The sequence below is a fragment of the Peromyscus maniculatus genome, chromosome 23, assembly GCF_049852395.1.
Source record: "Peromyscus maniculatus bairdii isolate BWxNUB_F1_BW_parent chromosome 23, HU_Pman_BW_mat_3.1, whole genome shotgun sequence".
Classification (NCBI taxonomy): domain Eukaryota; kingdom Metazoa; phylum Chordata; class Mammalia; order Rodentia; family Cricetidae; genus Peromyscus; species Peromyscus maniculatus.
The window spans coordinates 60,199,790-60,270,586 of record NC_134874.1 but is presented as its reverse complement, the minus strand read 5'-3'; the positions used below and the strand labels follow the sequence as shown (position 1 = coordinate 60,270,586).

General features: G+C 37.2%; 1 protein-coding gene across 1 annotated transcript; it reads right to left on the bottom strand.

Moving 5' to 3' along the window:
• Positions 1-14,029: 14,029 nt before the first annotated feature.
• On the bottom strand, positions 14,030-61,313 carry LOC143270447 (vomeronasal type-2 receptor 116-like). Its single transcript, XM_076560378.1, has 6 exons — positions 61,096-61,313; positions 45,136-45,427; positions 43,052-43,864; positions 40,643-40,870; positions 31,211-31,334; positions 14,030-14,943 (listed from the first exon to the last, which is right to left on the bottom strand). Exons 1-6 carry the CDS (start codon positions 61,311-61,313, stop codon positions 14,030-14,032), a joined length of 2,589 nt encoding a protein of 862 aa, XP_076416493.1.
• Between the last annotated feature and the right edge of the window lie 9,484 nt (positions 61,314-70,797).

Genomic DNA, 70,797 nt, shown 5'->3' with positions numbered 1-70,797 from the left:
CTACAAAGCAAGTTCTAGGACAGCCAGGGCTGTTACACATGGAAACCTTGTATCAAAAAACAAAAACAAAGACAAAGACAATTTCCCTTCCTCTTATGACCAATTTTTTGTTACTTCAGATGCTTTAAAAAGAAAAATCCAACTTTTTCAGTTAATCACTGTAGAAACTTAAACCTGCTTTGGAAATGAAAGGAAAAATTTGTTTCTCCCATGAGGTCACACAGGATATACAAAGGACACTGAAGGGCAGGCCCTATGCCCAGCAGTAGATGGCAACACAAATGAACTCAGCGGGGATTGATGACTTTTTCTATTTGTTTGTTTGCTATTCTGAATTATTTTTATTGAGTTATTTATTTTGCATGTCTGTGTGTTTTTAGTGAGGGCAAGAGAAAAGCTGTGTTTTGAGGTGGGTAGGAAGGTGCAGGAGATCTACTAGGAGTGGGGGAAGGAAAACCGTGATAACAATATAGTGTATGGAAAAAAACTATTTTCAATAAATAACTAAATTAAAAAATGAAATCAATGATATCTTGGAAGTTTTGGGGGCTCATAATATTCTGTTTTTGCAAAATTTAGCTTATACAACATTTGCTTAGATATTATGGTTTTCAATTATATTTTTTATCTTTCCTTTTCATTTATGGAAAATATCTTTTTTTTTACCAATATATCCTAATTACAGTTTCCCCACTCTGTTCTTCTCCATGTTCCTCCCCATCACTCCTCCTGCTCAGACCTAACTCCATTCTATCTCTCATTAGAAAACATTAGGCTTCTAAGGAATATTTATAAAATATAATATAATAAAATATAGCAGTATATCAAACAAAAACTAGCACATCAGAATAGCACAAAACTCCCACACAAGAGGAAAATTGCCCAAGAGAGCAAACAAAAACAGATATAGACACAGAGACCCACTTGTTCACGCTCTCAGGAATCTCATAAAACCACTAAATGAGAAGCCATAATACATACACAAAATACATAATAAAATACAAAAGAGAAAAAAATGAGAAGCCTGACAGGGCATTATGACACAAGGATGCTCCAAAGAAACCATTGAGTTTCTTTTCTGATGGCAATCTAGTATTAGTTTTGTATCCTATACTTAGAAGGAGCTTTTGTTTCCTTAGTGAGACTCTCTTGGAAAAAATTAGACTTTCCATTTGCAATTGCTTAGAAATGGGAAACAGCTACTGGGTTAGGAATGGAGGAATGTGAACACATCCACTTGTGCCCCATCAGGCACAGACCAGTGCAGTCCCTGTGCATGTTGTCACATCTGTGTGAGATCACTTGTGTGCCTATCTTGTTGATGTAGAGGGCCTTGTTCTTCTAGTGTCCTCTAGTCCTTCTCCCTCCAACACTCTTTCTGCCTCATCTACCACAGTGATCCCTACATCCTGACAGGAGGGGTTAGAGGGAGACATAATATTCAAGGCTGAGAGTTCCAAGGTCTATCATTCTCAGCATAATGTCCGACTGTGGGTCTCTCTATTTGCTCTCATCTGCTGCAGGAGGAAGCTTCTCTGACAGTGGTTGAGGAAGGCACTGATCTATTGCAGAATGTCATTAGGAGTCATCTTATTGCTATGGTCTTTTAATAGAACAGTGGCATTTGGTTTTACCCTCCTCCCTTGTTCCGTTTACTTTCAGGTGTTGGGCACACACACAAAAGTGTCAGGTGTGATTTCCATGGAGTGGACCTAAAGTCAAATCAGATGTTGACTGGTTACTCCCTCAAAATCTATGCCACAGTTGCACTAGCTTATATTGCAGGCAAGACACCTGTGTGTGTGTGTGTGTGTGTGTGTGTGTGTGTGTGTGTGTGTGTGTGTGCCTGCCTTTCCATGTGTTCTACAAACTTTACCTAGTTTTGTTGTTGTTTGTTTTATTTTGTTCTGGTTGGGTGTTTTGCCTGTTTTTTTTTTCTAAAGAGAGAGAAAAAGGGCTCAGGGAGTTGGTTGGTTGGCTTTAAGGAGGATCTGGGAGGAGATGAGCGAAGGCAAACCATGATAACAACTTATGGTATGAGAAAATGTTTTTATAAAAGTCACCCTGATGAACCCATTCACAAAGATAGACTCTGGCTTGTTTTTAATTTACCTGTAGTGATTGTCATAAGTTATCCTTTACCTTATTCTTGAAAGTTTACAGCTTGTAAACTAAAAAAAAAAAAAAAACTAGACAAACGACAAGATACAAGGCACACAGCACATAATGTCTTACATATTTATGCAAATGTATACTGCACATGAAATAAGAAGAGTCAGAAATGTTGTTCCCAAAGAATTACATATCTTTTAAGTGATATTGATTAAATATGGAGAAATGAGTACTCATAAATATGCAGGAGTTACACAATAAAGAATATAGAGCAATTTATCAAAATTGAAAAATTGTGAATGAGTGAGTGAGTAGAAAAGCCATTTTGATATCTATAGTCAAAGATAGACATGAGCACAGATTCTACAGAACTGGTTACAGCAGGACATTTCACAATCTTTACAGATTTAACAGAAGCTTCATGTAATTGGGTAAATATCTTATTAACTGACATCTGACTTTGGGTTATAATTAAATGAATTGGTCTATTCTATTCTAGTATGCAGCTAATTATGCAGTATTTTTGGCAGAGTAATTCCTTCATGTCAAAATCATATTCATTTTTAAAAATGTGCCTTTCTTCATAGCAAAGCATACATGAAATGTAAGCACGATGAATCCAGGAAACATACCGAGGGCATCAAAAACACCTGGATACATATGAAAACATTTGATGCTGTAAAGGCAAAGTTATGCAATTTGGAAGAGGTAAAGAATACATACAAATCCCATTAATATTGTCTTTCTTATTGATTGAGAGAGACAAGGGATTTTTATGAAAATAGGCTTTCTAATTAAGAGAACTATGTAAAAACAATAGAAAATGAGAGAATGAAGATCAATTTCATCAGTAAACAGAACCAACAAATATAAAATCTCAAATTGCTATATGATCTCTGACAATTGGATTTGTGCTAAACAGGCTTGAAGACTTCTATGTAATTAAGAAAAACATGGAGTAATCTGTAAGATCCACAGAGGTATGCCAGGAAAGAATGGAAGGCAATAGTGGAGCCCTTGTTGCATATAATAAGTATGTGTCCATGCTCAGAGTAAGCATTTGACTCAATAAATGGAGGAGAGGTGCTCAGCCAAATTCCACAGAGCACAAGTTGGATAATGGTGCAGATGGGAATTATGTAGTTAGGTGCTCTTGATACCATTATTCACCTTATCAGTCTCCCTGCAACAGTTATCTTGAAATCCAGAACCACAGTAATAGTTTGGCCGAGACTGTGGAGAGAGCCACCATGAACAGAACTACAAATGTGCTCTGCTGCAGGATACAGGTGGCTGTGTTAGGATGGCCAATGAAGAGCAATGGACAGAGAAAACAGAAGGTCAGAGTGAGAGCAGGATGTGAGAACCTGATTGTTGGCCTTGACAATGGGAGTGTGGTGGTACTTCACAAAGACACCAGAACACCAGCTGTTAGTGCAGAGAAGCCCAGGGCCAAGTAGGTGAGTGTCTTTCCCAAAGGGTCTTCATGTTACTGCTTTCTGGAGGCAGTGGTTCTGCTCTGTGTTTGCACAATAACTTTCTGGACACGTCACACAATGATCCATATCTACTAGGAACAAAAGTTCTTATGGGTCTCTGCTCAGGTTCTCCTTTTACTTCAAGCCATTTCTCTGTACCAGCTCTCTGGCATTTACCCACATTTCCATTGACTTTTCAGACTCAAGTAAATCATTTCTCAATAGTGAAAATTCCCAAATGCTCTCAATTAACCATTCCAGATTGATATTGCTCATCTACTTTGTTGGACATAAAGTGAACAATCTATCTATTTCATTGTTATACTTTAGTATATTTTCAATTACGTAATAATTTGTAAATGTGCTGCCGAAGCGAGCACACAATTACGTGATAATTTGTATTTTCTTATATTGACAAAAATTATTGAAATAAACTACAAAAACCTAATATGATCATAGAATTTCCTCCTTCTGAATTATCTTGTCTGACTTTTTCATGTGAGTTCAGTATAAGGAGTATGTGCTTTGAATTTCTTCCTTGTAATGTTATTCTCAGTCATCAGAAACAATTCTACCTATTTCCAAAGGATTTATTAAATTCTCCCGTGTGATTATTCTGTGACTGTACTTGAGAGAATGAGAATTATTAGATTCTTGATAGTTGGGAAAAACTCCCTTTGTGAAACTGTTTAGTCATTTCCAGGGAGAAAAGATCTTTTTAACAGATAGATATAAAACTCTTGCTTTAGTCTTAGTTGGTCATGAAATAATTTTGTGATACTTGTCTACTTGTAATTTGTGACTGTCATCATGAATTCAAATGATATAACTATCAATATATTTGTTATTTATTTTCATTCTTTAAAAATATCCAGTATATTTGCAAAGTAGATTTTTCAATTTTGTTTTTTTCTGAAAAATCGCATTAATATCTATTGAATTCATTATTTCTCTAGTGCCTATTGTATCATTTCTTCCATTATCGGCATTTTATTTGTTAATTCTTCCAGATGTTGCTAACTGCTATTCTCTACAGAGGCACTCCATCTCTTCTATAACTCGTGTGTTTACGTGTGTTTGTTTCTCACAGAGCATAAATGCTTCATATGCACAACACCGTACCTTCATTAGTAAAGGCACAGGGTATATAAGAAATGGCAAATATTTTATAGAAATTTAAACATATTTTTAAAGATATATACACCTTTTCCATAGGATTGGAAGTATAGGATTCACTGTTTTGAAATATTTAGCATTTATGTTTTAGTTTCTTCTTTCAAACTAAAAATATTTTTTAAATTTCTTCTTAAAATGCAACCGTGCAGGGTTTGACATTGATGTTTTTGGTTTCCTCACATCAACGTGTTTAACATAAACTTAACCATGACTCCAATGTACAGAAAGTACTTATTTGGACATTAAGTCTTTGGTAGTCTGTATAATCAGTCTCAATATGCATATTTTGAATTTAGGTATATTAAAGTCACCAAAAAATTGGAAGTTTTTGTGTTAATGAAATAATGTTAAAATATCTGAGTATGGGCTGCAACTGTTCCCTGAAATAGAGCCTGCCAGCACCAGATTGGACTAAGAGGTAAGTCTTTATTCCTCATACCCGCACTCTGCAGCCCCTAGGCTTTGGGCCCAGGGGCACAACCCTGCACCCCCACACCATGCCCTGATTCCTAGGTTGAAGTGGCCAGAGGATTACCTAGTTGAGTGTCCCCAGGTATTGGATGGCTGATACAATGTTGTGGAAATGGGTCAGAGCGGAGTCGGACAAGGTCCCCAGGAAAGAGGACACCCGAGTCTGCCACGAGAATCCCTTTGTATAAAGTAAGGGCATGACCACTCCAAGGTATGGTTGAAGAGAAGGTTCTTAATGTTGAAAGGAAGAAGAGTACAGCCATGGGCATCTGGAAGAGTCTAGAGGAGGGAAAGAAATTAGTAGACTAAACATATTCAGTAGACTACTGAACTGGGCCATGAAAGGAGAGAGATGGGAATAGAGATAGAGAAACAGAGAGACAATGACAGAGACAGAGGAGACAGAGAGGAAGTACAAAGAGGAGAAAGGGTCAAGAGAGAGGGGACCAAGAGGACCACAAGACAGCCAAGAGGGCACAAGGCCAAAATTGCAGGGCTATATATGAATGAGAACCTGGAGGAAGAGAACACATGAATGAAAATTTTGTGGTAGGGAGCATTGTGAGAAAAGCTGTAGGAACCAGGATGCCAGCATGCACTCTGAAAGAGCTACTTCAGTTGCTGAGAGAACCTGGAAACCAGCATGTACTTTGTAATGCTGATATGCATCACAGTTAGCAATTGGTTCTAATTTTTTTGGACCTGACACCCTGGAGTCCCCAGGGATAGGAGTCAGGGAGGTAGTCTAGGCCCTGGTAATGAAATAAATCCATTTGAGTCCGCTTAAAAAGTATTGGGGAAAGTTATTAGTGTAAATTGAGGAAATACCCTCATGAATACAGAACAGAGTAGACAGCTGACGTCTTCCTCTGATCTGACCAGGGCAAATCCATCTGGCAGTTCAATCACACTATGAACCAGCCAGCAGGGAGAAAGGGCTCATCACACTTCCCCTTTTCCTTTTAAGAGGTCACATACAATGGCAAGAAGCACCACCTCCTACTGTTCCTATAGCCCAAGGTCATGGGCAGAGTAAATACCACTACATTCCCATGAAAGAGGATTTTATTTTCTTTTTGTTGTTCTTCTTGATTTTTAAAGGTTTATCTATTAATTTAAAATTGTTGTTTTCTTTATAAATCCACTTTTCCCCCTCCCTACTGTTTTCCCTCTCCCCCTACCTCTCCCCATTCCACTCCCATCCACTACTCATAGTGGGTAAGACCTCCCTTGAGTATTCAACACAGGCTGTCTCACCAAGTTGGGGCAGAATCAAGTCCCTGCCCCTGCATCAAGGCTGAGTAAGGCATGGCACCATAGTGAACGGGCTTTAAAAAAAGTCAGTTCATGCACTCAGGATGAGTCCTGGTCCCATTGCCAGGGAACCCACAAACACATCAAGCTGCACAACTTTCACCCTCATTCAGAGTGCCTAGTGTGGTCCCATGCAAACTCTCCAGCTGTCAGTTCAGTATCCATGGGTTCCCACTAGCTTGAGTCCACTGTCTCTGTGATCTTTCCCATCATAATCTTGACTCACCTTGCTCCTATAATTTCTCCTCCCTCTCTTCAGCTGAACTCCAGGAGCTTGGCCAAGTGCTTGGCTATGGGTCTCTGCATATGCTTCCATCTGTCACTGGATATAGGTTCCATGATGAAAATTAGGGTTGTCACTGATCTGAGTACAGAGGAAAGCTAGTTCAAGCACCCTCTCCATCATTGCTATGAGTCTTAGCTGGGGACATCCTTGTGGATTCCTGGAGATTTCCTTAACACCACATTTTTCCCTAAACCCATAATGGCTCACTCTGTCAAGATATCTCTGTCATTACCCTCCCTCACTGTCCTTCCCCGAAGTTGGCCATCTCGAACCCTCATATTCTTCTCATCTCCTCCCATCTACTCCCTAGCTCCTAGTTTACCCAAGACATCTTAATCATTTCCCCTTCCTGGGGTGATCCATGTGTGTTCTTTTTATGGTCCTCCTCTTTACCGGCTTCTCTGGAGCTGTGGTTTGTAACCTGTTTATCCTTTGCTTTGCCGCTAATATTCACTTATGAGTGAGTACATACCATGTTTGTCTCTCTGGGTCTGGGTCAGGTGATTCAAGATAATTTTTTTCTAGTTCCATCAACTGGCTACAAATTTCACGATGGCATTTTTTTTTGTTTTGTTTTTTTGTTTGATTGTTTTGTTTGTTTTTACGACTACGTAATACTCCATTGTGTAAATGTGCCAAAATTTCTCTATCCATTCTTCAGTTGAGGGGCAACTAGGATGTTTTCAAGTTCTGGCTATTATGAATAGTGCTGCCATGAACATAGTTGAGCAAATGTCCTTGTGGTATGGGTGAGCATCTTTTGAGTATATGTCCAAGAGTGGTATTGCTGGGTCTTGAGGTAGTTTGATTCCCAGTTTTCTGAAATACTGCCATACTGATTTCAAAAATGACTGTACAATATTGTACTCCCACCAGCAGTGGAGAAGTGTTCCTCTTGCTCTATATCCTCTCCAGCATAAGAGGTCATCAGTGTTTTTGATCTTACCCATTCTGAGAGGCATAAGATGATATCTCAGTGTCATTTTAATTGGCATTTCCCTGATGGCTAAGGACGTTGAACACTTTCTTGAATGTCTTTGGGCCATTTGAGATTTTTCTGTTGAGAATTCTCTGATTAGATCTGTACCCCATTTTTAATTGGATTATTTGGTATTTTGATGTCTAGTTTCTTGAGTTCTTTATATATTTTGGAGATCAGCCCTCTATCAAATGTGGGCTTGGTAAAAATCTTTTCCAATTCTGAAGGCTATTGTTTTGTCTTATTTACTGTGTCCTTTGTCTTAGAGAAGCTTCTCAGTTTCAGGAGGTCCCATTTATTAATTATTTCTCTCAGTGTCTGTGCTATGGGTGTTATATTTAGGAAGTGGTCTCCCATGTTAATGCATTCAAGACTACTTCCTACTTTCTCTTCTATCAGGTTCAGTGTAGCTGTATTTATGTTGAAGTCTTTCATCCATATGAACTTGAGTTTTGTGCATGGTGATAGATAGGGATCTATTTGAATTTTTCTACACATGTTGACAGCCAGTTATGCCAGCACCATTTGTTGAAGATACTTTCTTATTTCCATTGTATAGTTTTGGATTCTTTGTCAAAAATCAGGCATTCATAATTGTGTGGATTAATGTAAGGATCTTCATCTTCATTCCATTGGTCCACATGTCAGTTTTTATGTCAATAACAAGCTGTTTCGTTACTATAGCTCTATAGTAGAGCTTGAAGTCAGGGATTTTGAGGTCTCCAGAAGTTCCTTTATTATACAAGATTGCTTTGACTATACTGTTTTTTTTTCATATGAATTTGGGTATTGTTCTTTTGAGGTCTGTGAAGAATTGCTTTGGAATTTTGATGGGGTTTGCATTGAACCTTTAGCTTGCTTTTGATAAGATTGCCATGTTTACTATTTTGATCCTACCTATTCAAGAGCATAGGAGATCTTTCCATTTTCTGATATATTCTTCAATTCCTTTCCTCAAAGACTTAAAGTTCTTGTCATACAGGTCTTTCACTTATTAGGTTAGAGTTACCCCAAGATATTTTATGTAATTTTTGGCTATTGTAAAGGGTGATGTTTCTCTAATTCCTTCATAGCCTGCTTATCATTTGTGTATATGAGGGATACTGATTCGAGTTAATCTTGTATCCTGCCACATTACTAAAGCTGTTTATCAGTGGTAGGAAATTCCTGGAAGAGTTTTGGGGGTCATTTATATATACTATCATATCATCTGGAAATAGCGAAAGTTTGACTTCTTCCTTTCCAATTTGTATCCCCTTGATCTTCTTTTATTGTCTTATTGCTCTAGCTAGAACTTTGAGTACTAAATTGAATAGACCTGGAGAGAGTGGACAGCCTTGTCTTTTCTCTGATTTTAATGAAATTGCTTTGAGTTTATGTCCATTTAGTTTGATGTTGGCTTGCTGTGTGTTGTTTTATTATGTTTATGTATGTTCCTTTTATACCTGATCTCTGTAAGACCTTTATATGAAGGGCTGCTGGATTTTGTTGAGGCTATTTCAACATCTAATGAGATGATCATGTTTTTTTTTCTTTCCATTTGTTTATGTGGTAGATTACATTGACAGATTTTTGTATGTTGAACCATCTCTGCATCTCTGGGATGAAGCCTACTTGATCATAGTGGATGACTTTTTTGGTGTGTTTTTGGATTCAATTTCCAGTATTTTATTATTTTTACATAAATGTTCATGAGTGAATTTGGCTTGTAATTCTCTTTCTTCATTGTGTCTTTGTGTGGTTTGTATATTAGGGTAACTATAGTTTCATAAAGAGTTAGTCAATGTTCTTTCTGTTTCTATTGTTCAGAACAATTTCAGGAGTATTCATAGTAGCTCTTCTTTGAAATTCTGGTGGAACTCTGCTGAAACTTTCTGGCTCTGTATTTTTTTGGTTGGGAGACTTTTAATATGCTCTGGGCCACAGAAATATGAAGCAGGTATTCAGCTGACTATAACAAATGCTAATACCTGGAAGAAGCAGGGCTCTTTCAGAGGAAAAAGCCAAGGCTCAATCATACATAAATTATATATATATATATATATATATATATATATATATATATATATATATATATTAGCTAATAATATTGTATATACATATGCCAGTTCCTGCAATGATTTTCTTGTGTACTATTTTTTCCCAGTTGATTATTTTCCTAAGAACTTCTAACTTCTAAACAGTATGGATTGGTCATATACATATATAACTAAGGTATTGGATACACTCAGACAGGCAAGGCTTCTTGCTCCCAGGCTTTCTACTTATTCTTTATAGCATTAGAATTCAGATGTTTGCTTTCTGCAATTATTTCTTTTAGCAAGCACATGAAGCCAGAGCCAGCTCTGGACAAAAGAATCCAAGGACAAATGGCAGACAGAATAAGCTCTACAGAGCACCTACCAGGTAAATATCCATATGGAGACACCACCTAGACCAGGCAGATGTTAGAACATAGGTTTGACTCTTGTGCAAATTAAGCTCAGACCCCCCTTTCTCTCACAGCCCAAGTGGCACCCTCAAGCAACTTACTTAGAACAAAGGGGCTTTTACATAGCAGGTTCATCAAGCTGTGGGGCATATTTCCTAGCTCTGAGCAGACTTACCCCACCTGACCAGAAAGCAGGAGGGCCAGAGTATTGCTGATGGTAGGTGTATGGACGGGTCGCAGGGAGAGGAGAGGAAGGAACAAGGATGAAGAGAGGAGTGAAGAGAATGAGGAGAATGGAATAGAAATAACTTAGAACTATGAGAGGACAGGAGGAGAAGGGACAGAGGAGCTAAGGATGAGAACAGAATTGAAGCTGTGTAGATAGAATTTTGTCTCAGAAGAATAAAGTGAATGAACCTAACAGTTTCATGTAAGTAGTTTCATTTGATATCCTTGAGATTGGTAACCCCTGCCTGCATAGTGTCTTCCTCAGGACTCTGGAAGAAATCTCAGGGCAGGCACCTGAGGGGAATTTGATATTAACAACTGCTTCTATTTACTTAGGAGTTATAGATACTTAAATTGTTTATCTGGTGTTGATTTAATTTCGGTATGTGGTACCTACCAGAAAACTGTAAATTTTTTTTTAATTTCCCAATTTTATGGAATACAGGTTTTTGAAGTATGACTTGATGATTATCTGGATTTCCTCATTATCTGTTATGTCTCCCTTTTTATTTCTGATTTTGTTAATTTGGATGCTCTCTCTCTCATGGCCTTTTGGTTAATTTGGATAAGGGTTTATCTATCTTGTTGATTTTTTTCAAAGAACCAACTCTTTGTTTTATTTATTGTTTTATTTTTCTCTTTGTTTCTATTTCATTGATTTTAGCCCTCAATTGATCATTTCCTAGTATCTATGCTGGAAGAGTTTTGCTTCTTTTTGTTTTAGAATTTTCGGGTGAGCTGTTAAGTCATGAGTGTTAGATTTCTCCATCTTCTTTATCTGGGCATTTAGTGCTATGAATTTTCCTCTTAGCCCTGCTTTCATAGTGTTCCATAAGTTTTGTATGAAGTACTTTCATTTTCATTGAATTCTAGGAAATCTTAATTTCTTTCTTTATTTCTTCCTTGACTCATTGGTGATTCACTTGGGCACTGTCCAGTTTCCATGAGGCTTTCTGTAAATTTTGTTGTTGTTGAAATCAAACTTTAAGCCATGGTGGTCCAAAAGGATACAGGAGGCTATTTCAATTTTTTTTTATCCATTGAGATTTGCTTTGTTATCGAGCATGTGGTCGATTTTAGAGAAGGTTCCATGGGGTGCTGAGAAGAAGGTATATTCTTTTGTGTTTCAGTGAAATGTTCTGTATATATCTATTAAGACCATTTGAGCCATAACTTGTGTTAGGTCCCTTATTTCTCTGTTAAGTTTCAATCTGGCAGATTCACCCAGTGGTAAATCGGGGTGTTGAAATCTCCCACTATTAATGTGTGGGGCTTGATGTGCGATTTAACCTTTAGTAATGATTCTTTTGCATATGTGGGGGCTCTTGTGTTTGGGGCATAAATATTCAGAATTAAGACTTTATCTTGATGGATTTTCCCTGTGATAAGTATGAAATGTCCTTGCTGATCTCTTTCAATTGATTTTATTTTAATGTCTATTTTATTAAATATTAGGATAGCTACACCAGCTTGCTTCTTAAGTCTATTTTATTGGAAAGTCTTTTCCCAGCTTTTACTCTGAGGTAGTGTCTGTCTTTAAAGTTGAGGTATGTTTCTTGTATGCAACAGAAGGTTTGATCCTGTTTTTGTATCCATTTTGTCAGCCTATGTCTTTTTATAGGTGAATTGAAACCATTGATATTAATGAATATTAATAACAGTGATTGTTAATTCCTGTTATTTTTGTTGGTAATTGTTGTTTCTCTTCATTGGTGTTTGTTGGTGTGGAATTATCTCTTGCCTGTATTTTCATGGTTGTATCTAACTTCTTTAGGTTGGATTTTTCCTTCTAGTGCTTTCTATAGGGCTGGTTATATGGATAGGTATTGTTTAAATCTGTTTTTATCATGGAATATTTTGTTTGCTCCATTTACAGTGATTGAGAGTTTTGCTGGATATAATAGTTTTGGTTGGCATCTATGGTCTTTTAGTTTCTGTATTAGTTCTGTTCAAGACCTTCTGGCTTTCAGAGTCTCCATTGAGAAGTCAGGTATTTTTCTGATGGGTCTGCCTTTATATGTTATTTGGCCTTTTTCCTTTGCAGCTCTTAATATTATTTCTTTATTCTATATGTTTAGTGGTTTGATTATTATGTGGCAAAGGATCTTTTTTTAGATCCAGTCTATTTGGTGTTCTATTAGCTTCTTGTACCTTCATAGGCATTTCCTTCTTTAAGTTGGGAAAGTTTTCTTCTATGACGTTGTTGAATATATTTTCTATGCCTTTGAGTTGATATTCTTTTCCTTCTTCTATCCCTATTATTCTTAGGTCTTGTCTTTTCATGGTGTCCAAGATTTCCTGGATGTTTTATGTTAAGACTTTTTTGAATTTAGTGTTTTCTTTGACTGATGAATCTGTTTCCTCTATTGTATCTTCAATGCCAGAGATTCTCTCTTCCATCTCTTGCATCTGTTAGTTATGCTTGCATCTGTAGTTCCTGTTTGTTTACTCAGATATTCCATTTCCAGCCTTCCCTCAGTTTGCGTCTACTTTATTGCCTCTATTTCAGTTTCCAAATCGTGGACTTTTTCATTCACCTATTTAATTGCTTTTTCTTGGCTTTCTTTAAGGGATTTACTGATTTCTCCCAATTATTTGTTTGTCTTTTCTTTGAGTTCTTTAAGGGCAGTCTTCATTTCCTCTTTAAAGAGTTCTATCATCTTCTTAAAGTCATTTTAAACGTCTATTTCTTCTGTTTCTTCTGCTTTGGGATGTTCAGGTCTTACTGATGTAGCACCACTAGGTTCTGATGATGCCATATTAGTCTTTATGTTGTTGACTGTATTTTTGTACTGGTGTCTACCCATCCCTTCCTCCATTCCATGAAAGTGCTGTCTGGTTTTAAGGGAGACTCTAAGGGTTCGATTGATACTTTTGGTCTAATGGGAGCTCTTGGTCTAATCCAGACTCTTGGTCAAATCTGTGCTGATGGATTTTGTGTCTCAGGGAGCAGAACTTAGTCCAATGGGCACGAGTGGGCTCTGTCTCAGGGAAGAGCTATTCCCAATGTGTGCAGAGTGGGACCAGTTTTCAAATTCCCAATTGGTGCAGGGTGGGCTTATGTTTCTGGTTTTCACTGGTGTCACACTGGGCAGTTTTCTAGGGAAGGAGGTGGGGGAAGGGGCAGCTGGCTAGTCCCTGGGGCTCCAATGGCATAGAGGAGAGGCACAGGGTGTTCCCTCCAGGGCCTAGGATCTAGGGACCTGGTCTGCCCAGTCCAGAGATGGGACCTTACATGTTCCCAAATGGTTCAAGGTGGACTTGTGGCTCTGGGTTTCACTGGTGTTGCAGGGGGCTGTTCTCTTGGCTGTAATTGAATTTTGAATATGTCTGTTGCCCACAAATTTAGAAGTAACAAGAATACCTAAATGAAGTGAATTTTCAGCAGTAACTTCTATTTGGAAATAGATTGTCTGTATGTGAGACACAGTGAGGGGCTCTTCTACTTTATTTAAATATATATTTCAGAAAATCTTACTGAAAAGTTAAGTAAGTTCAATTTTTACTATAATAAACTAAAGGATTTTATGAAAAACACTCAATTCATTAACCAGTCAATTTTTTCTAGATTGTGTTTTGTTCTTAAAATATTTCAAAGAGTTTTCATCAGGTTTAACAAGAATAATGTAGCACTTTGGGAAAAAGATGCATCCTAACAGCCCTGCACTGGAGGCCAAGATGGAGAAGACCTCCACAGCCACCATGGCCTTGTCCTTGGTGCTGTGGTAGACAGGGAGGAAGGTGACCCAGACACTGCAGAATACCAGCATGCTGAATGTCAGGAACTTGGCTTCATTGAATGTGTCAGGCAGGTTCCTGGCCAGGAAAGCCAGAGTGAAACTCCCTAGGGCCAGGATCCCCAAGTATCCCAGCACACAGTAGAAAGCAGTAAGTGAGCCCTTGTTGCACAAAATGATGATGTGACTCTGTTGAGAGTGTGAATCTGCCTCAATATAGGGAGGTGAGGTTCCCAGCCAGACTCCAAGAAGAATAAGCTGGATCAGGACACAGATGGGGATGACAGAGTTATGGATGCCTGAGACAAGCAGCCTTCTCATTGTCCTTCCTGGCTTCAGGGCTCTAAAGGCCAGAATTACAGTTATAGTTTTAGCCAAAACAGTGGACAGAGCCAGAGTGAACACAAGTACAAATGCAATTTGCTGCAATATGCAGGAGGCTGTGCTTGGGTGGCCAATGAAGAGAAAGGAACATAGAAAACAGAGGAGGAGTGAGATGAGCAGGATGAAGCTGAGCGTCCGGTTATTGGCCTTAACAATGGGTGAGTCTTGGTGTTTGAGAAAGATCCCCAAAACTACAGCTGTGCTGACAGAGAAGCACAGAGCTGTGCAGGCCAGAGCCTTGCCCAGAGAATCTTCAAAGGACAGGAATGTCACTGACTTGGGAAGGCAGTTGTTTCTTTCAGAGTTTGGATACTCTTGAAGTGGGCAAGGGATACATTCTTGCTGATCTATGGGAGGAAATGAATCAACATTTAAGCTTCTATAATTATTTACATTTTGTACTTCAGCCATGAAGAACACTGAGGTTGTGTGTAGCCTTGTTCATTCTGCCTTACTATCATGTCAAGAAGGACACTAACTCTTTAGACATCCCCTTCCTAATGTCTGCCATGAATACCTCATGGTACACCATGTGCTGACAAGTTAATTCTTGTTTTTCTAGGGCAATGAAAATAAAAGTGTAATCTACTTGTTCAATTGAAGTAAAACTGCCAAGTAATCCTTTAAAGAATTCTAAACTTAAGTCACACCAGCTTGATCAGTCTTCAGGTGCTCATGTGTGTAGTCAGAAAGTTTTTTTGTGTCCCCACCTGCTGGCAGTAGGGACAAATCTCTCTCAATCACATCCCTCAAGTAAACACACAGAGGCTTAATAACTATATGGCCATTAACTCAGGCCTACCACTGACTAGCTCTTACACTTAAACTCAGCCCATTTTTGTTAATCGATATGTTACCATGTGTTCTGTGGCTTCACCTGTGTGCTGTTACATGCTGGTCTCTGGACTGCGGGCTGGCCTCTGCTGACTTAGCCTTCCTCTTCCCAGAATTCTTCTTGTTAATTTATCCTGCCTATACATCCTGCCTGGCTACTGGCCAATCAGAATTTTATTTATCAACCAATCAGAGCAACACATTCACAGCATACAGAAAGAGATTCCCCATCACAGATGCATGCCAAAACAGTCAGAAGAACCATGATCCCCTGCTACACCAAAGGCCAAGCTAACAGCAAGAAGGAAAATTTCCAACTTGAACAGGGATTCCCAACTAGGCTAGAAAACTAAAGAGGAAACAGAAACCTGAGAAAGAAAACACCAAACCAATGAGGAGTAACTCAGAATTCAGGGACTAGAACTAATCATTTTAAACCCAGATGCATAAATGCCAGTATATAAATACAATAAACAACAGCTAGAGCAATATGACCCCACAAGAGCCCATCCATCCTTTGACATCAAGACCTTAGTATTACAACATTGCCAAAGCAAAAGAAAATGACATGGAAACAACTTTATTGAATATGATAGAACTCCTTAAGGAGAAATGAAATACTCCTTTAAATAAATCGATGCAAAGCTAATCAAAGAATAAGATGAAATGAACAAATCTCTTAAATAACATCAAGATAGGCAAGAATAGTGTAAGCAGGTAGGGAAAAGTATTTATGGTATGAAAATTGAAATAGAAGCAATAACAAAAACACAAACTGATGGATTTCAAGAAAAGGACAATCTGGGTGAGCAAACATGAACTACAGATACAAGCAGCACCAACATAATGAAAGATATGCAAGGTGTTGAATGCAATAGAAATAGTTTCATTGGGCAATGAAAATACTCAATCTAAAAAACTCCTAACACAAAACATCAAGAAAATCTGGGACACCATGAAATGACCAAATTTAGCAATAACCATAAAAGAAAAAGGAGAAGAATCTCAGCATAAAAACCTAGAAAATACATTTAACAAAATCATAGATGAAATTTTCTATTACTTAAAGAAGGACATGCATACAAAAGAACAAGAAGCTTACCAAAACAACAACAACAAATAGATTAGATAAGAAAAGAAAGTCCCCATGTCACATAATACTCAAAACACTACATGTACAGAACAAAGAAAGACTACTAAAAGCTGAAAGGGAAAAAAAGCTAAGTAAAATATAAAGGCTGGCCTATAAAAATCACACACGACTTCTCAACAAAGATTCCAAACCACAGACTTCAAGAAACAACAGATGAAAGCCCAGACTAATACACCCAGTGAAACCTTCAATCACCATAGATAGAAAAAAAGTCAAATTTAAACAATACCTACCCACAAATCCAGTCCTATAGAAGGTACTCAAAGGAAAACTCTAACCCAAGTTAAATAACACCACAAATACACTAGCAATAGATAATCTTTCACCAGCAAAATCTAAAGAAGGAAACACACACACACACACACACACACAACTATCACCAGCACCAAAAACATAATAACAACAATTACAATCACTGGTCATTAATATCTCTCAACATCAAGGGGCTACATTTCCCCAATAAAAACACACTGGCTGTGTTTTGTATCCATCTACCAGAATGGATACAAAGTAGGATTCACCCTTATATTGTATACAAGAAACATACCTCAACATTAAAGTTAGATATTACCTCAGAGTAAATGATTGAATAAAGATTTTCAAATGGACCTAAGAAGCAAGCTGATGTAACTCTCTTAATATGTAACAGCATAGGTTCAAATCAAAGTTAATCAAAAGAGATGAAGAAGGGAGTTGGTAATTGGAAAAATCCACCAGGATGACATCTTGATTTTGAATATCTATGCCTCAAATGCACATTTGTGGCATTTGTGAAAGACGCATTTCTAAAGCGTACATCACACATCGAGCCCCACACGTTAATAGTTGGGAAACTTCAACACCACACTCTTACCATTGTACAGGCCATCCGGATAGAAACTAAACAAAGAAATAATGGAATTAACAAACATTATGACTCAAATGGACCTATCAGGTATCTACAAAACATTTCACCCAAACACAAAAGAAAATGTCTTCTTAGCACCTCATAGAACCTTCTCCAAAATTGACCATATACTTGGTCATAAAGCAAATCTCTGTAGCTATAAAAAATATTGAAATAACTCTCTGTTTCCTATCAGACCACCATGGATTAAATGAGATAAAGCCTACAAACTTAGGAAAACTTAACAATTCTCTAAAGAATTACCACTGGGTCACGGAAGAAATAAAGAAAGAAATTAAAGCCTTCCTATAATTCAATGAAAATGAACACACAACATATGCAAACTGATGGTACACAAGGAAAGTGGTGCTAAGAGAAAAATTCATAGCACCAATTGCCTTTATAAAGAAATTAGAGAATTTTCATACCAGAAACTTAACAACACACTTGAAAGCTATAGAACAAAGAGAAGAAGGCCTACGCAAGAGGAGTAGGTGGCAAGAAATAAAAGTTAATGCTGAAGTCAATAAATAGAAACAAAGAGAATACAGAGAAATCAATGAAACAAAGAGTTTGTTCTTTGAGAAAATCAGCATGATAGTCAAACCCTTATTAAAACTAACTAAAAAGCAATGAGAAAATATTGAAATTTACAAAATCAGAAACCAAAAGCACGACATAACAGACACTGAGGAAATCCAAAGAATCATTAGGTCATAAATCAGTACTTCACAAATCAGTACTCCACTAATTTGGAAAATCTATAGGAAATGGATAGTTTTCTAGATAGGTACCACATACCAAATTTATATCAAAACAGATAAGCCATATAAATATGCCTATAACTCCCAGGGAAATAGGAATCATCATTAAAAGTATCCCAACCTACAAAAGCCCAGGGCCAGACAGTTTTAGTGCCAAATTCTATCAGACCTTCAAAGAAGAGCTTATACCAATACTCCTCAAATTATTCTACAAAATAGAAACAGAAGGGACATTGTCAATTCATTTGATGAGGGCACAGTCACCCTGATACCTGCAACACACCAAGACTCAAAAAGAAAGAGATTTACAGACCAACTTCTCTCTTTAACTTTGATGCAAAAATACCCAATAAATTACTTGCAAACCAAATCCAAGAATGTATCACAAACATCAGGATCAGGATTAAGTAGGCTTCTTCTCAGAGATGCAGGGCTGATTCAACATACAAAAATCTGTCAGTTCATCCACCACATAAACAAACTGAAAAAAAAAACATACTATCATCTGAATAGATGCTGAAAAAGCCTTTCACAAAATCCAACACCCCTTTCTGATAAAAGTCTTTATGAGATCAGGAATACAAGGAACACACTTAAAGATAATCAAGGCAACATATAGCAAGTTGACAGCCAACATCAAATTAAACTGAAATTCAAAAGATTTCACAAAAATCAGGGACAAGACAAGGTTGTCCACTCTTTCTATATTTACTCAACATAGTACTTGAAGTTCTAGCTAGAGCACTAAGACAACTAAAGGAGACCAAGAGGACACAAATTGGAAAGAAGAAGTCAAACTTTCACTATTTGCTGATGATATGATAGTATACATAAGCGACCCCAAAAAAAATTCTACCATGGAACTCCTCCACCTGATAAACACATTCAGCAGAGTGGCTGGATTCAAAATTAACTAAAAAACCAGTACCCCTTCTTCATACAAAATGATAAAGGGGCTGAGGAAGAAATAAAGGAAACAATCCCCTTTACCATAGTGTGATGATAATGGAGTAACCTCTGAGAGTGTAAGCCAGTAAATTAAATGTTTCTAATTATTAAACTTGGTTTGGTAAAGGTGTCTCTTCATAGTAATTGAAACTCTAAATAAGACAACACAAATTTTATATTCCCTCCCTCTTTCTCTTATTTTCTCCCTCTGTCTTTAGGATAGAAAATGTCCTGAACACACACACACACACACACACACACACACACACACACACACACACACACACCATAAAAGCAGAAATGAAATTAAACAAGCAAAGGAAAAAATTCCCACTAAAGCAAAATGAGAAGAAAAAAAAGTGTACAAACATACAATTGAATTAATTTTTTATTGGCTTTCTAATGATTTGCATGGGGCCTGCCCTCAAATGTGGTTAATACATCCAATAGGACCCCTTTGTGGGAAATTGATTTTATTCTTTAACAACTGAATAATATCCCAATGTCTAAATGTACCAAATGTGCATTATCTATTATCCATTGCTTGATATTTAAGCTCTTTCCAGGCTCTGACTATTCAAAGTAGAGCAGCAATGAACATGGTTGAGTAAGGGTCTCTGTAGTAGGGTGCAGGTCCTTTTGATAGAACCAAAGTGTGGTTTATCTCTATCTAGAGGTAGAATTATTCCCAGCTTCCTGAGGAACCGTCACTGTTTTCATAGGGTCTGTACAAGTCTGCACAACCACTAGTGATGGATAAGTAAACATTCTCCCTTCTGCAGACCTTTGCCAGAGAATACTGTCATTTGTTTTTTGACTTTGCAATCCTGTAGTTTTGATCTGTATTTCCTAGTGACTAGAGATGTTGAACATTTTTGAGTGTTTCCCAGCCAATTCAGTTTTATCTTTTAGAAAACTCTGCTTCCTTCTGTACTCCATTTTAACTCTCTTGTATTTTGATGTTCAGTTCTCTTTTGAGTTCTTTACACATTTTATATATTAGTCATCTCTCAGAAATATAATTGGTAGAAATATTTTCCAACTTAGTAGAATGTAACTTTGCTCAATTCTGGTGTCCTTGTTATACAGAACCACTTCCACACCATGAGGTCCTATATATTAATTGATGTTCTTAGTGATTGTGCTAATGATATTCTCTCCAGAAGGTCATTCCTGTGAAAATTGGTTTAAGGACACTCCCCACTTTCTCCTCTATGAGGTTCAATGTATCTGGCCTTATGGTGAAGTTATTGATCCATCTGCAGTTTACTTTTGTGCAGAATAATTAGTATGTGTCTAATTGCATTCTTCTACATGCAGTCATCCAGTTAGATGAGCATCATTTTTTGAAGATGCTATTCTTTTTTCAGTGTGTATTTTCGGGTTCTTCATAAAATGTCAGGTGTCCATATGTGTGTGGATTTATGTCTGGGTCTTCAATTCAATTCCCTTGGCTTATATGTTTGTTTTTATGCCAATACCATTCTTTTTTTATTACTTTAACCCTATAGTAAAACTTAGAACTGGGATAATAATACCTCCATCACATTTTAATTATTCATGAATGTTTCAGCAACATCCAAATTCTTCATCCAAACTCTGCATCCAGTCGGATGTATCCTCGCACTTCAGGCATCAGTAAGGACCCACATGCTTTACAAAAGCCCAGGCCATTCTTTGCATTTTATTTCATTACATATAAGCCATTTTCAACTTCTAGACATAACAAACTTATATATAATCTATTTTGCCACAATTTGCATTGTGTATATGAATATTAGGAGTAATAAAACATCTACATGTCCAAATATTATCAAAAATGCCAATTATATCACAGATACAGACAGTATATTCTCTCCAAATACACCAGTCTGGTAGAAATGTTTGCCAATGAGTATTACCTAATAAAATTCAGGACACAGACTGTAAAAGAACATTCCTTATATTCATAGAGTAATTTAAGCAGTTGAAAGAAGACACAAACAGTTTAATAACACTAAAGAGAAATAACTCAAGGAGAATCAATGCCATAGTGATGCCCAAGAAAACACAAACATAAACCTGAAGTAAATGCTGAAGACAATGCAAGACTTGTACATGGAATTCAACAAAGAAATAGAAAGCGTGATGAAGACTAAAGCTGAAATAAGGACAGGAGTGAAAAAAACACATAGTCCAGCCAGAAACTCCAGGACAGCCTTCCATGTCTGAGGAAACAAGCAGAAAGGAGAAGTTAGGATCCAAGTTAGAATAGAGGATAAAAAATAATCAAGAAATATGAAAAATTGAAACAGGAAAGGAAGTGTTTGGTGCTTTGAGAAAACTGAATCTATACATTATTGGCATAGATGATGGTGAAGAATTCCAGGTCAATGACATAGACCAGTTTTTCAATAAGGTCAGTTTCATAGAAGAAGAGTTACTGAAACCATGGAAAGATATATCCAAATATATAGAGGAAGCACAGAGTATACCAATAGACAAGACCAGAAAAGAAAATCCCTACAGTTTATTATTACTAAAACACTAACAAAGAAAAATATTTTAGAATAAATTTTAATTATCACTTAAAAAACATAATAAGAAGGTATGCTGAAAGCTGCAAGAGGAAAACAAAAGACAAGGCAAATATAAATGAAAATCCAAGAGAAGAGAAGCTGATTTCTAAATGGAGTCCATGAGAGCCAGAAAAGCCTAGAGCAAAGCATGTCAAGTCCTGAAAGACTATATGGGCCAGCCTAGAGAAATGTACCCAGCAAAAATAACTGCCTAACTGAAGGAAAAATACAAACATTCCAAGATTTAAACGGCCTACAACATCATATCCACCAAACCAGAACTAAGGAAAATACACGAAGTTATATGTTAGACTGAAGAGAGCAATGAATACAGCAGAGATGGTGGAAAGAAATAAGAAGACATAATTATTACAACATGAAACACCACTGCGACCACAGAAAACAACAAATTTCAACAGCAGAGTGACCGCAATAACACAAGTTTCTACAATATCTTAAATATCAATGGCCTCAATTCTTCATTTAAAAATGTGGACTAGCTGAATGGATCATAAAACAAAATCTATCTGCATCTTCTCTTCAAGAAACATACCTTGATTTTGAAGATAAACACCACCTTAAAATAAAATGACAGACAAAATACTCTAGTTACATACGTTCAGGAAGGAAGCATGCATGTGACCATGACATCCGACAAAGTAGATTTTAATTTAAAATTAATTAGAAAAAGTAAAACAGGAAACTACATTCTAATCAAGGGAAGAGCAATCAAAAAAGACATTACAGCTCTACACATACATGCATCCAATTCTGGGGCAGCTAATTTTATAAAAATTGTACTGCTGTGTTTAGTGACACCATAACAACAATCTACTAATAGTGTGTGAATTCAAAAGCCCACTTTCTCCAACAAACAGGTTATCTGGGAAAAAATAAAGAGAAATATATCACAATTAAGTCACATCTAAAATTTCCTGGACTCAACAGATATCTACATAGTATCCCCCAGAAACTGCAAAGAAAATTTATTCTACTCTTTAACACATGGGAGCGCTTCAAAAATAGACCAAATCATGGAACACAAAACAGGTATTTACAAATTCAAAAATATTGAAATACCTGTCCTATCTTATCCCAATACAACAAAACTTAAGCTTGACAGCAAATATATCTGTAGTAAATACACAGACTGCTTGGAGATGAAACAACTCGGTACTTACTGACGAATGAGTCAAAGAAGAAATCAAGACAGAAATAAAAAAATTCCTGGAACTAAATGAAAATGAAAACACAAACCAACAAAACTCCTGGGATACATTGAAAAGTGTTTTACAAGGGAAATTTACAGCTCTAAGTGCCTATGTTAAAAGTATCAGATGGAACACAAGTAGATGGCTTAATGATGCAACTCAAAAATTGGAAAAACAAAAAATGCAAACACAAGCCAAAATAATGGCAAGAAATAATAAAATCTGTAGCATGAGTGTTAAAGAGTCTTATTAATAAAAACAAACCTGAGGCCAGTTATTGGGGTAAATGCTGGAAGATCAGAGAAGCAGAACAAGCCACAGCTTCCTCAACTCGACAGTTCCTCAGCTGATCCTGTTTCCTCAGACAGGAAGCTTCTGTGTCCTCATTCCAATGGCTCTCAGATGAAATGCTGCTAGAAGCCTAAAAGCTTAACCAGCCAAATGCTTCTAGTTTCTGGCCCTCATGCTTTATGTACCTTTCTGTTTTCTACCATCACTCCCTGGGATTAAAGACTTGCTTTCTGGGATTAAAGGCGTGAGTCACCATGCTTGGCTGTATCCTTGAATACATGAATTTCTGCCTCTGGAATGCTAGGATTAAAGGCATGTGCTACCACTGCCTATCCTCTATGTTTAATATTGTGGATATTCTGTCTATGACCCCAGATAAGTTTATTAGGGTGCACAATATTTCGCGGAACACAATACCACCACAAAAATCAGAGCAGAAATAAATGAAATAGAAACAAAGAAAACAATACAAAGAAGCAACCAACATAAGAACTGACTCTTTGAGGAGATAAATAAAAACAGACACTTGGTTCAAGTAGCCCAAAGAAAGAAATAGAGGAGTCAGATTAAGAAATCAGAAATAACCAAAAAAAAAAAAAAAAAAAGAAAGAAAGATCAGAAATGACAGGGAAATATTACAACAAACACCAAGAAGCATAGACTATTGTAAAGAAATATTATAAAAAAACAAGAGAAAATCTGTATTCCAGTATTCTTGAAAAACTATATGAAATGGATAAGTTTCTAGATTCGGCCAAACCATTAAAAAATCACAATACCAAGTCAACAAGCTAAACAAACACATAATACACAGCAGATTGAAACAACAATAAATTCCTTCCAGCTATAAAAATGTCCAGGTCCAGATGAACTGACAGCAGAATTCCACTAGACATTCAAAGAATATATACAGTCAGACCTTCTTAAAATATTTAAAAAATAGAAGAGAAGGATTATTTCCAAGCTCCCTTAGAAAGCCATTTTCATTCTAATACCAAAACCAGGGAATGTCCCAACAAAAACAAGAAAACCACATGCCATTATCCCTGAGAAACATAGACTCAATAAAATGGTTGCAAGTAGAATACAGACTCACATCAAAACTATTGTATACCATGACTAAGATAGTCTTATCATTGAAATGTAGGAATAGTTCAACATATTTAACTCAATAAATGTAAAATCCACATAAATGGATTATAGACAGAAGTCACATGAACATCTCAATAGATGAAAAACGGTGACAAAATTCAACTCCCTTTATCATAAATGTTCTAGACAACATACAGAAAGAGGGAACATAACTCAACACAATTAAAGCAATATATAAGAAACCCATAGGCAATATCATTCTCAATGGAGAAAAACTTAAAACAATTCCACTGAAGTAAGAAATCAGACAACTAAGTCCACCACTCCCACTCTTTTTCAATATTTCAAAGTATTAGCTGGAGCAATAAGGCAAGATAAGTAAGTTAAAGGAATACAAAGAGAGAAAGAAGTCAAACTATCCCTATTTGCAGATGATATGGTATTATACACTAGAGATCCCCCCAAAATATACCACAAAAATTCTTGAAATGATTAACAAATACAACTATGTGACAGGATACAGAATCATCTTGCACAAATCAATGTCCTTTTTTATACACTAACAACAAACATAGGAAGGAGAGCATGGACAGACTCCCATTCACAATTTTCCTAAAGAAAATAAATTACTTAGGAATAAATCTAAGCAAGGAAGCAAAGGACTTTGACAGGAGAACTTATAACCCCTGAAAAAAACATTAAAGACAGTAGAAAATTAAAAGACATTCCACCCTGTGATCACTGATTGGGAGAATTAAGTTTATGAAGATGAATTTTCTACTGAAAGCTATTCATAAATTCAATGCAAACCCAATCAAAATCTTGATCTCATTTGTTGCAGATAGAAAAAACTATACCAAAATTCAACACACCAAGGAGACCAAAATAATACTGAATAAGAAATAACTATGACAGAAGGATTGCCATTTTGAATTTTATGATATATTACAGAGGCATAGTAAAAAAAAAAAAATCACGAAAACTTGCCGGAAGCCATTCCCTGGTGGTGGATGGGTCCTGCGGAGGATGTAAGGAGTCCGCAGGAGAATGAAGTGAGCCAGGCCATTGTGGTCGGGAGAATCTTGCAGCCTGACTGACTAGTAGCCAGAGTGTTTCTTTATTTATTCAGAATTTAGTTAGCAGGGATAAATTCATGATGTTCCAAACATAGATCATATTATTTTTGTTTTTGACATATGTTTCACTTCCTTTTGCTCATCTTTTAGTCACCATTAATAAACTATGACAGAACAGAGTTATCATTTCCAGTCATTTCCCCTCAAGTTTTGACATCATTAATAGAGTTATCATTCTTACTCATAAATGCCATAACCTAATTTTTGAGAATCTAGAGGAATATGACCGCATGTGCTCAGGCTGGTTGTTTTGGTTACTTCAAGGACATTAGACCAAAACAAAATCTTCAACCACCCTGGGCATTTTGTCATGTCCCAAGCAGTGGTCAGAGTACCCAGGAAAAATCCTCAGGCTAAAGCTGCTGCAGTTATTATTCAAATTCTGGCATAATACAATCAATGTTCACATTTATATCCTTATAGAATTCGTCTAGAGTTCTAATCCTGGCATTCTGTTATTCCTTGGTCATGTGACATTTATAGTGGCTCTACATGAGCTAACTTCTAAGAAAGGGAGGTCCTAACACCTCATACTTTTTTATCATCTTTCCACTCCACACTTCGCTCATCCATATGTCTCTATGTAGGGCAGACTTGTGTGGTGGTATTGTGTTCTCCAAAATATTGTGTAACGAATAAACTTATCTGGGGTCAGAGAACAGAAAAGCCACTAGATACTTAGGATAGGCAGTGGTAGCACACACCTTTAATCCTAGCATTCCAGAGGCAGAAATCCATCTGTTTAAGACCACATTGGAAACAGCCAGACATGGTGACACATGCCTTTAATCCCAAGAAGTGAGCCTTTAACCCCAGGGTATGATGGATAAAACAGAATGATATATAAGGCTTGAAGACCAGAAACTAGAAGCATTTGGCTGGTTAAGCTTTCAAGCTTCTAGCAGCAGTTCAGCAGAGACCCATTCTGGATGAAGACTGAGAAGCTTCCAGTCTGAGGAAACAAGATCAGCTGAGGAACTGTCAAGGTGAGGAAGCTGTGGCTTGTTCTGTTTCTCTGATCTTCCAGTATTCACTCCAATAACTGGCCTCAGGTTTGATTTTATCAATAAGAATTTTTAAGACTCCTGCTACAGAGTTGTATGCCACATAAATGTCTGAGTGTACAGTGTGAAGAGACTTATAATCTGAACTGTGGCCAACTCCTCTAGCCCACCAGATCTTCTTGACCTTTTTGAATTTACTTTGTTTTGAATATCTTGTTCCAGTGTAAGTACAGAGACAGATGTTTCAAGAATATCTCATAGCCTCATGAAGAGACCTCTGGCTTCTTCTTTATGTGTCACAACCTCCAAAGCATAAGAAAGACCTTCAAGTAGATAAGGATATCTCCCTCAAAGTCAGGGGGGGTAGTATGTTCAGGACTTTCCTGGGTAAGCTTAGAAGCAGCATTCCTTGGAGTAGGCATAATTGATTCATATGGAATTTTCCATAAGTCCAACATCCCCAAATTGTACAAATATTAAAAGTACCCCAAGTATGTAACAAGTGGAGATGAAAACCAAAGGTGACATGGCAGTCATCATGTGGCTCAGATCTGCTGGATCTTTGTCAAGCAGCTGTGCTGGATTTATGACTTCTGCCATTACATTGAGATATGGCTGTGCCAAAAACAACCACAAAATAATATGGCACTGGCAGAAAAATATACCTGTAGATCAATACATAAATCCAAATCCCAAATTTGAGCACCTGTTAGATTAGTCATTTAATATTCAATAAAGACACTAAAAACAAGATTGAGAATTGAAAGCATCATGAAGACATGTTCTTTGAAAAACTGGAGTTCCACAAGTAGAAAAATGTAATTACGCCCATATCTAGCACCGTTGCAAATTGTAACTCCAAAGGATCAAAGACCTGTACCTGAAAACAGGAACACTGAAAGTGTTAGAAGAAAATATAGGCAAAAGTCTCCGTGATCCAGGTTCAGGAAAAGACTTTCTGAATAGGACTCCGTTTGAATAAGAATTAATGCTAACAACTGAAAAGTAGGACTTCATGAAATAAAATGCCTCTTTATAGCCAAAGAAACAGTCAACTGAGTGGGGATAAAGCCTGCAGAATGGGAGAGAATCTTTGTCGGGTATATATCTGACAGTGGATTGATATCCAGAATATACAAGGAAGTGAAAAAAAAAGTCTTATAAAACAAATGACCTATTCTATAAGAAATGATCCTGGCATCTGAAAAGAGATTTTCAGTTGGAAATAAAATGGCTAATTAATAATTCAATAAAGTCTGCCATCCTTAGCAATTATGGAAACATTAATGAAAACAACTTTAGATTTCATGTTACCACAGGAAGAATATAAAGGTCCACAGAACAACTGACAAATGCTTGAGTGACACAGCGGAAAAGGAAAACCTCATTCATTTATGGTGGGATTGTAGCTGGGGCAGCCACTGTGGAAATCAGCATGGAGAAAGTAATTCTGCCATATGACCCAGCAATCCCACTCCTTGTCTTACGTCCCTAGGACTCCACATCCTGCTCCATAGGTATCTGCTCTGCATGTGCAATGTGGCTTTGTTTAAAGTAGTTAGGAAATAGAAAAACTTCTAAATAATCTAGAACTGACTAGTGGATAATAAAACTGTGATACACATAATCCATGGAAACCATTTGAGTATAAAGAAAAATGAAATCATAAACACTGTGGATATATGGGTGGAACTAGAAAAGATTATATTGAGTCAAACAACCCTGACCCACCAAGACAAATGTCACATGTTCTTTCTCATCTGAGGCTCCTATCTCCAAATCTTCAGATGTGAGTACATGTCCTGGAGAAACTGCAGAAGACAGGAAACTGAGCAGGACCACTGCAGGAGCTGGGGAATAACAGAATGGAATAGCAAAGAAGAGATGACCAGAAGGCTGACATGCAAAAGAGGGAGACCCTAATAGTGGAGGTAAGAGAGAGATAAATACAGGTGAGGGAGGGAAGAGACTGAAATAACAATAAGGATGTCCAGAATAAGTGATGTGATCAAAAAGGAAAAAAGGGATGAGGGAACTTTAGGGAAGAGGAAGGGAAGTAAATACAGAACAAGGAGGGAGGTGGTAAAATATCAGTAAGGATGTCTGAAAACCACAGAGTCTCATAACATTACTATAACTAGAAAAACCCTACAATACCATTAATTCTCTTTATACTGATACATATAGCTTTAATAAACCTTTCTCCTCTGGGCTGATGCTCGTCTCTCCAAGAACAAGGCTATAAACACAAACCCAACACCAGACATGAGAAACTTCCTTTGGAGTTGTTGTCAAGGGTTAGTGAAGGGGTTCCCAAAGCATACCGCCTATCACTGCTGCCCTTGTTCATCCTGCAGAGTTGAAAAGTGAGTCCCTACTGCTGATGACACCATGTATTTCAGAAACAGAGCACAGAGACCCTTGAGGTGGAACTTATATGAATGCCCTTTCTCTGAGTACTGGCTTTCACAGTACCAGAAGACATCATGCAAGCTTCCAAATGATGGAGACAACCAACAGTCCCAGCCTGTTATGTCCACTAAGAGTCATATCAAATGACCAGCATAGCACAAAACCCTGAGGGTGTGGTAGTGGCATGCATACCTTGACAGTATTCAACAGTTCTTTAACTAGGACCCACTCAACAATAAAGAAACCATTCCTATGCCTGAAACCTAAGTACTCTGTGATAGTGAAGTCATGATTATTACTAATTTACTAGACCAGCATGATCTGTAACAGCAATCTGTAAATGTTTGCCCTGATTCCCACAGATAATTGTAGTCTGTACTCCCCAGCAAGAAAACTTCTCTTTATAACACATGAGACCATTACGGACCTATCAATCAAATGCAGAGTTGTGGAGGGCACCTCCAGTGGATAAATCTCCAATACCATTCCCAAACCTAAGGCTCACAGATCATTTCAGATTAGGGTGTGGAAAGATCATAATAAACGAAAGTTCAGGGGTTTGTCTGTGAGATTGTGTCTCCTAGTAACATCATAAGCTAAACCCATACATAAGTCCTACAAACATGACCACCTAGATATGTGGAACTGACCAGAGACAAAAGGGGCAGACATGACAAAGTATTCAGGAGAATGATCACAATGTCCCAACCCTACCCAAAGAACAGGATGCAAATACAAAATGTTGAGAGGGGGAGAAATGGTCTTCCCCAGGGAAGAGCAGAGTTTGTCACTCAAAACAAAATGGTCAGCCATAAAAACATATATTCAAGTAATGTCATACATAACAATCCAGTTATATTAGTAAATCATATGTATACATATATAATTGTAATCCAATCAATTAAAAAAGGCTGTAAAGTGAAAGAGAGTAATAAGATGTATATGACACATTTCACATCAAGGAAAATGAAAGAAAAATAACACAATGTCATTATAATTTCAAAATCAAAGGAAAAGGAAACAAAAAACAAATGCTTGATATAGCAATTGCTCTAAGAATCAGGGTAGATGTTAGTATAATATATAACTCTGTAGAGAAAAGGGCTTACCATGCAAACCGGACAACCTGAGTTTGAACTCTAAACATGTCAAAGTCAAGTAAGATGCCCCAGCTCCACAAAGGTGTCCTGTGTTCTCCATATGTCAGCTATGGCACATACATGCATGCACACATGCACACACACACACACACACACACACACACACATATCAAAATAATCAGAAAGAGTTATTTTAATGACCTTTTCTTTATCTGAAGACGTCCAGTAAGGAATTAGATATTTCCAGTTATCCTGCCCTTATGATGATGACAATCACAGCGCGCTCTGCCAATAATTTCACCTATGGTAACATTAGCTTTCAGAAAACTAAATTCTATTTAATTAATCTCCCCGACTTTTATTTTGTTGTGATAACATATTCCATTTGTTATACAGTTCCTTAAGTGTTGGTTTTATTGAAGACAGTAGTTAAGTAGTAGATTGTCATCATTATTAGAATTTCATATTCTACTTTCACCAATTTTTCTTTATGTTATTCTTCCTTATTTAAATTGTAATATAATTACCTCATTACCTCTCTTCTCATTTTCCCTCTAATCCCTCTCCTGGACTCAACATAGTCTTATTTTCTGTTAAATTTATTCCTCTTTTTCATTAATTGTTGATTTGTGTGTGTGCATGAATGCATGTATTCCTAAATACCATCTGTTATGTCTATATAATACTAGCTGTATATATGATCTCAGGGCTGACCATCATCCTAGACAAAGGTCAACAGCTGTACCTTCCTTTACAAAGACTTGTTTTGCATACTATGTTTAATATTCCAAATGACAATTCTAAATGTTGTAAAACTTAATTCTTTATATGGTACATTTAGGAAACAGCCCCACATGCACTTTTCCAGGACTTATTTTCAGGAAAGAATCACTGGATTAATTATTCAAGGAATACACATGCATCCTGGACACTTGCACACCTCATATTGTCTGGCAGTACATAGCATGAATCACTGCAAAGAGCTAAAATGAAACTATCAAGTAATGAAAGGCAGTTTGGGGAAGTAGGGATGCAGATGACACAATAACATGAAGACTGCCACTCAAATGTTCACACATTGTGTGGCATCAGCACTGATTACTAATGAATATGGGGATGAGTGGAAAAGATATGGAGAACGGTGCTGCATCACAACACCACGGTCATGTTTTAGTTTTCTACTTCTACATTCACAAGCAGATTGAGGAAAGTATTAATTCTCTACCTGTCTGGTTGGAAATGTAACTCTCTGGACAAAGCATACAAGAAAAACAGCAGATTGGTCTTTCATCTTCTAAAATTTTCCAGAAACCTGGACCACAGCTCTGTGTACATACAGATTGAGGAGTCTGAGGACAAAACAGAAAAAAAATCATCATATTCTGTGCATCAGTCACAGCCTTAAAATATTTTTAAGGCAAACTACCTAAACTGCAAGCAGACTCTGAAAATTGTACATATTTATGAGGCACTGTGATGTATCCATACGGTAGTGTAGAATGTCGAGTTGAAGTCATCACACTTCCCGATGCTGAAAGTTCAAAATTTCATTATGGTGTCCCAACTGTGACTAACTTCTGCTGGCTTTTGTGAAATGTGTAGGACATCTATATATTCTCTCCTGTGAGGCAGAAAGCCAGATATCCTTCCTTGTATGAATTATGGAACAGCTGAGTTGTCAGACATAAACCCAGACACATTTCTCTATCAATTTTTACCTTTACCTTCCCAGCTTGTAGTCACAACCATTCAGTCTGATTCACATTTCCCATGAAAGAAGGTATGGCCATTTGTGGATGGCCACAGCTTTTCCTGACACCATCATATGTTGATAGTCCATAGATGCTGAATTATGATCCATTACTGTGACTTTTATCCTTGACTCCCCCTATTCAGAATAGTGCTAAGTTTTTTGTTCCAAACATTAGTGGCATCATTACTTAGAATTTTCATCAATTGCCTTCGTAGTTAATCACTTAATAACTATACTTCTGAGAGTCTACCAGTGCAGATTAGACTAAGAGGTGAGTCTACTTTCATAGCTGATCACCCCAGCCTCCAGGCTTTGGGCCCAAGGGCTCATCCCTGTGCCCTCACCACCCATTGCAGTCCCAGTTTGAGGCCAGCAGGCAGGTCTCTTGCAGGCAGGTCAGACAGACTACCACCATCCCCCACTGGAACCTGTAAGTAAAAGCCTCACCCCACCTCTGAAACCCACTCATGCTTTGAAACGACAGCTGCTCCCTGAGACACAGAGTCCATCAGCACCAACTAGACCAAGAGCTCCGATTTTAGAACAGTTTATGAATCGAACTGAGAGGCTCCCTCAGACACAGACACTACTTTCACCAAGTAGACAAAGAGATGAGTACATACCAGTGTAAAAATACAGTCAACAGTATAAAGATCAATATGGTAACACCAGAACCTAGTGGTTCTACATCAGTAAGACCTGAACATCCCAATGCAGAAGAAGCAGAATAAATTGGCCTCTAAAATTATTTTAAGAAGATGACAGAGGTCTTTAAAGAGGAAATGAAAAATTACCTTAAAGAAATTGAGGAAAGATAAACAAAAGATTGGAAGAAATCAATAAATCCCTTAAAGAAAACCCCTAAAAAAGCAATTTAAACAGGTGAAGGAAACAGTTCAAGATTTGAAAACTGAAATAGAGGCAATAAAGAAGATACAAACTCAGGGAATCCTGGAAATAGAAAATCTGAGTAAATAAACAGGAAACAAAGAGGCAAGCATAAGCAACAGAATGAAAGAGATGGAAGAGAGAATCTCTGGCGCTGAATATACAATAGAGGAAATAGATTCCTCAGTCAAAGCAAACATTAAAGCCAACAAAGACATAACACAAAATGTCCAGGAAATCTGGGACACCATGAAAAGACCAAATCTAAGAATAATAGGGACAGAAGAAGGAGAAGAATACCAACTCGAAGGAACAGAAAATATATTCAACATAAACATGAAAAAAAATTTTCCCTTCATAAAGAAGGAAATACCTATGAAGATACAAGAAGCCTATAGAACACCAAATAGACTAGACCTCCCAAAATGTCCCCTCAACACATAACAATTAAACCACTAAACATACAGGACGAAGAAAGAATATTAAGAGCAGCAAAGGGAAAAGGCCAAGTGACGTATAAAGGCAGACACATCAGAATAACACTGGACTTCTCAATGGAGACTTTGAAAAACAGAAGGTACTGGGCAGCTGTTATGCAGACACAAAGAGACCATAGATGCCAGCCTAGACTAGTATACCCAGAAAACTTTCAATCACCATAGACGGAGTGAACAAGGCATTTCAATACAAAACCAGATTTAAACATTACCTATCCACAAATCCCGCTCTACAGAAAGCACTAGTAGGAAAATTCCAACCTAAGGAAGTCAGTTTCTATTGTGTGGAACAATTTGCAGAGTATTGAAATTAGTTCTTCTTTGACAATCTGGTAGAATTCTGCACTGAAGCCAACCCCACAACTGACAGAGGACTGAATTCCATGGTATATAAAGAACTCAAAAAAAACTAGACATCAAAATACTGAACAATCAAATTAAAAATGGGCTAAAGAGCTAAACAGAGAATTCACAAAACAAGAACTACAAATGAAAGACATTTAAAGAAATGCTCAACATCCTTAATCATCAGAGAAATGCAAATCAAAATGACTCTGAGATATCACCTTACACCTGTCAGAATGGCTATGATCAAAAACACTAATGACAGTCAATGTTGGAGAGGATTCAGAGCAAAGGGAACACTCCTCCACTGTTGGTGGGATGGAAACTTGTACAGCCACAGTGGAAATCTATATGGCGGTTTCTCAGAAACTTGGCAATCGATCTACCTCAAGACCCAGCCAAATCACTGTTGGGTATATGCCCAAGGAATGCCCAATCATACCACAAACATACATGCTCAACTATGTTCATAGCAGCACTATTTGTAATAGCCAGAACCTTGAAACAACCTACATGCCTGTCAACTGAAGAATGGATTAAGAAAATGTAGTACATATACACAATAGAATACTACTCAGCAGAGAAAAACAATGACAGCATGAAATTTGCAGGAAAATGGATGGAACTAGAAATAATCATCCTGAGTGAGGTAACCCAAACCCAAAAGACAAACATGGTATGTACTCATTCATAAGTGGATTCTAGATATAAAGCAAAGAACAATCAGACTACAACGCACAGAACCATGCAGGCTATATAGCAGGGGGCACCCTAGAATGACTGTGGCTTATAATAAGTTTTGGTTTTACTCAGTTACTGAGCAAGTCTCAATGAAACATTTCACTATTAAGATAAGAATTTATACTGTATCAAGCTGATAATAGAAAAAATAGATAAATTTTTAAAAAGTAAAACTAAATTTAAAAAAGGAAGTCAGATACACCCACAAAAACACAGGCAATAGATAACCCCACAGCAATAAATACCAAAGAAGAGAAACACACACACACACACACACTTCCACCAAAAGATAACAATAATTAACAATCACTGGTCATTAATATCCATCAATATCAATGGATTTAATTTACCTATAAAAACACACAGGCTAACAGAATGGATACAAAATCAGGAACTATCCTTCTGCTGCATTTAAGAAACACACATCAACTTCAAAAACAGATACTACCTCAGAATAAAAGGCTGGGAAATGATTTTCCAATCAAATGGATTTAAGAAGCAAGCTGGTGTAGCTATCCTAGTATCTAATAAAATAGACTTCGAACTAAAATCAATCAAAAGAGATCAGAAAAGACATTACATATTCATCACAGGAAAAATCCCCCAAGATGAAATCTCAATTCTGAATATTTATAAACCCAAACACAAGAGCATCCACATATGTAAAAGTAACATTACTAAAGTTTAAATCACACATCAAACCCCACATGCTAGTATTGTGAGATGGCAACACCCCACTTTCACCAATGGACAGGTCTGCCAGACAGAAACATAACAGAAAAATAAGGGAACTAAGAGATATTATAACTCAAATGGACTTAATAGATCTCTATAGAACATTCCACCCTAACAACAAAGAATATACCTCCTTCTCAGCACCTCATGGAACCTTCTCTAAAACTGGCAACATGTTTGGTCACAAAGCAAATCTCAACAGATACAAAAAAATTGGAATAACCTCCTGTATTTTATCAGACCATATTGGATTAAAGTTAGATTTCAACAACAACAAAAATTACATAAAGTCTAAAATTTTATGGAAACTGAATAATGCCCAACTGAATCACAACTGGGTCAAGGAAGAAATAAAGAAAGACATTAAAGACTTCCTAGAATTCAAAGAAAATGAATGAACAACATACCCAAACCTCTGGGACACCATGAAAGCAGTGCTAAGAGGAAAATTCATTGCACTAAATGCCCACATAAAGAAGATGGAGAAATGTCATACTAGTGACTTAACAGCACACCTGAAAGCTCTAGAGCAAAAAGAAGCAAACTCACCAAGGAGGAATAGATGCCAGGACATAATCAAATTGAGGGCTGAAATCAATAAAATAGAAACAAAGAAAACAATACAAGAAATCAATGAAAACAAAGAGTTGGTTCTTTGAGAAAATCAACAAGATAGATAAGCTCTTACCCAGACTAACCAAAAGGGAAAAACAGAGCATCCAGATTTACAAAATCAAAAAGGAAAAGGGAGACATAGCAACAGATATTTAGGAAATCCAGAGAATCATGATGACATACTTCAAAAACCTGTACTCCACAAAATTGGAAAATCTAAACGAAATGGATAATTTTCTGGATAGGTATCACTTACCAAAGTTAAATCGAGATCAGACAACAATTTAAATACATCTGTAACCCCTAATGATATAGAAACAGCCATTAAAAGTCTCCCAATCTGGCCAGATGTGGTGGAACATGCCTTTAATACCAGCACTTGGAAGGCAGAGGCAGGCAGATATCTGTGAGTTATAGGCCAGCCTGCACTAGAGAGCAAGGTCCAGGACAGGCTCCAAAGCTACACAGAGAAATCCTGTCAAAAAAAAAAAAAAAACAGGACCCAATGGTTTCAGCAGATAATTCTACCAGATTTTCAAAGAAGAGCTAATACCAATACTCTTCAAATTGTTCCAAACAATAGAACCAGAAGGAACATTACCAAACTCCTTTTATGAGGCTACAGTTAGCCTGATACCCAAACCACACAAAGATGCATCAAAGAAAGAGAATTACAGACCAATCTCCCTCATGAACATTGATGAAAAAATATTCAATAAAATGTTGGCAAACTGAATCCAAGAACACATCAAAAAAAAAAATATCCACCATGACCAAGTAGGCTTTATTTCATGAATGCAAGGATGGTTCAACATATAAAAATCTGTCAATGTAATTCATCATATAAACAAACTGAAAGAAAAAAAAAACATGATCATCCCATTAGGTGCTAAAAAAATCCTTCAACAAAATCTAACACCTTTTCATGATAAAGGTCCTGGAGAGATCAGAAATACAAGGAACATACCTAAACATAATGAAGGCAATTTACAGCATGTTAACAGCCAACATCAAATTAAATGGAGAGAAACACAAAACAATTCCACTAAAATCAGGAATAAGACAAAGTTGTCCACTCTCTCCCTATCTATTCAAGATAGTACTCAAAGTTCTAGCTATAGTAATGGGACAACAAAAGGAGATCAAGGGAATATAAATTTGAAAGAAGAAGTCAAACTTTTGCTACTTGCAGATGATATGATAGTATACATAAGTGACCCCAAAGATTCTACCAGGGAAACCCTACATCTGATAAACTCCTTCAGTAATGTGGCAAGATACAAGATTAACTCAAAAAATTCAGGAGCCCTCCTATATACAAATGATAAGTGGGCTGAGAAAGAAATAAGATAACATCACCCTTTATAATAGCCACAGATAATATAAAATATCTTGAGGTAACTATAACTGAGCAAGTGAAAGACAAATATGATAAGAACTTTAAATTTCTGAAAAAAGAAATTGAAGAAGACATCAGAAAATGGAAAGATCTCCCATGCTCATGGATAGATAGGATTAACATAGTAAAAATGACAATTTTACCAAAAGCAATCTACAGATAAAATGGAACACCCATCAAAATCTCAACAAAATTCTTCACAGACTTGAAAGAACAATATTCAACTTCATATGGAAAAACAAAAAACCCAGGATACCAAAAAGAATGCTGTACAATAAAGCAACCCCTGGAGGCATCACCATGCCTGACCTCAAGCTTTACTATAGAGCTATAGTAAAAAAAAAAATACAGCAGAACAACGGAATCAAATTGAAGACCCTGACATTAACACACACACCTATGAACACCTGATTTTTTACAAAGAAGTCAAAACTGTACAATGGAAAAAAGAAAGCATCTTCAACAAATGGTGCTGGCATAACAGGATGTCAACATGTAGAAAACTGCAAATAGATCCATATCTGTCACCATGCACAAAACTCAATTCCAAATGGATCAAAGCCCTCAAAACAAATCCAGTTACACTGAACTTGAAAGAAGAAAAAGTACAAAGTAGTTGTAGTTGAAATTTTTCCTGTGTCCTGGCTAGCCAGCTATAGGGACAAATCTCTCCCACTTGTGTCCCCCAAGTAAATACACAGAGGCTTATATTAATTATAACTGCTTATAAAAGTTCAGGCTTATTACTGACTAGCTCTTACACTTAAATTAACCCATAATTCTTATTTATGTTTAATCATGTGGCTTGTACCTTTTCTCAGTTCTGCCTTGTCATCTTGCTTCCTCTGTGTCTGTCTGACAACTCGTGACTCAGCCTTTCCTCTTCTCAGAATTCTCCTCATCTACTCACTCTGCCTATACTTTCTGCCTGGCTACTGGCCAATCAGCATTTTATTAAACCAGTATACAGGGGCATTATCCCACAACAAGTAGTCTTGAAGGCATTGGCATGGGAGACCACTTCCTAAATATAACACCAGTAGCACAGAAACTGAGAGTAACAATTAATAAATAGGACTGCCTGAAACTGAAATGCTTTTGTAGGGCAAAGGACAAGGTCATTAAGACAAAACAACAGCCTACAGAATGTGAAAAGTTCTTCACCAGACCCACATCTGACAGAGGTCTGATATCCAAAATATATAAATAATTCAAGAAACTAGACATCAAAATACCAAACAATCCAATTAAAAATGCACTAATGGACTACAGAGTTAACAAAGAATTCTCAACAGAAGTATCTCAAGTGGCTAAAAGACATTTAAGAAATTGCTCAACATCCTTAGCCATCAGGGAAATGCTAATTAAAACAACTCTGAGATACCATCTTACACCTGTCAGAGTGGGTATGATCAAAAACACTGATAATAGCTTATGTTGGCGAGGATATGGAGCAAAGGGAACACTCCTCCACTGTTGGTAGGAATGCAAACTTGTATAACTACTGTGGAAATCAGTATGGCGGTTTGTCAGAAAATTGGGAACCAATCTATCTCAAGACCCAGCTATACCACTCTTGGGCATGTACCCAAGGAATTTCAGTCATACCACAAGCACACATGCTCAACTATATTCATAGCAGCATTATTCATAATAGCCAGAACCTGGAAACAACCTAGATGCCCCTCAGCTGAAGAATGGATAAATAAAAGGTGGCACATATACACGATGGAATACTACTCAGCAGTAAAAATGAATGACAACATGAAATTTGCAGGCAAATGAATATAACTAGAAAAAATACCCTGAGTGAGGTAACCCAGACTTAGAAGGGCACCTGGTATGTACTTGCTCATAAGTGCACACTAGATGTAAAGCAAAGGATAACCAGACTACAACCCACAGCTCCAAAGAAGCTATTTAATGAGGATGACCCAAAGAGGAATGAATGGATCACCCTATGAAGGAGAAATAGATGAGCTCTCCATGAACAAACTTGTGGGGGGGGGGCTTCATCCAGTAACTGATGGACAAAGGTGCAGAGATTCAAAGCCAAGCACCAGGCCAAGCTCTAGGAGTCCAGTTGATGAAAGAAAAGAGGGATTCTATGAACAAGAGGCATCAAGATCACAATGGAGAAGCCTACAGAGACAACCAAGCAAACTAGTGGGAACTCAGGAACTGTGGACTAATAGCTGTGGAGCCCCCATGGACCACACTAGGCCTTCTGCAAAGGAGAGATAGTTGAATAGGTTGAACAGTTTAAGGGGACCCCTGGCAGTGGGATCAGGATCCATCCCTGGTGCATGATCAGGCTTTTTGGAGCCCAGTGCTTATGGTGGGACACCTTACACAACCTTGGTGCAGTCCGGAGAGGGCTTTGGACCTGTCTCTACTGAATGTGCCAGGCTCTCCTTACTCCCCATTCGAGAGCTTGCCTTGGAGGAGGCAGGAATGGGGGGGGGGGGTAGGTTGGGAGGGAAGGCTGTGGGGCGAGAGGAGGGAGGAGAGGGGGATCTGTGGTTGATAATAAATTGAATAGAAAATTTCTCAATAATATAAAAAGAAGAAAGAAGGAATTAAAAATATATTTATATTAAAAAACAACTATACACAATTTTAATATTAATAGTTTTGGAAATTGTATATGCAAGGATATATTTCTGTCCTTCCCTTAGACATGCTTCTTGCCATGATTTGGAAGTCAGTGTCTGTTTCATAAATATCTACATATAGGTACATGGGGCTGGAGAACCAGCTCAGTGATTCAGAGTGCAGGCTGCTCTCACAGAGAAACCTGAGTTCTGTTCCCAGTATACGATCCAGGCAGCTCACAAACATCAGTTATAATGAGAAATTGCATAAACATTGGTAATTTATTTCCTCTTTGTAAAACCTGTGGGCATGTTTGAGTATGAGTTATCTTAAACTGAGGGAAAATTAATCATCAGCATGCATATATATAAGGAAAATATGTATATATTTATACACATGATTGTGTGCATGTATGTGAATACTCACAGAAACACACACTCATATATACAGTCATGAACGCTGATTTATTCATTCCCTGCAGCATGAATGAACACACCCAAATTAAATTTCAATTTAACTAATTCTATCTACCAGCATTATCCATTAATATGTGTGTGCTTCTGTGTATATGTATATGTACCTGAACATGTATATGCATATCTATACATATATCAAAGTCAAAATCAAAAGATTGATTTACTTCTAAATTGAAGATATCAAACAGAACTAAGGAGATGGCTCAGTACTTAATGTATTTGCAATATAAGCATGAGGTCCTGTATTTGATCATGCAGAAGGGAAATAGAGAAAAGTGAGGTGTAGAACTGTGTTTCTGTATTACCAATACGGCATTCATGGAGACAGGATGTCACTGTCCAGTTGAATACAGCTAAATCATAAAGCAAGGGGTTCAGAGAGAGACTATGTTCACAATAAAATGGAGAAAAACTGAGGAAGGTAACCAGTGCTGACTGTCGCCTCAATGAGCACAGGCAGTGACATGCATGAGAATTCATATACAAGCTCACAACAGAAGCTAAGAAATTAGAATATAAAAATAATTTAAAATTTCAAAGAGACATCACAATCAGTTCTCATAAATCTTTGCAGATATTTGTCTACATATTAAATATTGAAATTCAGCCAGACCTGATTGAAGTTGCTTGGCCATTTGATCATAACTTCATTGATGAAAAAGCCTTGATCTTGTGGACTCCTGGAGACAAACTCTCCTACTTTAACTAGAAATGAATAATTATTTGTATGTCCCATAAAATTTTGTACATCATACTTTTCCACATGATTCTTGTTCTCATCAAAGCATATCTGGTCTCCAGCAGCATTTGTAAATTGAATTTTTCTCAGAAAAGGATGAAGCTGGAGAGAGACATCAATTGGATATGAGTAGTGCATGCAAAACTCTCACTTGTGGTCCCTAAGAGGAATCCTCTTTCTCTCTCCCTACTCTGGCTTTCTTTTTGAAGAGGCTTCATGTGAGCAATTGTCTCCCCCACTTGTTCCAGTGAGATGAACTTTTCTCCCTATGAAATTAATGTAGAAGTAGCTGAACACAAAGAAAAATGTTGTCTAAGGGGTGGAACATAGTGCAGTGTGGACCATGTTTTAGTGGGAACAAGGCCCTGTGTCTCTCCCGAGCAAGAAAAAAATGTCTCTAATTAGAAAATACAGATGATTTCTGAGTGAATCTGGAACAAAATGGAAGCAACACTAGTCTATTGGTTTATAGGTGTTAAGATATTTACCTTCTTTATGGCTCACCATGAACCTATGTGTGTATGGTTAGGTAGGTAGATATGTATACATGTAGATAGAGAGAGTATCTGGACTTGATAATATTAGCAGCGGTTTATTCAAAAATCCATATTCTTGACAATATATATTAATATGCAGAAATTTTGTATGCCATTTGTATTACAGGAAATTGGAAATAGACCCACTGCCTGCCTCCAATCCTTAATTCAGTTTGGGTCACAACTTTTGTCTTTCAACTTTGATAAGAACAATATTGGAGTCAAAATTAAAATTTAAATGTTCTGTGATTAAGCTAAATTTTAAAAATGATTTCTAATATTTTTATATTAATTTATTTTGTGTATGAATTTCCTTCCTGGACATATGTATGTGCACTACACATGTTCCTGGTGCCCGTGAAGACCAGAAGAGGGTGCTGGATTGAGTGGAAGTGGACTTGGAGACATTTGTAAGCTGCTATGTAGATACTAGGAACTGAACCTGCATCTTGTCAAGAGCAGTAGTTACATCTGACTTCACAGCCCTCTCTGGTCTCTAGATTTGTATTATTTTTAATTCTGCATATTGCCTATGTGTATGTATGTATATTCACAAACTATATTCCTGATATCTGCAGAGAGCAGAAGAGAGTGACACATTCCTAAGACCTGGAGTTACAGACAACTGTGAGCTGCCATGCTAACAACCAAACACAGGTCCTCTGACTGAGCATCAAGTGCCCCTAACTGCTGAGCCATCCCTCCAGCTTGATTTCATTACATATTTAAATTAATACAATGGGTTAATTTTTTACATTCTGAGATTCACTATTGTGTTAACTATTTAACAACTCATTTCATAAAGAACCGGTTTTTTTTGTTTAGATATTCAGTTATCTGTACAAGAGACACACTAACTTACCTAATATCACATCTCTGGAAGCCATGTTCACAAACTGTGTCCATGTCTATGTCAAATATTATTATTATCCATAATACTAAAAGCTACATAGTACACTAAACATTCAGAGTTCATTTTCTATTTATCTACTTTAGACTGAATTAAAATGAAATAAAAGTAAGAAGTTTGTTCAACAAATTTCTTGATCACCTATTTTAAGGGGAACATCAAGGCTCATAGGTATAATTGAGTCCTAAGTTTATATCAGGATGGTTTAAGCCCAAACATACCCACTTGTAACTATAAAAAGGTGATATGGCCTAGGCTCACGAGCACAATCTGTATTAAAATATTTAATAATGGATGCATAGTCTTTGGTTTCTCCTTAATTTTATCTTATTTAAGAGTAAATAGTCTGTAAAAAGCAATTTCTTTCTCAGTTACTTTTGAGGTTATGGCAGCCTATTTTTATTTTCCATAAAAGTTTCTCCCTATGGTCTTGGGTAGTTAAATATATATTATATTTTATGTGAAATAGCTGCTGTTAGATATGGTGAGTATGTCTCTATCTGATGGTATCAGGTATATTCCATGAAATTGTATAAATTTTTATTATTGAACTTGCTAACTTTGACAATAATTGATTTTGGATATTTTAACAGAATTTCATTACATAAAAGGAATACATTTTTTAAAATATGCACAAATTTCATGTCTTGAAATCAAAGCTACAGTAGCCCAAAACATGCAACGTAATTACAGACACATACATACCCACTGTGAAAGAACTCTTTCCATTTTGACTTTTATTTTTATTATAAGATGAAAATGTGTTGTACATTTGACTTCAATGACTCAACTACTAATAAGTTCCCAGCGCTTCCCTTGCTTTTGAGATAGGCTTACCTGCCAGGGTAGAAGCCTGTCGTGGTTTGTGTCTTCATGAAATCCTATTCCTGTTGTCCTCAAAAGCATTTTATGAAGGGTGTGGGCCACTGCATATACTGCATTCCATATGGAAAAGCTAGGCTCAGAAGTGATCATCACATTTATTTCTTGTTTTGTCTTTAGGGATGTATTCTGTGGGCAGGGTTTATTATTTCCACATAGCAGAGGAGGAGGTGAGCAATAAAAATAGTCAATCCAGAATTTATGGAAGTAAAGATCTCCTGGGTACCGGGAGGGTGTAAGTGCCTCTAGAAAGGGCTTGAAACCAGGGATATCTCTCTTCTTTGAAAATGAGAAGCTTCCTTCAAAAAAGTCCTTCAAATAATTGTTTTCATAGAATACAGACTCTAAGTAAACTAAGTGGGACTTTGCCATGATCCACACCTTTCTTTTGGCTTTCATGATTTTATTTTCCATGCAGAAAAATACTAAGTCATCTATATCACCATAGAATACATGCACATTTGCTTGTGTATGTTGGATCAAATTCACCAAACCAACATCAGATGTTAACTGAAACTTCCAATTAGCCTGGAGTTTTTCTGTAAAAGCCACACAGATATCTTCTGATAACATCTCTGCTTTCAGGTCAGAGAGGAACTCCTTTCCTTTCAGATCATCAGACACGATGAGCCCCACCCACTTCCAGCCAAAGTGCAGCAGTAGAGAGGTCACCCCTTTGGTTAGAGCTGTGTCTTTAGGAGACATCTGGTAAAGGGATGGGAATGTATCTCTGTCACTTAGCATAGAATCAAAAGTTCCATATGTGACCTGCAGAAGCAAACAAAAAAAAAGGGGATTCTGAGTTTCTAGGTATTTGGATTCCTCACCCTTAGACAGAAAGTGAGTTCATTATTCGAGTAAGGGGATCAGGAAACTGAATGTTGGTAAGGAGACTGTCTTCTGTGATATTAGCTTCTCTCTCTCATTGTGTGATGGAATATGGTCTTTGTCAAGTACTATGGGCTACAAAGTTACTAAGAACTCTGAAGCAATTGAGTGAACAATATTCTGTTCATGTTAGATTTTAAAGGCACCATGGATTTCTCTTGTTCCAATAACAATGGAACAGAGTATGGGATGTAGAGATAGACTCCAGAAGCATTACCAAGTGCTTTACTCTGACCACAGGACATCACCTTCCCTAGATCCTCTGCCTTCAAGAATGTAAATAACACATTTTTTTTCACAGATTCACTCCTGTGTTAGAAAAGAGCAAATCATGAATATCTGGGGGAATTTCACCAAGCATTGTTCCATCATACTTCCCAAATGATAAGTTTGACAAAAGTCATTACCAAGAAACTAATTTAAAATGCAAATCTCTGAGGTAGATGGAAATTCCTGTGTATGTATTTTTTTCTTACTTTAGGATACAATAAATGTATGTATCACTGAGTGATAATGATCAGTTTTACACTGTCTGATTTTCTAATCTTGATTATCCATGAGTAAGTCACTCACCGAATATTTTCTCTATTTGCAGTGATACCTACTGATGGTTGCTTTGCTTCAGTAGTGCCTGGCAAGAGCCAATTGTCAGGATATATCTAAGTAGATGTTCTCAGTGAGTGCTATTCAGAGATATACTTTCCAGAATGAGAAAATAAACCCCTTGGAACATTTTCATTTGTGATGGCCCAAGGATTGTCCCAGATTTGTTTACATGTCCTGAATTACTATTCCTCTATCGGTCACTCATTGAACACAGAATTAACTCTAAGATGTTTATACCCCAGCTTGGGCAGTTAGTTATCTGTTTTGTATGTTTGACTTATGAACAGCACTCAGCTATGAACTGCCACAGTACATCTTGCCAATGACTGGAGATAGAATCATGAATATTACTAAATGATCTTCATAGAAATCCACAGTATTTACTGCTCATGTTTTTCACCACACTCCACTGTTGATCATAGCAGGAGCCATGTAATTCTTTCACTTACATTTGAAATCACCAGCAGGAAATATAGACAACTTCTCCATTTTCTTTTGGTCAGATGTTTTATGTGATTATGGACAGCAAAACTTTGCCAACTTACTTGTGGAACTTTGTAGAGCTCTAAAAGTGTTCCAATTGCAGCAGAAAATTCAGACCTCGTTCCCGCAATGATTCCAAGAGCTTTGTGTTGAGTTTTGCTTTTGTAGTTAGGGATAAACTCACTCCTTCCAGACAGCCATATCAGAGGGCCCTCCAAGATTCTCCGGTGGGAGTTAAAGGCATTGTAGAGGTGTAAACCCAAGGTCACATTGGGAAGCAGGCGGACATCCTTATTGATCTCCTCAATGGCAAAGTAGAAGGCCAGCAAATATTGAGAGTTTTTCCATCTCCATCTAAACAGGAGGGGCAGAATGATGGGTACAGTCAGGCCATTGTTTTTAGAAACTTGTTAGCAAATTCAAGAAATTAGACGTCATTAAGTTCTGACTTCTTTCCTGACACATAAAGCTTGTGTGAATGAGCCTCTGACAGCTCAGAAACATCATGGAATGACTCAAAGTCTCAGTACTTGGTTTCTTGAAAAGCATAGTGTGGATTTAGTGTCTCTTGTCTGTGTCCTGTGGCTGATCAGTAAATGGTGCTTATGATGTTTCTATTCATGGAAGCACTGGGTGAGGGAAGACACTACTGTTCTCTCTAGGATTGTGAATAAGAGTTTCATATCCTTTTATTTTGTAATGATTTGATTTCATACTCATTCTTGAAAAGTGTAATATTTTTTTTGCATGCATGCCTAGTGTTAAAGTGTTTCTTATGGAGATAGACAGAGAGCTACGCAGTAGGCATTCTGCCTCCTGTTGTAGAAAACCTTGCAACAATCCCAGAACCTACATGGTGACTCAGAACCATCTGTAGATTCAGCCAGGAGCTCCTCTTCTAGCATATTTGGGCCCCAGGCACACATGTGGCATACAAACATATATAATAAGGAAAGCACTCAAACACGTGACATAAAAATAAATAAACCTTTTTGGAAGTGCTTCTGGGGCTTGAGAAGTGTCTGAGAGGTTAAGACTACTTGCTGTTCTTGGGGAGTGCTCTAACAGGTCAAAGAAGCTACTCTTCGGGTTACAATAATCTATACCAGTTTTAAGAAGTTATGTGTTCTCCTCTGCCCTCTTCAGTCAGAAGGAACACATATGGTACACAGATAGACATGTAGGGAAAACACTCATAGACATAAAATAAAAGAATTAAAAATCGAAAAACTAATAAAGAAAGAAAAGAGAGTTTCTCTAAGGTTGCAGAATAAATGAGTGATAGCGTCTCCTGTGTAAGCCAGTGAAAGAATCAATGTTCATGAAAATAGAATATGAAAAAAAGGAAAAGCTCCCAAATCCATGAAGGCAGTGAATAGTGCTCACAATGAAAGGAAAGGAAACTTTGGAAGCAGGAAGTTGGGCTGAACTGTCTCACACATGTCATTTGGTGGTTGGGGAGTGGTCCCTAGGAGCTGCTTTCAAAACTTTGCTTGACAAGAGCCTGCCTAGTCCCACTGCAGACAAGTCAGAGAATTCATGATGCCCAAGTCCCCTGGGTTCTGTTGAAGCAGAATCTACCTAGAGGCCTGAGGGCTGCAGGAAGAAATGCAGTTTGTTTACACTGTGTTAATTTGAGATCAATGGCTAGATGCTATGTTAAGAGAGAATCTGTTGTTCAAAACCTGGTAATTGGAAGCTATGGAGAGAGGGAGAAATTATTTTCCCCCAGGGATTATCTAATACCAAATATTCAGCGGTAAAAGTGTATACATGTCTATAAATGTATACATGTGTATCAATGTATGCATGTATATAAATGAATACATGTGCATAAGTGCATCTATGTGTACAAATGTATGCATGTGTACACAAGCATGTGTATAAATGAATACATGTATATTAATGTATGCATGTATATAAATGCATATATTGTAAAAATGAATAGATGCATATAAATGTATTCATGTATAAAAATGCATATGTGTATATAAATGTATGCGTGAGTATAAATGCATGCAGGTTTATAAATGCATACATATGTATAAATATATGCATGTATAACATGCTATAGTCTATGCATGCTTATAAAAGAATGCATGTGTATAAATGCATGTATGTGTATAAATGAATTGTGTATGAATTATGAATTTCTATAATTGCATACATGTGTACAATACAATAAATGTTTACAAATGTATACATGTGTATAAATATACATGTATAGAAGTATAAGCATGTGTATAAATGCATACAGGTATATAAATGCATACATGTGAATATAATTGCATACTTGTGTATAAATACATACATGTGTACAAATTCATAGATGTGTTTAAATGCATACATGTGTATAATTGTATGCATGTTTATAAATACATACATGAGAATCCCTGGAAAGAGCCGAGTCTGCAAACTCACTGAGTAGAACTTCTGTGATATGGAAGGTTGAAGTGTTGTAGGTCTAGAGACTCATTAACTTATTCCAGGCTAACTGTAGCACCCTGAACAGCCATTTCTTGGACATGTCTTCAGGTGAGCTAACCTCCTATAACTAGTTAATTAAATACGTCTGAAATCTACTAACTTATGAGACAACTGACTTCCAACAACCTAAAAGCTAAAAATGACATTGCATAGCATCTTGGGCCTATGGGATAAGTTTTTACATCTTGCCTGTGACTTCCTCTCTGTTGTTTTCACTAATCTTTTGATTTACAAATTTCTTATATTTGACCACAAAACTTCATGAAACTGCCCCCACCTTGGAACATGGAATCTGGGGTCCGCCAAATCTGTGGTCATCAGCCATTGTCACTGAAATTTGGTTCTAGAATGAATTGTCTCTTCTGTTTGATCTGAGGGCTGAGGTTTTTCCTATGACACAAAAGCAATATTCAACACGAAACAATTGTTCCAGCTGGTTAAATCTGTGTACTCATTTGTTTATATTCGTGTGCACCCTTCTTCATAAAAATCATAAAACAAAATTAATTTGAGAGGGAGTAGGTCTGGGAGGCCAGGATAGAGTTGGAGGTAGAAAATGAAAGAGGGAATGATAGAATTGCATCTTAAATATTGAGGTGTTGGGGAGCAGAAAGTTCAAAATATATTGTCTGAGATATTTTTATGAATACTGTATTTAGTCTGCCTCATGTCCTGAGTGATAGAAAGTATAGAATGTGTATTTTAGAGAGCAGGAGTGTAGGAAAATTATGGACCAAAGGGATTAGGCAGCAGGCAAGCTATTCCAGGAAGGACATAAGAAAGAGAGCCCAGTCCAGGGCAACCACAAAACAGGCTTCTCACCCCAGAGTTATCCTGGGGTTTGAATGAAACCTCTGAGACCATGAGGTCAGTAAAAAATACAGAATTGCAAACCTGTTGGTCATTGCAGTGAAAGACAAGACTGTGACATCCTGTTGTCAGTCTGAGAGTCACACAGCTACCCTCTGGTCTGGTGATTAATACTGAACAGGTTTTCAAGTGTCAGCGCCTGTAATGTTCTCATGATATGGTGGCTTCCCAGTATCAAGTCACCAAGGAGACATCCTCCAGCTAAACAGTAACCAGAGCAGTATGGTTGGGGTTGGCCCCAAAGAGTGAGAGAATAGAGCCAGTCCCCAGAATTCACAGCTCCAAGTGGCTACATAGCTCCAATATACCAGGTGGGAAAATGGTGCCTATGAGCACAGGCTGGTGGACATCATACTCTTATCTAATAAAGACTCAAGAACAACATAAGCCAAAGAAAAGACAAGAGTCCACACTGTCAGCTGACCTCCCTCTATATATTTGGCCGGCAGTCTGCAATTACTAAGGACAGGGGATTCCTTTCTGCTAGTCCTCATCTTCTTTTATTTATTTTATACTTGATTAAAATTTTCTCTACTCCATTTAGCAGAGTATATATGCTTAAATTACTTGAGAATACCTTATATGCATAGCATATGTGTTCATCAAATCTGCACCACCCCCATTACCACATATTCCTCCCTTATTCTTCCTGACACTTTCTCCACCCAAATTCAAGTTTATTCTCTGTAATTCCCCATAGAGTCCACTCTGCATTACCAGCATATACATTGCAGTAAGGCCTTCTGCTGCGGTATGGAAATCCTCTCAGTGTTTACACCCTAAAGAAAACTGTATTTCTCATTCCCAGAAGCTACCAAATGCCAAAGGATCCTCAGGCAGAAAGGTATTCATGATCCTCTATCCCATTAATGTGTTTGGTGTCTTTCCTGCAGGTCCTGTGCAGTAGGTTCGTGTGTGCCATGACCATGTGATGTAAGGGATAATTTCACCCCAAATCATGCACTACTTTTGACTCTTAGTAATGTCTACCCATAATCTGATGTGGTCTCTGAGATTTGGGGAAACACAGCATGAAACATGTCCCATGTAGAGCTGAGCACAGTGTCTTATTATCTGGTTGGTGACCACTTATAGGTCTATGTAGTAACCAACAGCTATTTGAAAATGAAGCTTCTCTGAAAAGGTATGAAAGAAGTAGTCATTGAACTGCCCATATAAAGGTAAGAACTGAGGAGGCAAGTACAATATTTGTCTATTTAGCATAATAATTATAGTAGTTCTCTTTTTGGATTAATGGCATGACTAGCCAGAGTTTCTTAGGTCAGTTAAGGGAGTGAGGCATGAGATCTGTCTAATGGAACTAGACTTAAATATGATAAGAATATTATGAGTTACCCTTGTAATATTCATACCACTATAAAGATATGCCATCAGTGTGCATATCTTTCCCTGCCAGTCATAGTTGTAGGTTTCGGGTGTCACTGGTGTGTTAGACAGTTGATTATGTTTTCTTTTTATTAATGTGCATAAAAGTTTTCAGCTCTGTGGATGCTAGCATGTAGGAATAAAGTTTCCATGTCAGCACCAGCTTGATTTTTCCAAGTCCTATAACTCAAGTATGCAAACACCAGCAAATTCTGGAGGGTAACCACGAACAAGATAAATAGCTTGTAATGGTTGGGTGTGTATTGACAGCATTAACAAACAACTTGAAACATACCTAGTGCTGGGATTTTTTGTTTGATGGCCCTCAGTATCTGGGAGAAGCACTATTCTGCAGCTATAGAATAATGACATTTAAATTACTTATGTATGTATTTTAGGATGATTCTATATTAGTACATTCTCATGTATTTTTCTCCAAGGTCTTACTGTTAATCCTTCACACACTCCCTCTGCTGATCTGCACTCCAGCACTCACTGCCTAACCCTTCCTGCTCCAGTATTTCCATTCCCCTGTTCATACCACATGTGCTCCATTCCTCTGCTAGTGAAATCCCTTTTTATTGCACCTTACTAGTTCCCTGATTTACATGGGTACACCAGTAAGTAGAGACACCTGAAGATTCAAAATTAGCATCTGCATATGAGAGAAAGCATCTGGCTTTGTCTTATTGTGTCTGGGTTGCCCTATTCAGAGTGGTTATTACAGCTGCATCCATTACAAGTAAATTTTATAATTCTATTTGTGTTTTCAGCTGGATAAAATCAGTTGGTGTACATGTACTACAGTTTCATTATCCATACATCAGTAGAGGGACATCTACGCTGCTTTCACTTCGTGGCTATGGTGAATATAGCAGCAATGAACCTGGATGTTCAAGAATTTCTTTAGTAGGATGTGTAGGCCTTTATGTATATACCCAGGATTGATAAACATAGAGGATATTGTAGATCTCTTTCCACACTTTTAGAAAGCCTCCACACTAATTTACATAGGGAATACAGCAGTCTGTGGTCCCCTTAACCCACATAAGGGCCAGCATTTGTTGTAATTTGCGTTCTTGGGTAAGACAAAATATCAAGGAAATGTTAATGTTTATTTCACTGGTTGCTAAGGAGATTGAACACCTTTAAAATCTTTCTCAGCCATTTGTATTCCATGTTTTCTGCACTCTCATTTCAGTGCCATGTGTTTTAAATTGGGTTGTTTGTTTTATCTAGAGTTAAATCAATGCTTGTTGATAAGACATTGGGATCTCTGTTTCCTGTTATCCCAACTGCTCTAGTTTTAGATGAAGTGAGAATGTTTGAGACACAGTCTTGAGGCCACTCCTTGTTGATGTGTGAATGTGTTGTCTAGAGTGTGAGTAGCCTGTGTGTCAGTCACATAAAAAGGGATCCTGCTCCTTTGTTATTTCAGACATTTCCTTCTGAAAAAACTCTAGGTCACTTGGAGACATCATGGTTGAAATTCTTGTCACCAGGACACTTACTGGTCTCTCTCCCATCCTTGCTCTCCCTCCCAGTGTGTTCCCTCCTTACACCTGGAGCTTGCTCTGCATACTCCTCATGTGCATTTTCCAATCTCTTTTCCTTCTCAGACTTGGAGATTCCATTAATCCTAGTTGTCTTATTGCACATGACTTGGCCTCAGGACAGCTCAGTGACCATAGATGGCACACTGGACTTCCAAATGCCCACAGACTGTAACAATTTCTGTTATCATAAGCATATGATCCCAAACTAAATTCGCTCTCTCTCTCTCTCTCTCTCTCTCTCTCTCTCCCTCTCTCTCTCTCTCTCTCTCTCTCTCTCTCCATCTTCTCTCAAAAATCTCTTGTCTCTGGGTCTTATCTCCCTGCTCTCATGTTATCTCAGAGCCTTCTTTCTTCTCTGCTTGCTCCAGTCCCTTCTCTCATCACTAGATACAGTTTTACACACATTCACACATATTTTGGGTATGGATAATATTATAATATTAAAATTGTTTCATGCTTTTGTGTTCTATAAATAAAGTGTCTGTGGGGTTGGGTATTAGTTCTCTCCCTCCAGACCTGAGCATTCTGTTTAAGGCTTTCATTCAAATCTGTCCTGTGTTAGGTGAGCCACCTCAACCTGTGACAAGAGAAGTAGAGAAAGCAGAATAACACAGGAAATGATGCTGTGTGTTTAAAAACAGCTAAAAAGTAAGTTATTCCTGATACAGGTCAGGGATGCTAATCTGCTTCCCTCTCTTACATCCCTAAAACTTTTACTAAAGTATAAAGTTTATCTTTATGTTTTTAAGAAAAGTCTGTAAACTTTCTCTATCTCAGGGTTTGTAAATTCATTGAATGTGGTTGAAAAATCTGTAAAATCTGTAACAAAAAGTTAGGGTAAAATTTATTTTAAAAAAAGGATTGAGAGATAAAATCTACATCATGCTTCTGTGTACCTTTAATTTAACTCTTGTTCTGGAAGATCCATCTGACACAGCACACTGTATACATGACTTTAATTCAATTACTGTTTGTGGAAAACAGAACTTAACAGCAAATGTTTGATGAATCTACCAGCTCTCATTGGACCAAGAGGTGAGGGACTCTTCTCCCATCAAAACAGTCCTGCCTCTAGGACCAAGGCCCTGGGACACAGCCAGTCTCCAAGAACCCCAACCCAACTCTATCCTAGTTGCTGGCCAGCAAAAAAAGTGCTGTGGGTAGACTCCCCTGCTTAAATCTCCCACTGGACCCTGCAATCTACAAGACCAATGACCTACCCAATACCCATCTGCGTGTGACCCCAGTAACTTCCAGAGATAAAGAATCTACCAGCTCCCATTAGACCAAGAAGTGAGTAACTCTTCTCCCACCCAAAGAGACCTGCCTCAAGGATCCAGGCCCTAGGACACAGCCTGTCAATGAGAACCCCTACTCTGTCCAAGTTGCCACCCAGGAGAAAAAACTCCTGTGGGCAACTCCTCCACCAAAACCCTCCATCAGACCCTGCATTCTACAGGACCCACACCTTATCACAATAACCATCTACCTGCGACACCAGTAACTTCCTGATACATGAAAAACGCGAGCTCTCATTGGACAAAGAGTTGCTGGCCAGGAGGTAAGATTCCTGTGTCAGGCTCCCCCACCAAAACTCCCCAAAGAACCCAGCAATCTACAAGACCCATGCCCTACCCCAATAGCATCACCCTGGGATACCAGTAGCTTCCTGAGATATACAATCTGCTAGCTCAATTGGACCAAAAGATGCTTCCTGAGATACAGAATCTGCCAGCTCGGACTGGTCCAAGAGCCCTAATAAGACCAAGAGAGGCTCCCTGAGTCTCAGAATCAACTAGCTTAGACTGGACCAAGAGCAGGTCACTGACATACAGAATCTGCCAGCTTCAATTAGACCAAGAGCTAAGATTGGACCCAGAAGGGTCCCTTTTAACATTGATACAGAAAGCACAGAGTGGACCAAGAGCACCTCACTTGGACACAGGAACCTCTTGCAACTATTGGAGGAAGAAATGGGTAGATAGATGTCAGTACAAAAATACATACAACAGCATAAAGAGCAATCTGGCATCACCAAAACCTAGCCTGCCTGCAACAGCAAGATCTAAATATCACAATGTAGAAGAAGCAGAAGGTAACCTTAAAAATAACTATATAAAGATGCTAGAGGCCTTTAAAGAGGAAATGAAATTTTCCCTTAAAGAAACTGATGGAAGCACTTGGGAGGCAGAGGCAGGCAGATCTCTGTTAGTTGGAGGCCAGCTTGGGCTACCAAGTGAGTCCCAGGAAAGGCTCAAAGCTACACAGAGAAACCCTGTCTCGAAAAATCAAAAAAAAGAAAGAAAAAAGAAACTGAGGGAAAGACAAATGAAGAAATCAATAAATCCCTTAAAGAAAGCCAAGAAAACCATGAAAAAGCAAATAAACATGTGAAGGAAACAGTTCAAGATCTGAAAATTTAAATAGAAACAATGAAGAAGACACAAACAGAGGAAATGCTGGATATAGAAAATCTAATTAAACAAACAGGAAACACAGATGCAAGCATAACCAACAGAATACAAGAGATGGAAGAGAGAATCTTTGTTATAGAAGATACAGCAGAGGAAAGAGATGCATTGGTAAAAGAAAACAGTAAAGCCAAAAGAGGCATAACACCAAATGTCCAGGAAATCTTGGATACCATGAAAAAGCCAAACCTATGAATAATAGGGATAGAAGAAGGAGAAGAATACCAACTGAAAGGCACAGAAAATATATTCAACAAAATCATGAAAGATCTTTCCCAACATAAAGAAGGAAATACCTATGAAGATACAAGAAGTTTATAGAACACCAAATAGACTAGAACCCAAAAAAAGTCTTCTAACCACATAATAATTAAACCACTAAACATACAGAATAAAGAAAATATTAAGAGCAGCAAAGTTTCCCCTTTCTCATTCAAGTGACTTAAAAAGGCAGACCAAACAGAATAACACCTGACTCCTCAGTGGAGACTTTGAAAGCCAAAAGATCCTGGACAGATGTAATGCAGACAATAAGAGACTATGAATGTCAGCCTAGGTTAATATACCCAGCAAAACTTTCAATCACCATAGACAGACTGAACAAGATATTACAAGACAAAACCAGATTTAAATAATACCTATCCACAAACCCAGCCCTACAGAAAGCACTAGAAGGAAAACTCCAACCTAAGGAAGTCAGATGTACCCTCAAAACCACAAGAACAGATAACCTCAAAAGAAGGGAAATAAACACACACTACAACCAAAAAAATCACTGGTTATTAACATCCCTTAATATCAAAGGACTCAATGTTCCTATAAAAGGACATAGGCTAACAGAATGGATATAAAATCAGGAACTATCCTTCTGCTGCACACACCTCAATTTCAAAGATAGCCACTACCTCAGAGTAAAAGACTGAGAAAAGGCTTTCCAATCAAATGGATTTAAGAAGCAAGCTGGTGTAGCTATCCTAACATCTAATAAAACAGATTTCAGACTAAAATCAATCAGGAAGGACACTACATATTCATCACAGGAAAGATCCACCAATATGAAGTCTCAATTCTGAACACTTATGCCCCAAATACAAAGGCACTCACATATGTAAAAGAAACATTAATAAAGCTTAAATCACACATCAAACCCCATACCTTAATAGTGGGAGATTTCAACACCCCACTCTCACCACTGGACAGATCTGTCAGATCAAAACTTAACAGAGAAATAAGGGACCTAACAGATGTTATGACTCAAATGGACTTAATTGATATCTACAGAACATTCTACCCTAACAACAAACAATATACATTCTTTTCAGCAAACCATGGAACTTTCTCTAAAATCAACCACTTACTCAGTCAAGGAGCAAATCTCAACAGATACAAAAAAAATGGAATAACCTCATGCATTCAATTGGACCACCATGGCTTAAAATTAGATTTTAACAACAAAAATAACATAAAGCCTACAATCTCATAGAAAGTGACTAATGCCCAACTGAATCACCACTGGGTCAAGAAAGAAATAAAGAAAGATATTAAAGACTTCCTAGAATTCAATGAAAATGAATGTACTACATACCCAAACTTATGGGACACTATGAAATCAGTGCTAAGAGGAAAATTCATAGCACTAAATGCCCACATAAAGAAGTTGGGGAAATTTCACACTAGTGACATAACAGCACACTTTAACAACTCCAGAACAAAAAGAAGCAAAGAAGCAAAGTCACCCAGGAGGAATAGATGCCAGGAAATAATCAAATTGAGAGTTGAAATCAATAAAATGGAAACAAAGAAAACAAATCAAAGAATCAATGAAGGAAAGAGTTGGTTCGTTGAGAAAATCAACAAGATAGACAAACCCTTATCCAAGCTAACCAAAAGGCAGAGAGAGAGCATCTAAATTAATAAAATCAGAAATGAAAAGAGAGACATAACAACAGACAACAAGGAAATACAGAGAATCCTCAGGTCATCCTTCAAACACCTGTACTCCACAAAATTAAAAAATTTAAAAGAAATGGACAATTTTCTATTTAGGTACCACATACTAAAGTCAAACCAAGACGAGAAAAACAATTTAAATAGACCAATAACACCTCAGGAAATAGACACAGTCATTAAAAGTCTCCCAACCAAAAAAAAGCACATGGCCAGATGGCTTCAATGCAGAATTCTACCAGATTTTCAAAGAACATTTAATACCAATACTCTTCAAATTGTTCCACACAATAGAAACATACAGAATATTATAAAACTCCTTTTATGAGGCTATAGTTACTCTGATTCCCAAGCCACACAAAGATGCAACAAAGAAAGAGAGTTACAGATCAATCTCCCTCATGAACATTGATGCAAAAATACTCAATAAAATATTAGCAAATCGAACACATCAAAAAATTATCCACCATGATCAAGTAGGCTTTATCTCAGAGATGCAAAGATGGTTCAACACATGAAAATCTGTCAATGTAATACACCATATAAAAAAACTGAAAGAAAAAAACCCACATGATTATCTCATTAGATGTTGAAAATGCCTTTGACAAAATCCAACACCCCGTCATGGTAAAGGTCTTGGAGAGATCAGTAATACAAGGAACATACATAAACATAATAAAGACAATTTACAGCAAGCCAACAGCCAACATGAAATTAAATGGAGAGAAGCTCAAAGCAATTTCACTAAAATGAGAACAAGACAAGGCTGTCTACTCTCTCAATATCTTTTCAATATAGCACTTGAAGTTCTAGCCAGAGCAATAAGAAAAAAAAGGGAGATCAAAGGAATACAAATTGGAAAGGAAGAAGTCAAACTTTCACTATTTGTAGACAATATGATAGTATACATAAGTGACCCCAAAAATTCTACCAGGGAACTTCTGCAGCTGATAAACACTTTCATTAGTGTTGCAGGATACAAGATTAATTCAATAAAAATTTAGCTCTCCTACATACAAATGATAAATGGGCTGAAAAAGAAATCAGAGAAATATCACCATTTACCATAGTCACAAATAATATAAAATACCTTGGGGTAACTCTAACTAAGCAAGTGAAAGACCTGTATTACAAATACTTCAAGTCTTTGAAGAAAGAAACTGAAGGAAATATCAGAAAATGGAAAAATCTCACACTCTCATTGATAGGTAGGATTAACACAGTTAAAAGGACAATCTTACCAAAAGCAGTCTACTGACTGAATGCAGTCTCCATCAAAATCCCAACACAATTTTTCCCATACCTGGAAAGAACGATACTCAACTTCATATAGAAAAACAAAAACCTAAGATAGATAAAACAAACCTCTACAGTAAAGCAACCTCTGTAGGTATCACCATCCCTGATCTCAAGCTCTACTATAGCTATAGTCATAAAAACAGCTTTGTATTGGCATAAAAATGATCTGTGGACCAACGGAATCAAACTGAAGACCTGACATTAATCCACATGCCTATGAACATATGATTTTTGACAAAGAACCTAAATTGTACAATGTGGACTGTATTTATGGTTTAAGGTTTTACTTTGATGCTAAAGGATCTTCAATTAAATCTTTAACTCAAATTTTTAAGGCTCAGATTGACAGGGATAAAACTGTAAAATTCTAATCTTATACAAACTATGAACTTGGTATAAACTGTAGAAGATAATTAAGACAAGGAAGTTAATTGTCAGTTGTAGTTAGATAGGCCCATAGGGCTGAGGAAATTGGCTCAGACCAGTAGCCACGGTATGCACATAATGTGCTTCCTTAAGAGCCAACCTGGAGTCTGCCTGAGGGCCTAGCAACAGGAGCTATCAGAGTTCCTGGTCACTGTCAGAGGTTCTGACTGCTGTCAGAGTTCCTGATCATGCAGAGTCTGCCTAGGACCTAGCAACAGTCCCTGTCTAAGTTCCTGATCATGCCCAGCCAATGAGGGATGACCACACAGACTAGGCACTGGGATGGGGGTAATAAGGGCTTCCCTGTTATTGAATAAGAGAGTTTGTTATTTCCCTTCAATGGACTCTTGGTTTCTGTGCCGATGATGCTGTGCATTCTCACCCCCTCCCCCAAGGGAGCCATTAGAATCTAAGCAACAGTCAGTTATTTTATAAATGATCAAACTTTTTACTGTGCTCCAAACTGTGGTTTTGGTAATGCTGAGTATAAATGTAATTCATTTACAGAGGGGCAAGCCATAGCCTTCTGTACATGCTATCAAGGACAAGCACGAAGCAAGTAACTGAAAATAAGTAAAGTTTGTTTAAAATCAGGTATAGTTAATTAATTAAATGATGTCCCTCACACTGCTCAGAGAGATCTGCTGAATATGGAATGTAGACTATTTAACAAGAAAAGCTTCCCCTGATACACAAAATACTAGCTTCTAGAATCAGCTTCTAAGACTATTCACAAATATGGTGGAAAAACATACTCCACCTTGACCTTTCCTTAGTTGTGCTAATGTGGACAAATGGGCTCATACCTGGCACACAATTTACCCACCTCCAGGTCCGTGCCAAAATGTGGACACTATTGAGTTAGATGCCCTACTCTGCCCAGCCAAGGTAGGACAGTTTTCCCTAGTTCCTCCTTCACAGAAACATCTCTCAGACCTCATGAGTCTGGTGTTTGAAGGTAGATGCTCCCCTGTGTGGCAACCAAAGTCTTAATAGTGTCTTGTGTGTCACATCCAAGAAGTGACAGCCCTGCTCCCAACAGAGTCATAGAGACGACCATGGAGAATTCCAGATGGATGCTTAGGTATCAGGTAAGTCTTTGTCATTTTAACTGATACAGTGGTAGTTTTGATATACTTCCTACTCAAATTTTTCTCTCTGATTTCTGATGGTGGTGCTAACAAGTTGTTGTTTTATAAGTTTAGCAGAAGCAAGCAGACCTACCCAGCTCCTCCCAAAAAGGCTACAGCTGCATCATCAGTCCACAAAATATGTGAAAATTATGTGTTGATTATTTTTAAATAATAGGTCATCTGCTGAAGAAGGCAGACTCAAGACAGGGTCATCTTGCTGATAGACTTCATACAGAAAAAGATATCCTCACAAACTAGGTTTAATGGAAAACCAAACTGAAGCTATCATGCTATTATTCAGCAAAAAGAAAAAAACTTTTTACTATTCATTTATTAAAGGAACTTGCTTTTCAATCATTCTTCCTATTAACCAGCCATATATGTCTTCTGGTAAATGATTGGATAGAAAAAAAAGGATTAAAGTTTATATAAGTTTGAGGGTCTTAGGAAGGGATATATTATGTACACACAAGTTGGAAAGGTCTGAGGAAGTGACTTAAGGTATGTGAAAATAAGACTTAAAGATTTCTAAGTTTCAGAGTTTTATGTTAGTAGTATGTGGAGTTCTAATAAGCCATTAATCTAGCCTTGGCAAAGCACTGGCTACTATTATTATCGTCACAGGCCAAAATTTTTAATTTTCTTTCATAGATTACTAAACATAGACTTAAAAGGGCTGCTGGCTGACTCTGCTGAAAATATCCATGTCATATATATGACATATATATGTATATGTATACACACACACACACACACACACACACATATATATATATATATATATATATATATATATATATATATATATATATAGAGAGAGAGAGAGAGAGAGAGAGAGAGAGAGAGAGTATAAAATTTGGCCAGAAGAAAAAGTATTCATGTTTGTAACTGAGCACCATCCTTTTGGTCCCCAAGTTTTTACTAAGTCTATAAAGTACAAGTCTACCCCACTTGTACACAAACACTGGTTTTGTTCTTTTATACAATGAGGATTTAAGCACTGATTATAAACAGTGTTCATGACAATATATCTAAAACTTATATCTCTGAGAGTAATTTAAAAACTTAATGTAACCGTCAGGAAGTCGTGACTTGAATCCACCTATGACAGATCAAACAGGCTCCTGAAAGAAGCTCCTGTCAGTTAACAGTTCAAGCTCTCCTCCCTACTGCCTATCCCTGAAGATAGACTCTCTCTTTCTCGTGGTCCTGGGACTCAATCGGCCTCCTGCTGTCGCATGATACTGAACTGTATACAGTCTTTCCATCCTGTAAAAGCATTCCTAAGAGAACTTTAAGTGATAAATAAATTAGGCATGTATGTTGGCATTTTTCTTTTCACATACTCCATAATACCACAACTACCAGGACTACAGGCCTGGAAGACTGTTTCCTGCTCACAGCGCAGTGCATGGATTGGACATTCAAGAAGATTCTTCTCAGTAGAGGACCATCTTAATCTAGAATTAATGTTCAAATGAACAAAGGTACCAACAATAGAAAAAAGTAGGAAATATGAAAAAGCAAGGCCAAACAAATCCTCCACAATATCATAAGAAACCAACAAATGAACTCAAAGATACTGAGAGAGGCCAAGTGCCAGATGAGTAGTTCAAAAGTCAAAAAGATGATGTCCTAAAAGAACATAGAAACAAGCAAGCAAAACCAACTGGGCATTGAGAAAAGATGCAACACTGTACAGGAAAACAAAGGCTGAAGGACAAGGACAACAGCAATTATATATATATCAAAGACTCAGTACCAAGAAAGTCAAATCCTAAATGGAAACTGAGATTCTTCCAGGGGCAAGAACACATAGAAATGTTGGAAATGAAAAACACAAAACATCCAATAAAAACACAGGGGAAAGTGACCCCAGGAGAACTGACAAAGCAGAAGACAGACTATCAGGCATGAAAGATGTGATTTCAGAACACTGCATTAAAATATCAATAAGGAATTAATAAGTAATAAACATGACCACAGAGTCCAAACTCTGAGATATTTTAAAGAGACCAATGCAAGAACCTGAGGGAGAGGAGATGCTAAACCATGTACTAAGGACATGGGGATTTAGCAGAAAATATCCAGGTCTGTAGAAAGAAAGAAACATTCCTACAGTAGTCATTTAGATTCTTAAAAATATGAGAACAGGGTGGAGCCTCTCCTTGTCATGTTAGAGTCAATGTGTGAAAACAATATAAGACTGTCTGTGGACTCACAGAATGGACAGACACAAAAGTTGTTTTCCCTCTTTGATCTCTACCTGACTAAAAAATAAACAAAAGGAAAGCAAAGGTCTGTAAGATGCATAATGAAGGAGGAAAGTTTGCAAATGAGTTTCACATTTCTGTGTATACAGTTCATTATACTCAAAGGAATTACATGTGCACAGAGGCACTGTCATGTAGCCAGAATACCCTTAGCACAGTCACACAAATACTTACAGAAAATTATCAAATATATCCGGTTTGGTCTCAAAAAACATATGGCTTTTGTAGAATCCCTCCATTGTGATGTAAATGGGGACAAATGCACCTAGGATCATGTCAGCCTTCATGAAGGTGCTGGGCTTCCAGTAATCAAAGCATCTCTGATGATTCATTTCACCTAATGTAAACAAAGACTGCAGGAGTAGGAAGAGACAAAGCAAAGGAAGGGACATGTCAGGGTCTGCACCACACAGAGAGACAATGCCCTGCAACTTGACTGAGCTGTGGAGATGATTGACTTAGGTCATGGAACAGGCTCAGACCTCAACAGTGTCAGAGAAGACTCTGTATGCTATAGCTGGCTCCTGATGTTGCATCAGGCTCTCAGGCTGCACATAGTCTATGGTTCTCATGCCAGACAGGGAGCACCAACAGAAGCAAAGTCCAGACAACTGAGGGTAAGTCAGAGTGCTGAACTTCTCCTCTAACTGTAACTAGAGTGGCCCTGAATGGGCTGGCTTTTCTTGATTCTATTCCCCTCTCACACATGTGCTCTGGGGATCTCCTAGTCCTGGGGCTCTGCACCTGCATCCTCTATCGTGGTGGAAAATATGTTTGTTTCTTTCCTTCTTCACCCACCTCTATGATTTCATAATGGTCCACAGTGGCTTTGAAGAGTGCCATAGCCAGAGACAGAATTGTAGGTCATCAATCCAGATTGTTTTAATTAGATTGCTGTTTTGGAAGACACAGATAAACATTATAAACACTGAGAAAAAGCAATAGCTGGCTGCCACAAAGCATGCACTTGTAATATTCCATACAATGATTTAACAAGAGGGTGTAGTGGTGATGACAGTTTCTAGTGTCTGCCATTCAGAAGCACAATGAACTTGTATCTATCTTGAGTTCCTTGTCTCCTTTCTCCTCCTTGTAGAAATAATTATGAAGATGGAGAAAGGAATAAGGACATTCCAGACAAATACAGATCATTTCCCACCTCAACCATTCAAAATATTAAGATTCACAAGCAGTATTCTGTGTTCTGCTATTAGTAGACTCTGGTACATCCTTTCCCCTCTACATTTTTAAAAATTCACAGTGAAATAGAATCATACTTGATTTATACACTTCTTCCTCTCTCCTGTAATGCTATTCATCAGAAATACCATTGATATACTGTTATATATTATGGATAATTATTATATAGTATAAGACAAATCAAATTTTGTATATGTATATAAGTTAGATAGGTAGCAACAATTTATGAAAAAAGAGGCCATGGATTTTCAAAGGAGCAAGAGGACTACACTGGGGAATTTGGAGTACATAAATGGAAGGAGAAATAATGCTATAAATTAAAAAATGGATGTCTCTTATGTATAACCTTACAAAATTTTGATTATTGGAATCCTTAAAAAATATACAAAGTACTTTTCAATTCAACACTGTATATTTAGTAGTAGTAGTAGTAGTAGTAGTAGTAGTAGTTCTGCACCCAGCTTGAAGTATTTCTTTAAATTACCCCTCTGTTGTCACTGAAATGTGTTCTTTGACAAGCAATTCCTCAACACCCTGATATTCAGCCTCTAACAGTTACCATTCTAACTTAGGTCAGGGGATTGACTTTAGGATATAGTTTTGAATGAGGTCAGAGAGCATTTGATTTTTTGTGCCTAGCTCATGTCCCTGAACATAATCTCTGCATTCATCTGTATGTATATATATGCTTGATGCATGTAACAACAGTAACTGATGATAAAATTCCTGGCAATCAAAGAGCCCATGAATGGCTGTATGAGAAAATTTGGAGGGAGGAAATGAATGTGAGAGCAGGCATGATTATATTACAATCTCAAAACCAAGGAAAAATGTTTTCTCTGCATATAAAAATCAAATAATACAATATCTTGCATTCATGCGTTGAAGGACAATCAAGTCATTTCTAATTGTGTGCACTCTAAATTATGCTTCATTAAACATGAATGGAGATGTGTCCTTGACCAGAACATGTCATGTGTTGTTTTCATATGTATGATGGTGGAATCACTCACTTAGTGTATACAGTGACTACTCTAAGTGGTGGTATTCTAATTGTACTGAAATGTGATTTTGATTGTATGTTAATAAATAAAGTTACCCGGGGGTCAGAGCTATTAGAGCCATAGCAAGAGTGTGGCGGTGGTGGCACACACCTTTAATCCCATAGATCTCTGTGTGTTCAGGGTTACAGCCAACATTGGAGACATATGCCTTTAAGACCTGGGGGGCTTTACATACAGACAGTGATGAGGCAGTCACATGTTTGTGTTTACAAACAAGGAAAGGCAGGTTACAAATCAGAAAATTTAAATAAAGTGGTTCAAAGTCTATATAATTCAGTTCAAAAATCAGAATTGTATGATATTCTGTTGGTATTAATGGATTTTTCAGAACCTCTCAACATAGTAACTGACTCTCAGTATGCTGAAAGATTTGTGTTACATATTGAGACTGCAGAATTTATCCCTGATGCTTCAGAATTAACTTCACTATTTATTCAATTACAAGATACAATCAGGAAAAGGAATCATCCTTTATATATAACTCACATTCGATCCCATACTGGTGTGCCAGGCCCTCTAGCACAAGGCAATGATGAAAATAATAAATTATTGATAGGAAATGTGCTGGAGGCCTCAGAATTTCATAAAAAACATCATGTCAATAGTAAAGGTTTAAAAAAGGATTTTTCCATAACCTGGCAACAAGCCAAAGAAATACTAAAGAAATGTCCTACTTGTTCCTTCTACAATCAAACACCATTACCAGCAGGATGTAACCCAAAAGGTACTCAGAGAAATGAAATCTGGCAGTTGGACGTGTTTCACTTTGCAGAATTTGGAAAATTGAAATATGTACACCAAACCATCGATACTTATTCAGGATTACAATGGGCAACTGCTTTGAGTTCTGAAAAAGTTGATTCTGTAATCACTCATTTGCTAGAAGTTATGGCCATCATGGGTATACCTGCACAAATCAAAACTGAAAATGCTCCATCATATGTCTCTGTTTAAATGAAACAGTTTTTTGCTTATTACAATATAAAGCATATTACAGGCATACCACATAATCCTACAGGTCAAGCAGTTATAGAAATATCAAACAGAACTCTAAAAGATATGCTAAATAAACAGAAATGGGTAACAAAAACTCCCAGAAATAGACTGCATAATGCTCTTCTAACTTTGAATTTTCTGAATGCCAATGAGAAAGGAACAACAGCTGCAGAGAGACATTGGATAATAGAAAAAACTACAGAATTGAATCAGCCTATATACTTTAAGGATGTGCTGACCTCAGAATGGAAACCAGGGTATGTATTACATTGGGGACGAGGTTTTGCTTTTGTTTCTACAGGAGAAGATAAGCTGTGGGTACCATCAAAATTGATAAAGGTTCGATTTGAACAAGAGAGACCTCTTAATTAGAGGAGGTGATAGTTCATCAACCAGCATGAACATCCAATTTAAACTAACTTGCATCAATAACACATGCCTTTTCATTTAATCAGATAATAACTTGCCAAAAAGGAACAGCCCCAAAATTAGTCTTTGGGAAAGGTTTTTGTTTTTGTCTTTTAGGAGAATGAAGGTTAAGGAATCTGAAGAACACTGGACAAATAAGACAACTGAAGAAAAGGGACAAATCATCTATCCCAAGAAACATAGTGAAATGGCGTATGGGTATATATTATCTAAAAAATTTCATGTCTTCCTAAATGTTTGTTTCTGCTTTTCTCTAAAGATTTGACACTATAGTCCCAATTCAATTAAAATTTAAAGCTGACTTTGGAGTTGGAGAATGGCTCTCTCCTTCTTTAAACTCAAGCATGTTGTTAAAAGGAAAATGCAAACTCCCTGTATCATGCCAGAATAAAAGAGCCATCTTCTGCTATGGTACAGGACAAAAGCAAAATTAATTAAGGGACTATTCTATTACTAATCTCAGCTCTTTGATTCTATTCTGATTCTTTAAACTTTTCTTAAAGTATGAATTTTATATCAAAATTTACAAGATTAACATATATAGATATATAGATATATATACATTTTAAACTTTGTTAAGATATGAATGGTCATATAGAGTACTAACTAATTCTAGAAAAAAAAAGGCTTCAATTACCTGCATATATATGTCTTTCTGTTTGAGTCTCTTATCAGTTTTCTGCAGGAAATCATGGCCAGGCCTAACATCAACTGAAGTCTCCAGGAAGAAGATGGGGCCCCAGAACAACAACAATTTCACGTGGACAATAATAATATCATTAAGCTGACAAACATCATCCACAGATCAGCTTTGAACTACAAGGTGCTCAGAGCAATTTTGAGATGACTAGCTGAGATGATCCAGTCTCAAAGACTACTTGAATAAGGACTTGAGATAAACCCTGAACTTTGGCAATATACACAGACTGGATAATGAAGGATATAGTTACCTCTCCATGAATTTGACAATTAACCTAAAATTTTTCTTTCAGGATAAAGAAATATTCACCCATACCAAGCAGGAAGCAATTTTAAGAATATGACGCCCACATTCCCAAAGAGGTGGTGTGGGGCGGGTGGTTTTTTGGTCTTTTTAATGGGTTTTGGTTCTGGGATAAATTTCAGTGTTTAGGGGGGATGGTTACAAGTTATTGTCAAGGGTTAGGAAAAAGTCTAAGCAAAGGAGATTAGATTTAAGGTTCTTGTTTAAAAAAAGAAAAGAAGAGAAAAGAAAGAAAAGAAAAGAAAAGACAATTACTAGTTTTAAATACTTTACATTGGATTGGATTGTTTTATATTGTATACAAATTTGAAACTGATATTGTTAGAAAATGCTGTATGTATATTTCTAATTGTATTTATACCATTCATTTAACAATGTAATGCAATTTTCTGATCCTTGAATGCTATTATTACCAACTATTAGGATATAAAGAAATGAAAGTTAGTAGTTAGACATTACAGTAGAACTTGTAGTCATATTAGATATGTTTTAAAAATTGAGCAGAGATGTTTTAGATAGGTCATCTTCAAACGCTTCAGAGATCTACAGAATATGGCATTTAAAATGTTTTAATAACTTAGAAAATTTTTCTTTTTTGAGACATGTCGGCTCCTGGCAGTACCAATCTACTTCAGAGAAAATATGGGCATTGAAGAAACTGCATATGGAGTCAACTTTCATTGTGGCAAAAGTTAGCCACTGGACAAAAAAGTATCCTCGAATCAACAGGACAAAATGGACAGACAGAACACGAAACAAAGGACTACTGATTCTTGCCAAAACAAGTGTGGTTATGGCTTTATCAAAAGGCATCTTCTGAGGCCAGGACAATATGGCACCATCTCTGAAGTGGCCTTCGCAATCAGGTAAAGGTACAGTGCCCTTTTCTTCGAAGGCAGCTTAACAGGCAGAGGGCTGGTGGCTTCTGTTATGCAATGGAACAGCAGCTGAAAGCTCACACCTCTCAATAGTAGACTGACATTTAATAGAGGGATGTGGAGAAGAAGGGAATGTTGAGATGAAGCCATATATACACAGCCAAGAAAAATGGACAGCTGAATTAAAAAACTGTCAACAATTTCCAGAATTTAAAATCCTGAATCATGACAGGACACTAGTGGAATTCAGGTGTTTCTGATATGTGGACTGCTCTCACCCAATGTGAGGTTGAACTGTTGACCTTGTGTACATCCTACTTCACAAATGAGTCTGTCAGATACACTAAGCCTATAGGCTGAAGATGATGCCCCAACACTGCGGAGAAACCTCAGGTGACTGCCCAGGTAGCTGGCTGTTTCTGTCAACTCACAAAATTTTTGGAAGTTGCTTGCATTCACTTCCTGTTTTTATTTTTGTTAGCTAATATTATCCCCTACTTGGGTCTCTAAGGGAGTTGAAGATTAGTTAGTTATGGTTGAAGATTACTTAGTTATAGTTGAAAATTAATTAGGATAGAAAGTGCATTAGATACATCTTGGATTTACCAAAATAGGATTGATAATGGAATTATTTTCTCTGATTTGTCAAATACCTGTTTAGGTATTTATTACTTGTATATATTGTATATAGTTATTGTACTTTTGTATATAGTTTTTCTTTTGCTAGTTATAACCTTTTGCTTTTTTTCTTTTTATTAAAATAGAAAAGGGGAAGTGAGGTGGTATTCTAATTGTACTGAAATGTGATTTTGATTGTATGTTAATAAATAAAGTTACCCGGGGGTCAGAGCTATTAGAGCCATAGCAAGAGTGTGGCGGTGGTGGCACATGCCTTTAATCCCATAGATCTCTGTGTGTTCAGGGATAAAGCCAGCATTGGAGATATATGCCTTTAAGACCTGGGGGGCTGTACATACAGACAGTGACGGGGCAGTCACATGTTTGGGTTTACAACCAATGAGAAGACAGAACAAAATACTATAAAAAGACGGACAGACAGGATATAGCTCTCTTTTGGGAAACTGGGACACCGCAGGAGGAAGGGTGAGATTTTAGCTCTGATCTCTGGCCTCTTGGCTTTCTCTTTTACATTGGTTCTGTGTTTCTTATTTAATAAGACTGTTGGTTACATCTACAAATCTATTTTTAACTGACTGAGGAATTTTGTGATATTTTCCTTGATAACTGTGTAATATTAAATTCTCTCTGTCTTGGATAGGGTTTCTATTACTCTTATGAAGGAAAACATTTAATTTTTGTGGCTCTCTTACAGTTCAGAGGTTTACTTCTTTATCATCAGGGAGAGAAGCAAGGCAACAGGCAGGCAGACACGGTGCTAGAGCAGGAGCTGAGAGTCACTACATCTTGACTTGGAAACAACATCATGCGGTCTGATTCACTGAGTGGGCATGTATGAGAACTCAAAGCCTGCCTCCACAGTGACACAATTCCTCCAATAAGGCCACACCCATACCAACAAAACCATACCTTCTAATAGTGCCCCTCTGTGGAGAGCCATCCCTCCCCCCCACATTTCCCCCAGAGTACTCTTGAGTAGGAACAGCAGGAAATATTAGTTAGAAGGATAGAGAGGAGAGAAACAGAGAGAAATGCAGGATAGCCTCATAGGGCCTGGATCCCAGTCCATCAGGACATGATTATTACTGCACTAGCGTATTTAAAGGGTATTAAAGGCCAAGGGGGGAACAAAAGGCCTCCCACCAGCACAGCCAAGTGCATACCACTCAGATACTTGCACTCAAGCCTATGGTCTAATTATCCTCTCTATGCAGACCTACTGGGTAAATCCACTAGGAAACCTAAAAATGGGCTTCAACAGGTGCCTCCTTTCTTAATATATAAAAAAAATCATTGAGAGCTCACAGGAATCTCCATAGTTGTCATACCTCCAAGTATGGGAGTAGAGGATGATAAAGATGGCATTTCTTGTCGGGCGTGGTGGCACACGCCTTTAATCCCAGCACTCAGGAGGCAGAGGCAGGCGGATCACTGTGAGTTCGAGGCCAGCCTGGGATACCCCAAGTGAGTTCCAGGAAAGGTGTAAAGCTACGCAGAGAAACCCTGTCTTGAAAAACCAAAAAAAAAAAAAGAAAAAAAAGATGACATTTCTTTTTTGAAATGGGTCTAAGATAATTACAGCAGTCTAGGCTGCATCAAGCCCTTTAAATAATAATAATAAAAAAACTCCTGATGCAAGTGTATCAGACTGAAAAACTCCCATAGTGTAATCATTGACATTAACAGGTTAACATAATTCTAACATAAATATTACTGTACATAGTTACAATTCGCTCAATCTTACATCTTAAAACAAACTCTTAATACAACCATTTGAATTTCTTGCTAAAAAAAAACATAGGATAAACTTCTGATGTATTCACATCAAACTTAAATACTTCCTTAACTTCAACAAACCATGGTGCATTATATCAATAGGTTAATATAATAATTCTAACATGAACATTACTATACACCATTATAATTCCTACAAATATACATTCAAAGGCAGTATTCTCACGAAACTCATCAATACTTTCTTATAAACCTACATACAAAAACAATTTCTTAATAGAACTATACAAAATATAACATTAATTCACTAAGGTAACACTAAAATATTTTTAAATTTAATAGACTAAGGAATATTAACACTCCCCTTTTCTTTATAATTTTTTAGAAAAAAGAGAAAACCCAAACTTCTCCATTTTTAACCAGTTTCATTTTTACCTAAACAGTTCCATTTTAACACAAAACAATTCATGAATCACCACAGTTAGTAAAGCATATGTGCATACACAAAACTGAATCTTGAGCCTATATAAAATTAATAATAATAATAATAATTTTCTCCATTTTAGCAGTTTCATTTTTCACACAAATAATTTGACAAAACTCTTTCTAAGTCACCACCATGGATACAGTCTATATGCATAAGTAAATTCAAACTGTCCCATTGTAATGAAATCATTACTGTCCAACTCATTTCTTAAGTCTAAAAATTCAAATAATAAATTATGGTACCAGCCTTCCAAATATGAAGAAACCCATAACCAAAACCTTTTTGTAGTTTTATTTCATTTTTTTGTAAGTTCAAAAAGTTCAAATAAATTCTGGTACTAGAATTCCACTTCCAAATATGAAGAAACATTTTACTGTCAAAAACAATTTGCAGTTAACAATTTTAGTTCAAACAAGCATATCTGCTGCTTTCATTCTCAGGCCAGAGACACTTTTGTTACAGCAGCATTTTATGGCAGTTTTTCCTACAGGGTGAAAGCTATTAGTTCCGTGAGAGCTGGTGGTAGAAAGTCCTCTCTAAAGAGACTTTCTTTTAGCTATCAAATAGAAACTGCAATGTTTTTACTGCTAGGTTTTTCCATACTGTATTGATGTTCTGCAGGTCTCAGCTGTGGATGCCTGGCCATGGCTGTTGTGCTTGCTTTGGCATCTGCCATTCTTAGCAGCTTCTGAAGTTTCTGAAACCACTCAGATTGACAGCCAACAGTCTGTTATGGATGCTGTTTTCTCTGTCCCAGGTTCCTTCACCACACACATTAAGCATAGACTCACATTCAACATTAGCACTTTTTCACAAACTCACATTCAACATATACTTATTTATATTCTTACAAGCTTTTATTCTTAAGGAAACTCTACAGGACTATCTTAGCAAATGTACTTCTTATATTCATACAAGTTTATGTTCTTAAAGAAATTCTATAGGACTACCATTCAAATTTATATTCTCACTACATGTCTTAAAGGAATTTTATAGATCTATTTTACAAACTTATACTCATAAGAACTAGTAAGGAATCTTTCTATAGTGCTACTATAAGCAAACACCTAACTTGGAAAAAACCTAAAAGATTTCTTAAAATTTACATTATTTTCCAACAAGACAGAGAGTAATTTTTCAAACTCACAGAAAGAATGAGAAGAAAAACCTTCTAAGGGGCATATCATACCTCTAAGTGACTTAGCTCTTTGAACAACATAGTATCATTGTTAAGGCTGTAATCCTTGGTGTAAAGTTATTTTTCCTAGTCATCTTTCTCACCAGGCTCTCTTAGCTGTTCCTGAACTGACAGAAAATGCACTCAGGAGCAAACAGTTTCTAACCAGAGGCTGTCCCTTTACACAAATTCAAAACAGCTCCCTGTTCCATAATTCAGACAATTGTTTCTGTTACAACAGAACTTTTGGTTTGCTTTACAGAAAGCTT

Excerpts from the sequence above, each read along its gene's own strand:
- LOC143270447 (XM_076560378.1), bottom strand. The coding sequence starts at position 61,313 with ATGTCCCTTCCTTTGCTTTGTCTCTTCCTACTCCTGCAGTCTTTGTTT. Across the intron at positions 43,865-45,135 it reads AGCTCTACAAAGTTCCACAA|GTCACATATGGAACTTTTGA; the intron begins GTAAGTTGGCAA and ends TTGCTTCTGCAG. Across the intron at positions 40,871-43,051 it reads ACAGGCTTCTACCCTGGCAG|CTTCATCCTTTTCTGAGAAA; the intron begins GTAAGCCTATCT and ends GTCTCTCTCCAG.